Consider the following 72089-nt stretch of genomic DNA (forward strand, 5'->3'; position numbering starts at 1 on the left):
AAAACATCAAAGATGGATAATATAATAGCATGGAACAACCAAAAATTATAGATACGTTGGAGACGTATCAAGCATCCCCAAGCTTAATTCCTGCTCGTCCTCGAGTAGGTAAATGATAAAAACAGAATTTTTGATGTGGAATGCTACCTAACACATGTATCCAAGTAATCTTCTTTATTGTGTCAAGAATAATCAGATCCATAAGATTCAGAACAAAAGTTTAATATTGACATAAAAAGAATAATACTTCAAGCATACTAACAAGGCAATTATGTCTTCTCAAAATAACATGGCCAAAGAAAGCTTATCCCTACAAAATCATATAGTTTGGCTATGCTCCATCTTCATCACACAAAATATTCAAATCATGCACATCCCCAATGACAAGCCAAGCAATTGTTTCATACTTATGATGTTCTCAAACCTTTTCAACTTTCACGCAATACATGAGCGTGAGCCATGGACATAACACTATAGGTGGAATAGAATATGGTGGTTGTGGAGAAGACAAAAAGAAGGAGATAGTCTCACATCAACTAGGCATATCAACGGGCTATGGAGATGCCGATCAATAGATATCAATGTGAGTGAGTAGGGATGCAACGGATGCACTAGAACTATAAGTGTATGAAAGCTCAAAAAGAAACTAAGTGTGTGTGCATCCAACTCGCTTGATCACGAAGACCTAGGGCAATTTGAGGAAGCCCATCGTTAGAATATACAAGCCAAGTTCTATAATGAAAAATTCCCACTAGTATATGAAAGTAACAACATAGGAGACTCTCAATCATGAAGATCATGGTGCTACTTTGAAGCACAAGTGTGGTAAAAGGATAGTAGCATTGCCCCTTCTCTCTTTTTCCCTCTCTTTGTTTTTGTTTTTTTGTTTTTGTTTTTTTGGGCCTTCTTTTTTTTATTTGGCCTTTCTCTTTTTTTTATTTCCTCACATGGGACAATGCTCTAATAATGAAGATCATCACACTTTTATTTACTTACAACTCAAGAATTACAACTCGATACTTAGAACAGAATATGTCTCTATATGAATGCCTCCGGCGGTGTACCGGGATGTGCAATGAATCAGGAGTGACATGTATGAAAGAATATGAACGGTGGCTTTGCCATAAATACAATGTCAACTACATGATCATGCAAAGCAATATGACAATGATGATGTGTTTCATAATAAAACAGAACGGTGGAAATTTGCATGGCAATATATCTCAGAATGGCTATGGAAATGCCATAATAGGTAGGTATGGTGGCTGTTTTGAGGAAGGTATATGGTGAGTGTATGGTACCGGCGAAAGTTGCGCGGTACTAGAGAGGCTAGCAATGGTGGAAGGGTGAGAGTGCGTATAATCCATGGACTCAACATTAGTCATAAAGAACTCACATACTTATTGCAAAAATCTATTAGTCATCAAAATAAAGTACTACGCGCATGCTCCTAGGGGGATAGATTGGTAGGAAAAGACCATCGCTCGTCCCCGACCGCCACTCATAAGGAAGACAATAAATAAATATCTCATGCTCCAACTTCGTTACTTAACGGTTCACCATACGTGCATGCTACGGGACTCACAAACCTTAACACAAGTATTTCTCAAATTTACAACTACTCACTAGCATGACTCTAATATCATCATCCTCATATCTCAAAAATAATCATAAGGAATCAGACTTCTCATAGTATTCAATGCACTTTATATGAAAGTTTTTATTATATCCCTCTTGGATGCCTATCATATTAGGACTAAATTCATAACCTAAGCAAATTACCATGCTGTTTAGAGACTCTCAAAATGATATAAGTGAAGCACGAGAGTTCATCAATTTCTAAAAAATAAAACCACCGTTGTGATCTAAAAAGATATAAGTGAAGCACTATAGCAAATGACATACTACTCCAAAAGATATAAGTGAAGATCAATGAGCAGTCGAATAATTATGTAACTATGTGAAGACTCTCTAACAATTAAGAATTTCAGATCTTGGGTACTTTATTCAAACAGCAAGCAAAACAAAATAAAATGACATTTCAAGGATAGCACATATCATGTGAAGAAGCAAAAACTTAGGCTCAACCAAAACTGGCCGATTTTTGTTGAAGAAGAAAGGTGGGATGCCAACCGGGGCATCCCCAAGCTTAGATGCTTGAGACTTCTTGAAATATTAACTTGGGATGCCTTGGGCATCCCCAAGCTTGAGCTTTTGTGTCTCCTTAATTCCTTTCATATCGCGGTTTCCCTAAATCTTAAAAACTTCATCGACATAAAATTCAACAAGAACTCGTGAGATAAGTTAGTATAAATCAACGCATAAACCTTATCATTCTCTACTGTAGAAAATCACTAAAATTATTATTTGACATTGCATACTAAATGCCTCTGCATATTTAATAGTCCTATCCTCAAATAGAATCATTAAAAAAGCAAACGTATGCAAACAATGCAAACATAACAGCAATCTGTCTAAACAGAACAGTCTGTAAAAAATGCAAGAGGAATCATACTTCCCTAACTCCAAAAATTCTGAAAAATTACCACCCTTTAGATAATTTGTTGTTACTTATTTTGTAAAATTTTCAAGATTTTATCATGTTCTGACTATTCACCAATATTCAAAACATAACAGCAAACTTTCTGTTTTTAAAACATCAATATATGGACTTGAAAAATAAGCATGGTAAAGGCTATACTTGACCTTTTTATTGAACTAAAAGATGAAAAACATTACTCTAAATAGCAGCAAGCAAATCCTAATAAAATAAAATGACGCTCCAAGCAAAACTCATATCATGTGGTGAATAAAAATATAGCTCCAAGTAAAGTTACCGATGAACGAAGACGAAAGAGGGGATGCCTTCCGGGGCATCCCCAAGCTTAGATGCTTGGGTATTCCTTGAATATTACCTTGGGGTGCCTTGGGCATCCCCAAGCTTAGGCTCTTGCCGCTCCTTATTCCGCAGTCCATCGAAACTTCACCGAAAACATGAAAACTTCACAACACAAAACTTAACAGAAAACTCGTGAGCTCCGTTAGTATAATAAAACAAATCATTCACTTTGGTACTGCCAAGAAAAGATTCATATTTTTTCTCACATGAAGCCTATTTTACCCTATCATTTCCACAATTTATATTAAGCAATATCAGCCATAGAAACTAGAAAACAAGCAAACCATGCATCAAAAACAGAATCTTTCAAAAACAGAACAGTTTGTAAAGATCTGAATTGAAATCATACTTCTGTAACTCCAAAAATTCTGAAAAATTAGGAAATTCTAGACAATTTGTATTTCAATCTTGTGTAAAAAATTCAGATCAAAATCACGTTCAAGTGAATTTTCAAAATTCCTGGACTGGGAGTAAAAGTTTCTGTTTTTGCACAGAATCAAGTCAACTATCATCCATACTTGGCACTTTATTGAAACAAAAGCTATAAAACATGACTACTACAGTAGCTTAATCATGTGAACACTCAAAAACAGTAGGGGTAAATGTTGGGTTGTCTCCCAACAAGCGCTTTTCTTTAATGCCTTTCTAGCTAGGCATGATGATTTCAATGATGCTCATATAAAAGATAAGAATTGAAACATAATGGGAGCATCATGAAGCATATGACAAGCACATTTAAGTCTAACCCACTTCCTACACATAGGGATTTTGTGAGCAAATAATTCTTGGGAACAAAAATCAACTAGCATAGGAAGGTAAAGCAAGCAAAACTTCAAGATTTTAAATATATAGAGAGGAAACTTGATAATATTGCAATAGGTAAAAGCATATGTTCCTCTCTTATAATAATTTTCAGAGGCATCATGAATGAATTCAACAATATAACCATCACATGAAGCATTATTTTCATGATGCATAAGCATATAAATTTTACTACTCTCCACATAAGCAAATTTGTTCTCATGAATAGTAATGGGAGCAAACTCAACAAAATAACTATCATGCGAGGCATAATCCAATTGAAAATTAAAATCATGATGAAAAGTTTCATGGTTATCATTACTCTTAATAGCATACATGTCATCACAAAAATCATCATAGATAGCAACTTTGTTCTCATAATCAATTGGAACCTCTTCCGAAATAGTGGATTCATCATTAAATAAAGTCAAGACCTCTCCAAATCAACTTTCGTCAATATAATCATCATAAATAGGAGGCATGCTTTCATCATAATAAATTTTCTCATCAAAACTTAGGGGACAAAAAATATAATCTTCATCAAACGTAGCATCCCCTAGCTTGTAGCTTTGCATATCATTAGCATCATGGATATTTAAAGAATTCATACTAACAACATTGCAACCATGCTCATCATTCAAAGATTTAGTGCCAAGAATTTTAATGCATTCTTCTTCTAACACTTTTGCACAATTATCGGAATCCTTATTTTCACGAAAGATGTTAAAACGATGAAGCATATGAGGCAACCTCAACTCCATTTTTTTGTTGTAGTTTTCTTTTATAGACTAAACTAGTGATAAAACAAGAAACTAAAAGATTCGATTGCAAGATCTAAAGAGATACCTTCAAGCACTAACCTCCCCGGCAACGGCGCCATAAATTAGCTTGATGCCTACTACGCAACCTTCTTCTTGTAGACTCGTGTTGGGCCTCCAAGCGCAGAGTTTTGTAGGACAGTAGAAAATTTCCCTCAAGTGGATGACCTAAGGTTTAACAATCCGTGGGAGGCGTAGGATGAAGATGGTCTCTCTCAAACAACCCTGCAACCAAATAACAAAGAGTCTCTTGTGTCCCCAACACACCCAATACAATGGTAAATTGTATATGTGCATTAGTTCGGCGAAGAGATGGTGATACAAGTGAATGTGGATGGTAGATATGGATTTTTGTAATCTGAAAATATAAAAAAACAGCAAGGTAACTAGTAACAAAAGTGAGCGAAAACGGTATTGCAATGCTTCGAAACAAGGCCCAGGTTTCATACTTTCACTAGTGCAAGTTCTCTCAACAATGATAACATAATTAGATCATATAACAATCCCTCAACGTGCAACAAAGAGTCACTCCAAAGTCACTAATAGCGGAGAAAAAATGAAGAGATTATTGTAGGGTACGAAACCGCCTCAAAGTTATTCTTTCTGATCGATCTATTGGGCTATTCCTATAAGTGTCACAAACAGCCCTAGAGTTCATACTAAAATAACACCTTAAGACACACATCAACCAAAACCCTAATGTCACCACAAGTATCCACGGGTTTGATTATACGACATGCATCACACAATCTCAGATTCATCTATTCAAATCAACACAAAGAACTTCAAAGAGTGCCCCAAAGTTTCTACCGGAGAGTCAATATGAAAACGTGTGCCAACCCCTATGCATAAGTTCACAAGGTCACAGAACCCGCAAGTTCATCACCAAAACATATATCAAGTAGATCACGTGAATATCCCATTGTCACCAACGATACGCACATGCAAGACATACATCAAGTGTTCTCAAATCCTTAAAGAATCAATTCGATAAGATTACTTCAAAGGGAAAACTCAAGCCATTACAAGAAGGTAGAGGGGGAGAAACATCATAAGATCCAACTATAATAGCAAAGCTCGCGGTACATCAAGATCATGCCAAATCAAGAACACGAGAGAGAGAGAGGGAGAGATCAAACACATAGCTACTGGTACATACCCTCAGCCGCGAGGGTGAACTACTCCCTCCTCGTCATGGAGAGCGCCGGGATGACGAAGATGGCCACCCGTGATGATTTTCCCCACCGGCAGGGTGCCGGAACAGGGTCCCAATTGGTTTTTGGTGGCTACAGAGGCTTGCGGCGGTGGAACTCCCGATCTAGGTTTCTTTTCGAGGGTTTCTGTATTTATAGGAATTTTTGGCGTCGGTTTCACGTCAGGGGGGGTCCACGAGTCAACGACAAGGACGGAGGACGCGCCTGGGGGGTAGGGCGCGCCCTCCAACCTTGTGGTGGGCTCGGGACTCTTTTGGCCCAACTCTTTTACTTCAGGAGCTTCTTCTGGTCCATAAAAAATCACCGTAAATTTTCAGCTTGTTTGGACTCTGTTTGATATTCCTTTTCTGCGAAACTCAAAAACAAGGAAAAAATAGAAACTGGCACTGGGCTCTAGGTTAATAGGTTAGTCCCAAAAATCATATAAAATAGCATATAAATGCATATAAAACATCCAACATGGATAATATAATAGCATGGAACTATCAAAAATATAGATACGTTGGAGACGTATCATAAGTCAAACTAACCGTGTGTCCAAAACAGCAAGGGGGTAACCCGAGGAATCACCCTCGATGTATTCCCACTCGATGTAACCATCAAGGCGGACTTGGAGGAATCACCCTAATTGGTCCACACTTGAGAGGTTGCACGACAGAGTCGTTATCGGGAGTGGTAAAGGAGGAATCACCCTTGATGACCATGACCAAATAGCTACACTACAGGGATAACATCAGAAGTACTGACGAGGTATCACCCTCGGCACTCGATAATAACTCTGCATAGTCATACAACTAAGGGGGTGATGTGCGGTGTCAAGGCCTGGACGTCGATCACGTTGATCGAGTCATCAACATAAAGCGCAGCAACTGGGACAAGATGGGGGGTCACTGATGGATCTCTAACCATCCTATACTAAATGGTTTAGGATAAGCAGGTAAGGTATGAAATCGGGTAACAAAAATAGGCTATGCATCAAAGTAGGATCATACAAAAAGCAGTAGCAGTTCTAATGCAAGCATAAGAGATAAGGGAATGGGCGATATCGAAATGATCAATGGGGGGTGTGCTTGCCTGGAAGCTCTGTTGAGAAGAAAGGGGCGTCGTCGACGTAGTCGATCACAGGGGCATCGACAACAGTCGCAGGGTCTACCAGAGAAGAAAGAGGAGGGAGAAACAAATAAATAATGGATAGACATATGTACACAAAGCATGACACAGCAATACGCAGTGCTAGAGGTGACCTAACGCAATGCTACACATTGCTGACAAAGAGGGAAAACATCCGGGAATGTTTTCCCAGCATTTGGCATTTTTCGGACCGATGAATCAGAGGCGACGGATCCATGTTCACTATGCTAGGGGCATCTGAGAGATGAACGAATGGAATATTCGGATTCGTTGGATTTTTATGAGCAACTTTCATATATAAATTATTTTCATCGGAGTTACGGTTTAATTCCTATGAATTTTCAAAGTTTAAACAATATTCTGTAATTTCTGATTTAAATTTGTTCTGAAAACAACCACAATTCTCAAGGTGCACCCGGTGTTGTGCACACATAGGTGCACCAGACGCTGACCAGCGGGCCCCATTGACCTGGGTCAACTGGGCGGTTGACCAGTCAGCCGGGGCAGCGGGGCCCAGCGCGAGTGGCACAGGTGGTGCCATGCAGCGGCTACGTCAGCGCCACACACGGCTGGACGACAACGGGCGCCGCGGCGCGGGAAACAGCGGAGCCGGGGCGGCGGCATGGCACGCGGAGAGGGGGCACCGCGCGCGAGCAACAGGGGCTGGGCGGAACGGCGGTGATGGTCGGAGGCGGGGTGGTCAAAGATGGGGTCGTCAGTGGCGGGGGCCAGAGACGGAGCGGTAGGCGGCGGAAGCGATGCAGAAGCAGCAGCGGCGGGATCCATCGGTGGGCAAGCGACAAGCGAAAGGCGCTGTGAGTGGGTGCAGCAGGTGAGCGGCAGCGGCCACGGGCGCTACTGGCCGTAGCAGGCAGCGATGGCGCTAGCAGCAGGGAGGGGCAGCGAGTGGACAGCAGCGGCAGCTGGGCATAGCAACGATGCGGGGCAGCAGAGTGGCCGGCGCGGGTGCTGCACCTAGGGCGCGAATGTGGCTGTCGGGGGGGGGCGTGACTGCGGCCACGGGCAGGAACAGGGGAGTGCGGCAGGCGGTCGGGGCCGGGTTGGCTGCTGTGAGTGGGGACACGGCGGCAGGCAACGGTGAGCGTGGGGGCTTCTAGTGCTATCTATCGATGTTTTAGAGAGGAGGAGGAAGCGGCTGCTCACATCACAGCTGAAGGCGGGCTCGATGAAGGCCGGAGGGGCTTTACAGCGATGCAATCGACGACGGCGGCCAGCGGACGAAGACGAGGAAGATGGGGCCGATCCACTGATGTTGAGGATTTCGGCTCGCGTTCTTAAGCATGGACGAAACAGAGGAGCGTGTCGAAGAGGTGAGACGCGGTCTCGGTCGGCGGGGACAACGAGGAGCACGCAGGCGAGGGGAACCATGGCATTGGCGGCTCGGCAGTGCGCGAGGGAGATGATGGCGGCGCGATGGGGGAAGTGGCGAGGCTAGGGTTCAACGACGGGGTAGAGGGCGTTGAGGGAGATCTTATCCCCTCCTTAGGGCCGCGGATGATCGACGCGTGCACATCAGCGGCTCGAACGAGCGCGCTGCCACCACGGTGACACGGATGAACAGGAGGTTAAGGATGACCTCCTGGGTGGGCTCGGACGGTACTGTAGTTAGTGGGCTCAAGTGCACAGTATGCACTTTGCCTTTTGTCTTTTCTTTTTCTGTTTTTCTTTTTCGAGTAGCTTTTGCATTTTCTTTTAGCCACAAATGACTTTGCAAAAATATGCCACTGACCAAAACAAAATCAAAGAAATATTGTGCACTGCCACAAAATGTTTGGAATCTAATTGAAGCTGTTAGAATTTTGCATTAATAGAAAAGCAATTAATTTGTTGATATGGCACTGTTTTAAATTGCTATAGTCCATCTTGGCTTGGAGGTGATGTTGTTTTCCTTAACAATTAAATGTTATGGAATTTTGGGTAAAAGATGAACTATTTTGCAGCAACTTTTGTGCAACTCCAAATTTCACTTGCAAATTGAATTTGATTTGAAAGTGGAAATTTCAACGGATATTTGAATCAAAGGCGATCAAGCACTGTTTAGTAAAATGATTAGCTTAATCACAGAGGGTTATTGTAGCATGACACTAGTGGTGTTACATGACAAATGTCCGAAATCTGATTTGTTTACCTTACTGCTCCGCTCTGTGGACTGCGACATGACATGTACTCCCTCCATTCCTAAATATTTGTCTTTCTAGAGATTTCAATTGGACTACCACATACGGATGTATATATATATAGAGTATTTTAGAGTGTAGATTCACTCATTTTGCTTCATATGTAGTAATTTGTTGAAATCTCTAGAAAGGCAAATATTTAGGAAAGGTGGGAGTATGTTTTAACTTGTGCTTGGTAAAGCTGATTTGTAGTGACAAGCCTAACTCAAAGTGCAACTAATCCCTGGGTGGTTTTGATAATTCTTAACAACATATAGCTCATTGAACTAATATTCTTTCAAGATAATCATTTCAGAAAGTTCAATGATTGTCATTGCATGGACTAGAGATGTGGACCCCTCAAAATGCTAAGGACACATATTGGCAAAAGCTCAAGACTCTACATTTTCATTTTAGTGATCCAAGATCACATTGAGTCCATAGGAAAAGCCACTACTATTAAAAGGGGATCAGGTGTTGCTTAATGGCTTGTTTGCTCAAAATGCTTAGTGATATGCTCCAAAATCCCTCAACCGCTCTCTCATTTCCACATATGTCCTAAACCTAAAGTCAAATTCGGCCCCACCGATTTGATTCTTCCGGCGTCACCGAGTTCATTTGACATAGCCATAACCAGAAACCCTAATCAGTTCGATCTCACTGATAGGGATCTCGGTCTCATCGAGATGGGATTGCAAACTCTTTGTTTCCCTTCGTAACGTTTCGGTCTAACCGAGATGAGCGATCGGTCCCACCGAGTTCACAATGCAAACTCTGTGTTTCCCTTTTGTAACGTTTCGGTCTCACCAAAATGAGCGATCGGTCCCACCGAGTTTGCCTGACCAACTCTCTATTTTCCTATTACTGAAATCGGTCTCTCCGAGTTCATGTGATCGGTCTCACCGAGATCAAGTTATGCCCTAACCCTAACATATCGGTCCCACCGAGTTGATCATGTCGGTCCCACCGAAAATCCTAACGTTCACATTGTGAACCATATCGTTCTGACCGAGTTTCACTATTCAGTCCCACCGAGTTTGGTAAATTGTGTGTAATGGTTAGTTCTGTGCGGAGACTATACTCTTAGAATTGCATTCCGCTGCTATACTCTTAGAATTGCATGTGTAGGTTGATTGCTTGACTTGTGCTAAGTTGCTAAAATCTGCCAAGACTTAAAATTAGGAAAAGGCTAGATTTTTATTTGGTCAAGTAGTCTAATCACCCCCCTCAAGACATACTTTCGATCCTACAAGTGGTATCAGACCTTTGGTCTCTATTTGTCTTGATTTCCATAGCTTTGGTGGTCATAGCCTTGGTTTCACAACCTAGGAGAGTATGGCGTCTAGCGAGGGAAATTAGCACCGTAGAGGTCCTTACTTTGATGGTACTAATTTTGCTAGTTGGAAGCATAAGATGAAAATGCATATTCTTGGACATAACCCCGTCGTTTGGGCTATTATGTGTATTGGCTTGCAAGGTGAATCCTTCGATGGGAGAGAACCAAATCATGAAGCTACTGCGGAAGAATTGAAGATGTTGCAATACAATGCTCAAGCTTGCGATATCCTCTTCAATGGATTGTGCTCCGAAGAATTCAACAAAATCAGTCATCTTGAGAATGTAAAGGAAATTTGGGATACTTTGATTGATATGCACGAAGGTACCGACTCCGTCAAGGAATCCAAATTGGATGTGGGAAAGTCAACTTGACAAGTTCAAAATGAATGATGGTGAAGGTGTTGCTGAAATGTACTCTAGGCTTGTTCTCATCACAAATGAGATTGCCGGCTTAGGAAGTGAAGAGATGACCGATAGATTCATCATCAAGAAGATCCTAAGAGCCTTGGATGGAAAATATGATACCGTGTGCACATTTATCCAAATGATGCCCAATTACAAAGATATCAAGCCAACGGAAGTCATTGGTAGAATTGTTGCTCATGAGATGTCACTCAAGGATAAAGAAGAGCTTCACAACAAGTCTAGTGGCGCTTACAAAGCCTCATGTGATGCTCCTACATCATCAAGTGAGAAACAAGCCTTCAATGAGGAATTGAGCCTAATGGTGAAGAACTTCAACAAGTTCTACAAGAGTAGAAGCAAAGAAAGAAGTTCCAAGTCAAGGTCCTACAATGACAGAAGACCTTCTAGTCGTGAACATAATTGCTACAATTGTGGAAGACCCGTACACTACTCCAATGAGTGTACGTCTCCCTACAAAAGAAGAGAAGACTCGCCTAAAAGGATAAGCAAAAGAGAAGAATCACCTCCAAGGGAGAGAAGGAGTAGAAATGATCGTTATGAACGAAGAACCTCTCGCAGAGGCAAGGATTCAGAAAGGAAGGACAAGTCATCAAGGAGCTATACAAAACGAAGACATCAAGCTCATGTTCGTGAATGGGTATCCGGCTCCGAGTCCGACAATCACTCCGAGAAAAGTTATCACTCCGACTCCGAATATACTCAAAATGAAGGAGTTGCCGGTCTAGCACTTGTGTCAACCAACTCCTATGACATATTTGACTCACCAAATGAAGTAATTGGAAGATGCTTCATGTCTAAAGGCCCAAAGGTATCACACCCCGAGTATGTTGATTTCAATAGTGATGAAGATGATTTTCTAGGTGATGATGATTTACTTGTTGACAACTCTAGTGATGAAAACTATGATGAACTTGCTATTAATCATGCTAATCAAGATAAAACGAATGACGATGATAAGAAGGAGATTGATCGTCTAACTAAAGAACTAAACACTCTTAAGTTAGCCCATGAAGCTACCTTGGAAGATCATCGAGAGCTTTTAAAGACTCATGAGAAGCTATGCTTTGAAAAGCTCAATCTTGAGCAAGAGCATGGGTTCTTAAAAGCAATCAATGATGATCTTCGTAAGAAAATTTCTTACATTGCCAAGCATTTACTCTTGTCTACTTACATGCCACAAGTAAAATCTAGCAACAAGAGTAAGAAAGATTCTTCTTCTAGTAGTAACAATAATCATGTTAAATCCAATATTATTGCTTCTAGTAGTTCTCTTGATTCCACTAATGATTCTCTTAGGTTACACTTGAGCAAGAAAATAGCTTATTGAAGGGAATTATAGAGAAAGGTGCTTACAAGAGCCTTGCCGGAAGTAAGCAATTTGAGGAAATTGTACGCAAGCAAGGAAGGAACCGGAAGAATCAAGGTGTTGGTTTTGAACAAAAGTTCAATGCCAATGGAGTTAAGTGGGAAGAAGATCAATACCCCAAGACGAAGTTTGTTCCTCAACAAGAGAAGTATGATCCTACTTGTTTCAAGGGGACACAAGCTCAAGATGATCTTCCACCACAAGACCACAAGCTAAAAGGCAAGGACAAACTTCAAGAGGAGATTGATGCATTTGAAGAAGCTCCGAAGGCCTTGGTCAAGTGGGTTCCCAAGACTACATCAAGTATGACTACGACTCCAAGGATTCCCATCAAGTTGATGTGGATCCCGAAGAAGAAGAACTAGAGAGTTATTGAGGGTGACTCCACCAACATACTTCACTCATATTCATTTTGGCAAGGACAAGTGCAAACAACTTTCACATCTTGCACTAGTTCAAGGAGTCACAAACCCTCTTGTTGGTAAGACAAGGGACAAGGTAACCTAATGCTTTCATGGACATGATCTTGTGTATACTTCACTCTATGTCTATGGATATCTTTGTTTGTTCCTTGTGGGACTAACCCATGTAGGTATTGAAAGTGCAACTCACTCCAATGGATTGCTCCAAATGATCTACATCAACATTGAGCATCCACATCTTCAACATCTACATGAAGTCATCATCGACAAAACCCAAGGTTAGTTCATCCCTCTTAGGGGGGATATCACATCTTGGGGGAGCTTTACTCTAAGAATTGAGCTACAACAACTCCAATGGTGCGTACACAACAATGCTTTATGTCAAAGTGGTAACCCCACTTGTGCTTAAACGATGAGTATGACCTACGATCAAATGTTCTCATTTGACTCCTCAGTCAATATACTCATATATAGATGACCTAGTCATCGCCAATTTTTTGATAGATGCTAGATTGTTTGTGCATTCTTTGCTACATATTTCATTTGCCATCTTATTGTGTGAGCATGTTGAGTGCATATTTTTCTCATTCGAGGACATCTATTTGTTGCTTTGATTCTTTGGTTTCTCCTTTTGCCAAATTGATGGACAAGAATGCCTAAGAACTTCCTCTAGCTATCTATGCTTTTCTCGTCTCAAACTCTATTCATCTACATCACAAAGTTTGATCAAGTTGGATTCTAACCCTCTGGGTGAGGAGCACTCGGAGCCACCGATTCGTCATAGACTTAAACTTCCAAAACCTCTCTGTGTATTCCGGTCTGACCGATTCATCCCTTTCGGTCATACCGAGTTCAACCGATTTGAACAGTTCGGTCACACCAAGTTGTTCCACTCGGTCACACCGACAGGGTCAAGATATATATACCCACGGGTCAAATTTTTGAAATTCCTCCGAAACCCTTCGCTCGCGCGTATCCTGCTCTGTCGACTCAGGTCTTCGGATCATCTCCTCATCGCCAGCGACCTCCTGCCACTGGTCTCCGCCGCTATCAACGGGAATATTCACCGCCGTTGCCGCCGTAGCGAGTTCACCGCCGAGTTAGGGTATGAACTCGACCCCTATGTGCAATCTTAACCTCGGATTCCTGCACTTAGATCAATGCCATGATTCTTTCCATGTATGAGATTACTTTATCCAGCAAAAACTTCCTTTAGATTAGTTTTGATTCGAAAATTTAGGGTTAGGTTTCCGCCGAACTCATCTCGGACCGACCGAGTTGTAGAAATCGGACTCACCGATTTGGCCTAATGTTGGGAACGTAGTAATTTCAAAATTTTCCTACGCACACGCAAGATCATGGTGATGCATAGCGACGAGAGGGGAGAGTGTTGTCCACGTACCCTCGTAGACCATAAGCGGAAGCGTTATGACAACGCGGTTGATGTAGTCGTACGTCTTCAAGATCCGACCAATCCTAGTATCGAAAGTACGACACCTCCGCGATCTGCACACGTTCGGCTCGGTGACGTCCCACGAACTCTTGGTTCAGTTGAGTGTCGGGGAAGAGCTTCGTGAGCACGACAGCATGAGGATGGTGATGATGAAGCTACCGGCGTAGGGCTTCGCCTAAGCACTACGACGACATGACCGAGGTGGATTATGGTGGAGGGGGGCACCACACACGGCTAAGAGATCAATGATCAACTTGTGTGTCTTTGGGGTGCCCCCTGTCCATGTATATAAAGGAGAAAGGGGAGGGGGCCGACGGCCTCAAAGGGTGTGCCCCAAGGGGGGAATCCTACTCCTACTAGGAGTAGGTTCCCCCTTTCCTAGTCCTACTAGGAGGGGAAGGAAAGAGGAGAAGGGGAGAAGGAAAGAGGGGGCTGGCCCCAAAAGCCCTAAACCAATTCGGCTTGGGCCTAAGGGGGGGCATCCCACACTTCCTTGCTACCCTCTATTTCCACTAAGGCCCATGAAGGCCCATTGACCCCCCCCCCCCCCCGGCGAATTCCCGTAACTCTCTGGTACTCCGAAAAATACCCGAATCACTCGGAACCTTTCCGATGTCCGAATATAGCCTTTCAATATATCAATCTTTACGTCTTGACCATTTCGAGACTCCTCGTCGTGTCCGTGATCTCATCCAGGACTCCGAACAACCTTCGGTACATCAAATGACATAACTCATAATAGAAATCGTCATCGAATGTTAAGCGTGCGGACCCTACGGGTTCGAGAACTATGTAGACATGACCGAGACACATCTTCGGTCAATAACCAATAGCGGAACCTGGATGCTCATATTGGATCCTACATATTCTATGTCGTGGAATTGTCACGGCAGATGTCCTCGGGTTAGGACTTAGTCGTGGAGCCATCGCAATTGGGAAGCTTGAAGGGGTTAAGTGGGACAAGGAACACAAGGGTTTATACTGGTTCGGCCCCTTACGGTGAAGGTAAAAGCCTACGTCCAGTTGAGGTGGTATTAATCAGGGTTTCGATAACCAGGGAGCTAAACAGCTATGCCCGGCTCTCGATCAGATTGTTGTCGCCCCTAAACCGCTGCCGGGTCGTCCCTTTATATAGGGAGGTTGACACCCAGCGGCCCTTAGAGTCCCGGCCGGCTCATAAGAGTGTCCGGCTCGGACTCTAAACAATACTTGCCTTATACTACAAGTTCTACTATAACAATAAAGATTGTACTACGGGCTTTAAGCCATATCCGGGTCTCAGCCCATCTCTGGCCCATTATCTTGGAACTTAGCTCCGGGCTTCTGGCAATGACCCTTAGTGTAACCCGGCCCTGCTGGCGGGTGACTCCCAGGTCTATATCCTCAACATTAGGCCCCAGATTGACTTGAGCCGGCTCGTGTCAATCTTCAACTCTGCCGACAGAAAAATCTCCGGCTTACCGTTCGTGTGAAGGCCATAACCCGGAGTGACGTCATTCTCCGGACTCCAACGTTAAGCGTGCGGACCCTACGGGTTCGAGAACTATGTAGACATGACCGAGACACATCTCCAGTCAATAACCAATAGCGGAACCTGGATGCTCATATTGGATCCTACATATTCTACGAAGATCTTTATCGGTCAAACCGCATAACAACATACGTTGTTCCCTTTGTCATCGGTATGTTACTTGCCTGAGATTCGATTGTCAGTATCTCAATATCTAGTTCAGTCTCGTTACCGGCAAGTCTCTTTACTCGTTCCGTAATGCATCATCCCGCAACTAACTCATTAGTCACATTGCTTGCAAGGCTTATGCTGATGTGCATTACCGAGAGGGGCTAGAGATACCTCTCCGACAATCGGAGTGAAAAATCCTAATCTTGATCTATGCCAACTCAACAAACACCATCGGAGACACCTATAGAGCATCTTTATAATCACCCAGTTACGTTGTGACGTTTGATAGCACACTAAGTGTTCCTCCGGTATTCGGGAGTTGCACAATCTCATAGTCATAGAAACATGTATAAGTCATGAAGAAAGCAATAGCAATAAACTAAACGATCATAGTGCTAAGCTAACGGATGGGTCTTGTCCATCACATCATTCTCCTAATGATGTGATCCCATTCATCAAATGACAACACATGTCTATGGTTAGGAAACTTAACCATCTTTGATTAATGAGCTAGTCAAGTAGAGGCATACTAGGGACACTGTGTTTTGTCTATGTATTCACACATGTATCAGGTTTTCGGTTAATACAATTCTAGCATGAATAATAAACATTTATCATGATATAAGGAAATATAAAATAACAAATTTATTATTGCCACTAGGGCATATTTCCTTCAGTCTCCCACTTGCACTAGATTCAATAATCTAGTTCACATCGCCATGTGATTTAATATCAATAGTTCACATCACCATGTGATTAACACCCATAGTTCACATCGCTATGTGACCAACACCCAAAGGGTTTACTAGAGTGAGTAATCTAGTTCACATCACCATGTGATTAACACCCAAAGAGTACTAAGGTGTGATCATGTTTTGCTTGTGAGAGAAGTTTAGTCAACGGGTCTGCCACATTCAGATCCGTATGTATTTTGCAAATTTCTATGTCTACAATGCTCTGCACGGAGCTACTCTAGCTAATTGCTTCCACTTTCAATATGTATCCGGATTGTGACTTAGAGTCATCCAGATCGGTGTCAAAGCTTGCATCGATGTAACTCTTTACGACAAACTCTTTGTCACCTCCATAACCGAGAAATATTTCCTTAGTCCTCTAAGGATAATTTTGACCGTTGTCCAGTGATCTGTTCCTAGATCACTATTGTACTTCCTTGCCAAAATCATTCTAAGGTATGCAATAGGTCTGGTATACAGCATAGCATACTTTATAGAACCTATGACTGAGGCATAGGGAATGACTTTTCATTCTCTTTCTATTTTCTGCCGTGGTTGGTTTTGAGTCTTTACTCAACTTCACACCTTGCAACACAGGCAAGAACTCCTTCTTTGACTAATCCATTTTGAACTCCTTCAAAATCTTATCAAGGTATGTACTCATTGTAAAATCTTATCAAGCGTCTAGATCTATCTCTATAGATCTTGATGCTCAATATGTAAGGAGCTTCACCGAGGTCTTTCTTTGAAAAACTCCTTTCAAACACTCCTTTATGCTTTCCGAAAAATTCTACATCATTTCCAATCAACAATATGTCATTCACATATACTTATAAGAAAGGTTGTAGTGCTCCCACTCACTTTCTTGTAAATACAGGCTTCACCGCAAGTCTGTATACAACTATATGCTTTGATCACACTATCAAAGCGTACATTCCAACTCCGAGATGCTTGCACCAGTCCATAGATGGATCGCTGGAGCTTCCACATTTTGTTAGCACCTTTAGGATTGACAAAACCTTTTTGGTTGCATCATATACAACTCTTCTTTAAGAAATCCATTAAGGAATGTAGTTTTGACATCCATTCGCCATATTTCATAAAATGTGGCAATTGCAAACATGATTCGAACAGACTTAAGCATCGCTACGAGTGAGAAAATCTCATCATAGTCAACACCTTGAACTTGTCAAAAACCTTTTTCGACAAGTTTAGCTTTGTAGATAGTAACACTACTATCAGCGTCCGTCTTCCTCTTGAAAATCCATTTATTTTCTATTGCTTGCCGATCATCGGGCAAGTCAACCAAAGTCCATACTTTGTTCTCATACATGGACCCCATCTCAGATTTCATGGCCTCAAGCCATTTTGCGGAATCTGGGCTCATCATCGCTTCCTCATAGTTCGTAGGTTTGTCATGGTAACATGATTTCCAGAACAGGATTACCGTACAACTTTGGTGCAGAATGTATTCTGATTGACCTACGAGGTTCGGTAGTGACTTGATCTGAAGTTTCATGATCATCATCATTAACTTCCTCACTAATCAGTGTAGGCATCACTGGAACTGATTTCTATGATGAACTACTTTCCAATTCGGGAGAAGGTACAATTACCCTATCAAGTTCTACTTTCCTCCCACTCACTTCTTTCGAGAGAAACTCCTTCTCTAGAAAGGATCCATTCTTAGCAACGAATATCTTGCCTTCGGATCTGTGATAGAAGGTGTACCCAATAGTTACTTTTGGGTATCCTATGAAGACGCACTTCTCCGATTTGGGTTTGAGCTTATCAGGATGAAACTTTTTCACATAAGCATCGCAACCCCAAACTTTAAGAAACGATAGCTTAAGTTTCTTGCTAAACCACAGTTCATACAGTGTCGTCTCAACGGATTTAGATGGTGCCCTTTTTAACGTGAATGCAACTGTCTCTAATGCATAAGCCCAAAACGATAGTGGTAAATCGGTAAGAGACATCATAGATCACACCATATCTAATAAAGTACGGTTATGACGTTCGGACACACCATTACGCTGTGGTGTTCCAGGTGGCGTGAGTTGCGAAACTATTCCACATTGTTTCAAATGAAGACCAAACTCGTAACTCAAATATTCGTCTCCGCGATCAGATTATAGAAACTTTATTTTCTTGTTACGATGATTTTCCACTTCACTCTGAAATTCTTTGAACTTTTCAAATGTTTCAGACTTATGTTTTATCAAGTAGATATACTCATATCTGCTCAAATCATCTGTGAAGGTCAAAAAATAATGATACCCGCCGCGAGCCTCAACACTCATCGGACTGCATACATCAGTATGTAGTATTTCCAATAAGTCGGTTGCTCGCTCTATTGTTCCGGAGAACGGAGTTTTAGTCATCTTGCCCATGAGGCATGGTTCGCAAGCATCAAGTAATTCATAATCAAGTGATTCCAATAAGCCCATCGGCATGGAGTTTCTTCATGCGCTTTACACCAATATGACCTAAACGGTAGTGCCACAAATAAGTTGCACTATCATTATTAACTTTGCATCTTTTGGCTTCAATATTATGAATATGTGTATCACTACGACCGAGATTAAGTAAACCATTTATATTGAGTGTATGACCATAATAGGTTTTATTCATGTAAATAGAACAACAATTATTCTTTGACTTAAATGAATAACCGTATTGCAATAGACACGATCCAATCATATTTATGCTCAACGCAAACACCAAATAACATTTATTTTAGGTTCAACACTAATCCTGAAGGTAAAGGGAGCGTGCGATGGTGATCTTATCAACCTTGGAATCACTTCCAATTCACATTATCACCTCGCCCTTAACTAGTCTCTGTTTATTTTGCAACTCAAGTTTCGAGTTACTACTCTTAGCAATTGAACCAGTATCAAATACTGAGGGGTTGGTATAAACACTAGTAAAGTACACATCAATAACATGTATATCAAATATACCTTTGTTCATTTTGCCATCCTTCTTATCTGCCAAGTATCTAGGGCAGTTCCACTTCCAATGATCATTTCCTTTGCAGTTAGAAGCACTCAGTTTCAGGCTTGGGTCTAGCTTTGGGCTTCTTCATGGGAGTGGCAACTTGCTTGCCATTCGTCTTGAAGTTCCCTTTCTTTCCCTTGCCCTTTTACTTGAAACTGGTGGTCTTGTCAACCATCAACACTTGATGCTTTTCTTGATTTCTACCTTCGCGGATTTTAGCATCGCGGAGATCTTTGGGAATTGTTTTCGTCATCCCTTGCATATTATAGTTCATCACGAAGTTCTAGTAACTTGGTGATAGTGACTAGAGAACTTTGTCAATTACTATCTTATCTGGAAGATTAACTCCCACTTGATTCAAGCAATTGTAGTACCCAGACAATCTGAGCACATGCTCACTGGTTGAGCTATTCTCCTCCATCTTGTAGGCAAAGTATTGTTAGAGGTCTCATACCTCTCGACATGGGCATGAGTATGAAATACCAATTTCAACTCTTGGAACATCTTATATGTTCCGTGGCGTTCAAAACATTTTTGAAGTCCTGGTTCTAAGCCGTAAAGCATGGTGCACTGAACTATCAAGTAGTAATCATACCGAGCTTGTCAAAAACGTTCATAACATCTGCATCTGCTCCTCCAATAGTTCTGTCACCTAGCGGTGCATCAAGGACATAATCTTTCTGTGAAGCAATGAGGAAAATCCTCAGATCACGGACCAAGTCCGCATCATTGCTACTATCATCTTTCAACTTATTGTTCTCTAGGAACATATAAAAAATAAACGGGGAGCAACATCGCGAGCTATTGATCTACAACATAGATATGCTAATACTACCAGGACTAAGTTCATGATAAATTAAAGTTCAATTAATCATATTACTTAAGAACTCCCACTTAGATAGACATCCCTCTAATCATCTAAGTGATCACGTGATCCAAATCAACTAAACCATGTCCGATCATCACGTGAGATGGAGTAGTTTTCAATGGTGAACATCACTATGTTGATCATATCTACTATATGATTCACGCTCGACCTTTCGGTCTCAGTGTTCTGAGGCCATATCTGCATATGCTAGGCTTGTCAAGTTTAACCCGAGTATTCTGCATATGCAAAACTGGCTTGCACCCATTGTATGTGAACGTAGAGCTTATCACACCCGATCATCACGTGGTGTCTCAGCACGAAGAACTGTCACAACAGTGCATACTCAGGGAGAACACTTGTACCTTGAAATTTAGTGAGAGATCATCTTATAATGCTACCGTCGAACTAAGCAAAATAAGATGCATAAATGATAAACATCACATGCAATCAATATAAGTGATATGATATGGCCATCATCATCTTGTGCGTTTGATCTCCATCTCCAAAGCACCGTCATGATCACCATCGTCACCGGCGTGACACCTTGATCTCCATCGTAGCATCGTTGTCGTCTCGCCAATTATTTCTTCTACGACTGTCTCTACCGCTTAGTGATAAAGTAAAGCAATTACATGGCGATTGCATTTCATACAATAAAGCGACAACCATATGGCTCCTGCCAGTTGCCGATAACTCCGTTACAAAACATGATCATCTCATACAATAAAATTTAGCATCATGTCTTGACCATATCACATCACAACATGCCCTGCAAAAACAAGTTAGACGTCCTCTACTTTGTTGTTGCAAGTTTTACGTGGCTGCTACGGGCTGAGCAAGAACCGTTCTTACCTACACATCAAAACCACAACAAATTTTCGTCAAGTGTGTTGTTTTAACCTTCAACAAGGACCGGGCGTAGCCACACTCGATTCAACTAAAGTTGGAGAAACTGACACCCGCCAGCCACCTGTGTGCGAAGCACGTCGGTAGAACCAGTCTCGCGTAAGCGTACGCATAATGTCAGTCCGGGCCGATTCATCCAACAATACCGCCGAATCAAAGTATGACATGCTAGTAAGCAGTATGACTATTATCGCCCACAACACATTTGTGTTCTACTCGTGCATATAACATCTACGCATAGACCTGGCTCTGATACCACTGTTGGGAACGTAGTAATTTCAAAATTTTCCTACGCACACGCAAGATCATGGTGATGCATAGCAACGAGAGGGGAGAGTGTTGTCCAAGTACCCTTGTAGACCGTAAGCGGAAGCGTTATGACAGCGCGGTTGATGTAGTCGTACGTCTTCACGATCCGATTGATCCTAGTACCGAAAGTACGGCACCTCCGTGATCTGCACACGTTCGGCTCGGTGACGTCCCACGAACTCTTGATCCAGCTGAGTGTCGGGGAAGAGCTTTGTCAGCACGACGGCGTGATGACGGTGATGATGAAGCTACCGGCGCAGGGCTTCGCCTAAGCACTACGATGATATGACCGAGGTGGATTATGGTGGAGGGGGCACCGCACACGGCTAAGAGATCAATGATCAACTTGTGTGTCTTTGGGGTGCCCCCTGGCCATGTATAAAAAGGAGCAAGGGGAGGGGGCCGGCGGCCTCATAGGGTGCTCCCCAAGGGGGGAATCCTACTCCTACTAGGAGTAGGTTCCCCCTTTCCTAGTCCAACTAGGAGGGGAAGGAAAGAGGAGAAGGGGAGAAGGAATGAGGGGGCTGGCCCCAGAAGCCCTAAACCAATTCGGTTTGGGCCTAAGGGGGGCGCACCCCACACTTGCTTGCTGCCCTCTATTTCCACTAAGGCCCATGAAGGCCCATTGACCCCCCCCGGGCGAATTCCCATAACTCTCCGGTACTCCGAAAAATACACGAATCACTCGGAACCTTTCCGATCTCCGAATATAGCCTTCCAATATATCGACCTTTACGTCTCGACCATTTCGAGACTCCTCGTTATGTCCGTGATCTCATCCGGGACTCCGAACAACCTTCGGTACATCAAATCACATAACTCATAATACAAATCATCATCGAACGTTAAGCATGCGGCCCCTACGGGTTCGAGAACTATGTAGACATGACCGAGACACATCTCTGGTCAATAACCAATAGCAGAACCTGGATGCTATATTGGCTCCTACATATTCTACAAAGATCTTTATCGGTCAAACCGCATAACAACATACGTTGTTCCCTTTGTCATCGGTATGTTACTTGCCTGAGATTCGATCGTCGGTATCTCAATACCTGGTTCAATCTCGTTACCGGCAAGTCTCTTTACTCGTTCTGTAATGCATCATCCCGCAACTAACTCATTAGTCACATTGCTTGCAAGACTCATACTGATGTGCATTACTGAGAGGGCCCAGAGATACCTCTCCGACAATTAGAGTGGCAAATCCTAATCTTGATCTATGCCAACTCAACAAACACCATCGGAGACACCTGTAGAGCATCTTTATAATCACCCAGTTACGTTGTGACGTTTGATAGCACACTAAGTGTTCCTCCGGTATTCGGGAGTTGCATAATCTCATAGTCATAGGAACATGTATAAGTCTTGAAGAAAGCAATAGCAATAAACTAAACGATCATAGTGCTAAGCTAACGGATGGGTCTTGTCCATCACATCATTCTCCTAATGATGTGATCCCATTCATCAAATGACAACACATGTCTATGGTTAGGAAACTTAACCATCTTTGATTAACGAGCTAGTCAAGTAGAGGCATACTAGGGACACTTTGTTTTGTCTATGTATTCACACATGTATAAAGTTTCCGGTTAATACAATTCTAGCATGAATAATAAACATTTATCATGGTATAAGGAAATATAAAATAACAACTTTATTTTTGCTTCCAGGGCATATTTCCTTCACCTAGGCCAGTGCACTTGTAGTTTTCGGTCTGACCGAAACTTACAAATTGGTGTGACCGAGTTTGATTCTAAGTGAAACCCTAGCAATCTCGGAGTCACCGGACTGTGTCTCGGTCTGACCGATTCCAGTAGTTTAGACTCTAATATTGCTTCGGTGTCACTGAGTTTAACAAATCAGTAGCTCTGAAATGCTTTCTGTAGAAAACTAAAACTAAGTTTTTGACTCAATTGTTTTTCAAAATCTCTGCACTTTGTGATGCTCATCCACTCTATCTCAACTACATCTATTCATAGGGTCAGCTTTTAGTTTGCAGTGTCAGCTATGTTAGATCAGAGTGAAAGTAAGAACAAGTCTGAGGAACGGGTCAACCTGAGTGAGGGCACTAGTGCCTCTGGCAGCTAAGATGAGGGTGGCAGAAGCACCCCAAGCAACTTGCCCAAAGCAGCAACCAGGACAAGGAGAAAGAGAAACTCGGATTTTGAGGATGAAGATTATGTTGCTATTGAGGAGGAGGTCAGCTCCAAGAAGAAATTTGTCAAGAAAGAATTTGGCACAACAGCTTCAACCAAACCTGGAATGCACAAGAAAGCTCCTGCCAAGAGAGTTCCCATGTCCAAAGCCAGAGCCTCAACACAGGAAACCATTGAGTTCACTCTTGAACCAAAGGAGGCTGGTGAGGACAAGAAGAGAAAGGAAAGGGTCAAGAAGACCATGGCCAGGGTAATTGGCAGATCCTCTATGATGAGAGTTCCAGCTGAGGATGAGGAGGAAGATGAAGAAGAGGATGTTGCACCAAAACCCAAAGCTCAAAATTTGATGGGGGATGCCATCAAGTCTGGGGCTGCACCCAAGAGATCCACCAGGAATATATCAGTTGCTGAGAAAAAGAAGGCCCTAGTGCCTGAAGTAGAAGAAGAAGAGGAAGCCCAAGTGCTCAGAAAGTTGAAGCCAAAGATCCCTGATCATGATGATAATCATCCAATGGCTGAAAACATGAAGGAGAGAAAGGATGGAGGTCTCAGATTGTGGAGACAATCAGACCCCTATGCTGCAAGGATAAGAACTATTGTGGACTATAGATTTCACACAAAGGAACAACAAGACTTCTATGAGACAATTCTGTTAGATAAGAAGCCCATTGTGTGTGACATGAAATGGGCAGATTGGGAATACATTGATGAAAATGAAGATCATTTCCCTGGAGTACATGAGAGCTTCAGACTCAATGGAGTTGACACCTTTGTGGGTCAAGAATTGACCAAGTGGAATGATGAGCTTATCATGCAGTTCTATTCAACAACTCACTTCTACCCAGATGGAAAAATTATTTGGATGTCTGAGGGTACAAGGTACCAGTCTATTGTTGCTGAGTGGGCCAAGCTCATCAATGCTCCAGAAGAAGCTGAGGATGACATTGATGTCTATGCAAAGCGCAAGAAAGATCACAACTCCATGGCCAACATGTACAAGGAGATACCTGACAAGGCCTTGGAAACACACAAGCTAGGCTCAGTGTACTATCTGTTGTCTGGGCTGGCCATCATAAACACCATCTTGAGGCACACCTTGTTGCCCAAATCAGGAGATCACAGGATGACCAGAGACCACTACATCAAATTGCTTTAATTGTTTGATGTGCCACAGAAATTCAAGGTGATGAGCTTGATATTAGAAACCATCAAGGGAACTACAACAGACCAAAAGAGATCATGTGGGTATGCTCCACACATTCAGATGCTCATCAACCCCAAGATGGGCAAAGGCATATATCAGTTGGACAAAGAGCACCTTCCCTTGAGGTCTGATTTTGAGGACAACACAGTTGTCACGGATGCTTCAGATCCTACATCAGTAGAGGCTCAGGAGAAGAGAGAAAAAGCAAAAGCAGAGAAGGCAGCCAAGATGCCAAGTGTTGAAGAGGCATCCCAATTATTTCTTAAGTCCAAACAGGACCAGCTTGGTTATCTCATTCAGGCTACTTTGAGGATTGAGAAAGGTTTCGCCACCCTAACTTGGCTAAGGGCATCTGACAGATGAACGGATGGCATATTCAGATTCGTTGGATTTTTCTGAGCAACTTTCTTATATAAATTATTTTCATCAGAGTTACGGTTTAATTTCTATGAATTTTCCAAGTTTAAACAATATTATGTAATTTCTGATTTAAATTTATTCCAAAAACAACCACAATTCACAAGGTGCATCTGGTGCGGTGCACACACAGGTGCACCAGAGGCTGACCAGCGGGCCTTGTTGACCTGGGTCAACTAGGCGGTTGACCAGTCAGCCGGGGCCACGGGGCCCAGCGCCAGTGGCACAGGTGGTGCCACGCAGCCGCCACGTCAGCACCACACGCAGCTGGACGACGACGGGCGCCGCGGCGCGGGGAACGACGGAGCCGGGGCGGCAGCGGCACGACACGTGGCGAGGGGGCACCGCGCGCGAGCAACAGGGGTGGGGTGCAGCGGCGGTGATGGTCGGAGGCAGGGTGGTCGGAGACGGGGCCGTCAGCGCCGGGGGCCGGAGGCGGGGCGGTAGGCGGCGGAAGCGATGCAGAAGCAGCAGTGGCAGGAGCCATCAGTGGGCAAGCGGCGAGGCTAGAGGCGCTGTGAGTGGGTGCAGTAGGTGAGCGGCAGCGGCCACGGGCGCTAGTGACCGCAGCAGGCAGCAGTGGCGCGAGCAGTAGGGCGGGGCAGTGGGCGGACGGCTGCGGCAGCTGGGCATAGCAATGATGCGGGACAGTGGAGTGGCCAACGTGAGTGGTGCAGCTAGGGCACGAACGTGGCTGCCGGGGGGCGCGTGAGTGCGGCCACGAGCGCAGACAGGGGAGTGCGGCGGGCGAACGGGGTTGGGTTGGCCGCGGCGAGTGGGGACACGGCGGCAGACGACAGTGAGCATGGGGGCTCTAGTGCTATCTATCGATGTTTAGAGAGGACGAGGAAGCGGCTTCTCACATCGCAGCTGAAGGCGGGCTCGATGAAGGCCGGAGGGGCTTTACGGCGATGCAATCGACGACGGTGGCCAGCGGACGAAGACGAGGAAGACGGGGCCGATCCACTGATGTTGAGGATTCTAGCTCGCGTTCTTAAGCATGGACAAAGCAGAGGAGCGTGTCGGAGAGGCCAGAGGCGGTCTCGGTTGGCGGGGACAACGGGGAGCACATGGGCGAGGAGAACCATGGCGTCGGCGGCTCGGCAGTGCACGAGGGAGATGATGGCGGCGCGAGGGGGGAAGTGGCGAGGCTAGGGTTCACCGAAGGGGTAGAGGACATTGAGGGAGACCTTATCCCCTCCTTAGGGCTATGGATGATCGACGCGTGCACATCAGCGGCTCGAATGGGCGTGCTGCCTCCATGGTCACACGGATGAACAGGAGGTTGAGGATGACCTCCTCGGTGGGCTGGGCCGGTACTGTAGTCAGTGGGCTCAAGTGCACAGTATGCACTTGGCCTTTGGTCTTTTCTTTTTCTGTTTTTCATTTTCGAGTAGCTTTTGCATTTTCTTTTAGCCACAAATGACTTTGCAAAAATATGCCACTGACCAAAACAAATTCAAAGAAATATTGTGCACTGCCACAAAATGTTTGGAATCTAATTGAAGCTGTTAGAATTTTGCATTAATAGAAAAGCAATTAATTTGTTGATTTGGCACTGTTTTAAATTACTATAGTCCATCTTGGCTTGGAGGTGATGTTGTTTTCCTTAACAATTAAATGTTATGGAATTTTGGGTAAAAGATGAACTATTTTGCAGCAACTTTTGTGCAACTCCAAATTTCACTTGCAAATTGAATTTGATTTGAAAGTGGAAATTTCAAAGGATATTTGAATCAAAGGTGATCAAGCACTGTTTAGTAAAATGATTAGCTTAATCACAGAGGGTTACTGTAGCATGACACTGGGGATGTTACATGACAAATGTCCAAAATCTGATTTATTTACCTTAGTGCTCCGCTCCATGGACTGCGACATGACATGTACTCCCTCCATTCCTAAATATTTGTCTTTCTAGAGATTTCAATTGGACTACCACATATAGATGTATATAGAGTATTTTAGAGTGTAGATTCACTCATTTTGGTTCATATGTAGTAATTTGTTGAAATCTCTAGAAAGACAAATATTTAGGAACAGAGGGAGTATGTTCTAACTTGTGCTAGGTAAAGCTCAGTTGTAGTGACAAGCCTAACTGAAAGTGCAACTAATCCCTAGGTGGTTTTGGAAATTCTTAACAACATATAGCTCATTGAACTAATATTCTTTCAAGATAATCATTTCAGAAAGTTCAATGATTGGCATGGCATGGACTAGAGATGTGGACCCCTCAAAATGCTAAGGACACATATTGGCAAAAGCTCAAGACTCTACATTTTCATTTTAGTGATCCAAGATCACATTGAATCCATAGGAAAATCCAATACTATTAAAAGGGGATGAGGTGTTGCCTAATGGCTTGCTTGCTCAAAATGCTTAGTGATATGCTCCAAAAGCCCTCAACCACTTTCTCATTTCCACATATGTCCTAAACCTAAAGTCAAACTCGGCCCCACCGATTTGATTCATCCGGCGTCACCGAGTTCACTTGACATAGCCATAACCAGAAACCCTAATCAGTTCAGTCTCACCGATAGGGATCTCGGCCTCACCGAGATGGGATTCCAAACTCTCAGTTTCCCTTCATGACGTTTCGGTCTAACCGAGATGAGCGATCGGTCCCACCGAGTTCACAATGCAAACTCTCTGTTTCCCTTTCTTAATGTTTCGGTCTCACCGAAATGAGCGATCGGTCCCACTGAATTTGCCTGACCAACCCTCTGTTTGCCTATTACTGAAATCAGTCTCACCGATTTCATGTGATTGGTCTCACCGAGATCAAGTTATGCCCTAACCCTAACATATCGGTCCCACCGAGTTGATCATGCCGGTCCCACCGAAAATCCGAATGTTCACATTTTGAACCATATCAGTCTGACCGAGTTTCACTATTCGGTCCCACCGAGTTTGGTAAATTGTGTGTAATGGTTAGATTTTGTGTGGAGGCTATATATACCCCTCCACCTTCCTCCATTCGTATAGAGAGCCATCAGAACGTGCGGTGCCTACACTTCCACTACTCATTTTCTGAGAGAGAACCACCTACTCATGTGTTGAGACCAAGACATTCCAATCCAACCACAAGAATGTTGATCTCTAGCCTTCCCCAAGTTGCTTTCCACTCAAATCATCTTTCCACCATATCCAAATCTATGAGAGAGAGTTGAGTGTTGGGAAGACTATCATTTGAAGGACAAGAGCAAGGAGTTCATCATCAACACACCATCTATTACCTTTTGGAGAGTGGTGTCTCCTAGACTGGTTAGGTGTCACTTGGGAGCCTCCGTCAAGATTGTGGAGTTGAACCAAGGAGTTTTTAAGGGCAAGGAGATCGCCTACTTCATGAAGATCTACCCAAGTGAGGCAAGTCCTTCATGGGCGATGGCCATGGTGGGATAGACAAGGTTGCTTCTTCGTGGACCCTTCATGGGTGGAGCCCTCTGTGGACTCGCGCAACCGTTACCCTTCATGGGTTGAAGTCTCCATCAACGTGGATGTACGATAGCACCACCTATCGGAACCACGCCAAAAAACTCCGTGTCTACATTGCGTTTGCTCCCTCCAAACTCCTCCCCTTTACCTTCATATGCAATGATTTACATTCCGCTGCTATACTCTTAGAATTGCATGTGTAGGTTGATTGCTTGACTTGTGCTAAGTTGCTAAAATCTGCCAAGACTTAAAATTGGGAAAAGGCTAGATTTTTATTTGGTCAAGTAGTCTAATCACCCCCCTCTAGACATACTTTCGATCCTACACTAACACCCACCCAGGCCTTATACTGAGCTGTCTTGCCACTCCCTTCTTTTTAGTGCCCCTTCAAAAATAATGAGTGGTGGATTTATTTTGAAATTTTGTCTTAGGCCACGTGTTTTACATTTTTTAGAACAACGACGCCAGATGCGTCCAGCTTTAACTTAATAAATCCCACAACAGGCAGCGTACCGGTACTTAAAGATTACAGCACCAAAAGCCATCCAGGCCATAGAAACGATAGTACGTCCGAGGTTCATAGCCGGAGAGGCCACGAGCAATATTACAAGGCCGAAGGGCCTACAAATCGCACAGGCTTGCGAGAGAAACAAAAGTGACCACTCCACTAGGTCGTGGTTGCCGAGTCCCTAGGCATCACGTAAACTTGCAGCAAACGTTCCTGGGCATGCTTCATTAACTCAGCATCCTTGCACCTCCCCAACGGACTCCACTGCTGTAGAAACTAGTTGCATTTGTAGATGATATTAGCCGGGTGAGATGGAAAACATCCCTCAATGGTAAGCTTGTTCCTAGTTAACCGAAGTGCCCATAAGAGTGCCCCTGCACAACTCCACATCACACGCTTTCCATGGCCCTGGACCGAGTCTAGAAAGTTAACAAGTTCATTCGAAGACCTTGGGTCCCATTGCATGCCCGCGCGGTCTGCACCGCGCACCACAAAAACCTCGCAAGTCGGCACCGGAAGAAAACGTGGTTAGCATTTTTGGTTGCGCCACATAGCACACATGGGCTAGTGGCCAGGCCGTTACGTTTGGCTACGTTCAGGGAGGTAGGCAGTTTGTTGCGAAATAATTTCCATAAGAAAAGTTTGATTTTCAGAGACAGCCGCGCCTTCCACGAACCCTTAACCACTAGATGTGTCGGTCCTTGACAAAGCTTGTGGTAGAGTGATTTTACCGAAAACTTGCCCGACCTAGTGAGCTCCCAAGTCACTGTATCGGGGGAGTCGGTTAAGAGAGTCGAGCCGATCAAGGCAAGTAAGGCCGAGAGGCTCACACGCTCTTGGACTTTGAGTTCACACAAGAAATGGATTGCCGGGGGGGTCGAGGCCAGCGCTTCCGCAACGGACATTGCTGGGTCAACAACAATGGTATATAGGTCTTGGAACTCAGCCCAAAGAGGTTGAAAACCCATCCAATGGTCTGTCCAGAAATGAGAGGAGCGGCCATTCCCTATAGCAAACTTTGCGCCCATGGCAAACGTTAGTTTAATGGCCTATAGGTCGTTCCAGAAGGGAGAACCCCGCTGCACCCATTCGAAGAAAGTCCCGTTTGGAAAATATTTTGCCCGCAGTAGGTCCACCCACAAGCCCGTGGCCCCCTGGGATATTTTCCAAATCCATTTCCACATGAGGGAAACGTTGAGGATCCCGGTGTTGGTGATCCCGAGGTCCCCCAAGGCCTTGGGTCTGCATGCCATTGCCCATTTGACCATGTGGTATTTACAATTCAGGCCCGTTTCTTCCCAAAGGAATCTGGATCAGAGCGTGTTCATCTTGGCATGCACTCCCTCCGCAAGAAGGAAAAGGCCCATTGCAAACACAGGGAGGGAGGAGAGGCTCGAGTTCGTAAGGACAAGACGAGCTGATTTCGAGAGAAACTTCCCCCTCCAGGGGCAAACCCTGCCCCCAACCTTGGCGCATAGAGGCTCCCAATCCTCTATGGTAAGGTGCTTGGTAGCAACCGGAAGCCCGAGGTATGTGAACGGGAACTTCCCTACTTTGCAATTAAGCAGGTCCGTGATGCGGCTGCCCTCCTCCGGATCTACCCCAATGGGAGTACTTCGCATTTGTGGAAGTTAATCTTGAGCCCAGACATGAGCTCAAAACTAAGGAAGAGCGCTTTGACCGTTGCGATGTTGTGCTTGTTAGGCTGAAAGAGTAGCAGCGTATCATCAGCATACTGCAAGTGAGTTACTCCCCCTGGAATGAGGTGACTCACCACCCCTTTTATGTGGCCAACCGCTGTAGCTTACCGAAGCATAGCTGACAGCGCATCCACCGTCAAATTAAACAGAAGTGGGGACATGGGATCGCCCTGTCTTAGCCCGGGTCTGTTCCGGAAGAAGTGCCCTACTTCTCCGTTAACTGAGTTCGCGGTCTGGCCTCCCGAGACCAACTGCATCACCTGGTGAACCCAAACAGCCGAAAAACCAAGACTAAGAAGGACTTGACGCAGGAAATCCCAATTTACTTGGCTGTGCGCCTTTTTGAAGTCTAGCTTTAAGAGAATAGCCAGTTGTTTCGTGCATTTTAGCTCATGAATAATTTCCTGCAGGGCAAGCGGGCCCTCAAGAATGTTGCGGACTCGAATGAAAGCGGATTGGTTTCGGTTAATCGCGCACTGAGCTATCGAGACTAGACGCGTCGTGCACGCCGTCTCCAACGTATCTATACATTTTTAATTTTCCATGCTATTATATTATCTGTTTTGGATGTTATATATGTATTAATATGTCATTTTATATTAATTTTTGGACTAACTTATAAACCTAGAGCCCAATGCCAGTTTCTGTTTTTTCCTTGTTTTTGAGCTTCGCAGAAAAGGAATACCAAACGGAGTCCAAACGGAATAAAACCTTTCGATGATTTTTCTTGGACCAGAAGACACCCCGGAGACTTGGAGATCAAGTCAGAAGAGCCGCGAGGCGGCGGCAAGGGGAAGGGCGCGCCCCCCTGCCTTGCCGCCTCCACGGGACTCCTCTGACCTAACCCTTGGCCCTATATATTCACATATATTCCCAAACCACCAGAAGCATCCATGAAAACACTTTTCCACTGCCGCAACCTTCTATTCTCGTGAGATCCCATCTTGGGGCCTTTTCCAGCATCCTGCTGAAGGGGGATTCGATCATGGAGGGCTTCTACATCAACTCTATTGCCCTTCCGATGAAGTGTGAGTAGTTTAACATAGACCTACGGGTCAATAGCTAGTAGCTATATGGCTTCTTCTCTCTCTTTGATTCTCAATACCATGTTCTCCTCGATGTTCTTGGAGATCTATCCGATGTAATCTTCTTTTGCAGTGTGTTTGTCGAGATCCGATGAATTGTGGATTTATGATCAGGTTATCTATGAATATTATTTGAATCTTCTCTGAATTCTTTTATGCATGATTTTATATCTTTGTAATTCTCTTCGAACTATCGGTTTAGTTTGGCCAACTAGATTGGATTTTCTTGCAATGGGAGAAGTGCTTAGCTCTGGGTTCAATCTTGCGGTGTCCTCGCCCAGTGACAGTAGGGGTAGCGAGGCACGCATTGTATTGTTGCCATCGAGGATAAACAGATGGGGTTTACATCATACTGCTTGAGTTTATTCCTCTACATCATGTCATCTTACTTAAAGCGTTACTCTGTTCTTCATGAACTTAATACTCTAGATGCAGGCAGGAGTCGGTCGATGTGTGGACTAATAGTAGTAGATGCAGGCAGGAGTCAGTCTACTTGACATGGGCGTGATGCCTATTGTCGGATTGTGTGTTCCGGAAAACCCTTGAGGTTCGAACTCTGGGGTGCGCACGAAGAACTCTCTCTCCCTAGCTCGCCCGCTCAACAATCACATGGCCTAGCTCGACGAACCCAAAGAACACGGGACACAGAGGTTTATACTGGTTCGGGCCACCATTGTGGTGTAATACCCTACTCCAGTGTGGTGGTGGTGGATTGCCTCGCAGGCTGAGGATGAACAAGTACAATGGACGAACAGCCTCCTGAGGAGAGGTGTTCTTGAGCTTGGTGAGCTGGTGCGTGTGAGGGTGGTCTGAATGATCCGTCCCCTTCCTATGGTGGTGGTGGCTAGTCCTATTTATAGAGGCCCTGGTCCTCTTCCCAAATGTAGGCGGGAAGGGATCCCACAAAGCCCAATTTTGAAGGGAGACAACTAGTACAAGCTATCCTGACAAAAGGTGGTCTTCGCCTGCCAAAGGCTCTAGTGGTGATGCAGCTATGGGCTCCGCGATGACCTCTGTCCTGCCGTCCTGCTGGTCTTGGTCTCGGTGCACTGATATGGAAACCTTTGCCTGATGCCTCGGGACTCCTCGCCTGCGCCTGCCTCTTTAGCACCAAAGAGGAAACTGGTATACTGAGCCCGCTGGCGCTCGCCTGACCTTGGTCGTCATGGCTCACGTCACGTGAACCTCGCGAGGTGCCCCTTGCATAGATATCTCCGCTCCTCGGGAGCCAACCTAATGAGGTCGCCCCAGGGAGGTCTTGGTGTTGTCCACCTCGCGAGGGTCTTGAGTGGTTGCTACTGAAGATGGGCCGTACCAGGCCGTTGGTGGAGCCACACCATGGGCCGCAGGTAGGCAAGTCTGGGTACCCCCGTTCCAAGGACGCCGACAGTAGCCCCCGAGCCCAAGCCGCGCTCGGACTTGGCTTCGAGGCGAAGCCAAATGGCAACGCGCCTCCGCTTCCCCCACGCTGTCTCGGCAACCGTTTGACTTGACGAGGCCCTGCTACATGCAGAGGAAAAACCATCATTACTTGTGATCATGAAGGCCGGCGGTTGGCCTCCCTATGAATATAAATGAGGAGAGGGGCGGAGCCCCCGTCGCTCAACTCTTTCTCCGCTCTGCCTGCTTCTTCTTCTTCCTCCTTGCTTCGCCGTCTTGCTGCGATACCCATGGCACTGATAAGGAGATTCTCCGCCGCTGAGAAGGGAACCCCCCCCCCCCCCCCCCCGTGAAGAGCAGGGGCCACTTCCACCGAAGAAGAGGTTGGCCCGCCCCCGTGACGTCGTTGTGAGGCAGGAGGTGACGAGGCCTTGGTACGAGCGGCCTCCCCCTGGCTACCTACTTCCCTTGTACGCCCAAGCGCTGGGCTCCGGAGGTGGAGGCAGCGCCTCGCGCCGCTCGCGCCGCGATTGTGGTTGCCCGGCTATGGTGGCATGCGCCTCCGGCCCGCGAACTCACATCGAGGGCTCCTCACGCGAGCTCGTGGTGTGGGCGGCGATGCCACCACGCACGTGGATCTGATTCCCGCAGTCCTTCACCGAAGAGATGCCGCCGAGGGAGCTGCTCGAGCTATGGCTGCAGCATGCCGAGTGCAGCACCTCGGCAACGGGGGCTGAGGTCGAGGTCGTCTCCCCAGGCAAGATCTTCATGACTCGTGGATGGGGCGAGGTCGCCCGCGCCTGCCGCGCCGAGGGGGCCCTCGCCATCCATTTCGAGTGCGACGGTGCCTCCACGCTGTTCTTCAAGGTCTTCGACGAGGAAGGCCGTCGCTTGGAATGCTGCCCTGGAGGGGGTCGCCAGGACGGCGCGGCGGCTGGCGCTGGGCCCGCCCTTGGCCCTGCCGACAGCTCGTCCAGTAGCAGTGACGGTGCCTGGGAGTCCAGCGACTCTCCTGAGCCTGACGAGACTCCGGAGACGAGTGACGACAGCTATGTGGCCCCGAGCTCTCGTCGTCCCCGGAGCATGGCAGCGGCGTCCGCTCGTCGTCGTCATTGATCTGGATGGGGTCGGCGTCGGCTCCTCGTGGCCCACTATTGATGATGGCGTCGGCGGCGACATCTGTAGATATGATTCCTAGAAACCTCCTTCTTTTGTTCCCTGCAAGGAATCGAGATGAACCCCATGGGGGTGTGTAAAGAATCCGTAGTGCTTTTGCATCAATGTTATTCCTATTGTGAAATTCGCGATTGCGCGTCTTGCTTTGGCATTGTCCCCCCTTTTCGTCCTTGCAGTAGCTTAGTGCTCTACGCCGACAGGTCCCAGTCCCTAGGCAGGCGCCAGCCGTCGCTGGTATACTAGGTCGCGATGTCGTGGTCAAGGCTAGGAGGTGAGCAGCCCAAGGTCCGGTAAGAGCTCCTGAGGCGTGATGCTCAAGAGGTCCCCCTTGGCGTGCAAGCAGCTCCCTAAAGGCAGAAAAGGAAGGCGGCATTGTCGGAGCAAGGCTGCAGGAGCTGAAAATCCTAAGTCATGGTGCTAGGCTAACTTGAATGCGTGACTTATCTTATCAAGCCTGAGGCGATTTCCTTGCACAGCGCCCGATTCGCTCGTCAGCGGTAGTGGTATGGCTGGGTTAGGCCCGTGCTAGTTTCCCTCCCTTTTTCACGCTCTTCTAAGTTCTCTGTGTCCTTGGGTCCCGACCCTCGAGCGAGCTCAGCCGTCGCTGGTATGCCAGGTCACGGTGCCGTGGTCAAGGCCAGGGGTGAGGGCTGGAGAGTCAGTAGGAGCTCCTGAGACGCGATGCTCAGGAGCCCCCCTTCAACGCGCAAGCGTATCGTGTGAGGAAAGGAAGGAGCTTGCGGTACCGCCCATAGTTAGGCTCCAGAGATTCCTGCAGGTTAGTGAGAGGGGAGAATACAGCTTGCAATCGCGTTTGCTGCCCTGCCCTTGGTCTTTTCGCAAGAAGATGAAGGAACTGAGGGCCTGGTGTGGTGACGTGCGCGGGGCGTGACGCAAGCCAGAGCTCGACCACTCGGGTTTGTTAGCATTGCAGGGACGGACCCGAGCACAAGCTCGTGCCAGCATGTGTGTAGCCCCCGTTGTGGGATGAGCAGGAGGTCGGTCAGCAACGCGGGTGGCCGCGAAGGCCCATGGGCAAGTAGGTGATGATCATAAGATAACTCATGCAAGGAGGCAAGCTAGTTCAAATAGACGCAAGAATGATACATGCCACAGGGACGGACCCATGCGGCCTGGGGATGATGCAGCCCGAGGGGCGCCCCCAACAAAGTAAGCTAAAGATGCAAAAGGATACACGTCGGAGAGACAGGCCCGTGCGACTTGGGGATAATGCTGCCCCAGGGGCGCCCCCAACTGAATGAACCGGAAAGAGTCACCTGGTATCGTTGCTGGAGAGGTGTTGACGTAGCCGAAGATGCGAGCTGGAGAAGTCGCCCCTCACGAGCCACCAGGGTCCTGAGCCTCAGGAGGCTCTGGGGGCCCGGGTGGCTCCTAAAGAACCGTCGCCATCTTCGCTAGGACTGCATGGTGCCTAGCCTCTTGAGCCGCCAGAATGTTTCGCAAGTGGCGCTGGAAGGTGACAGCCGCGTTTGGCAAGCCGAATGGCATGCGAACATAGCTGTGAGGTGGGCCCTCGCACCGACCAATGCGCAAAAGCCAGAAATGCGCCTGAGATGCCGCCCTGTTGACTCCTGGAATGTCGACGCAGACGTGCAGCTCGTCGTCCTCGCCAGGACGTGGAGCTGCACCAGGTGGTGGGCGGCAGTCGCCACGCATGGTCCTTGCTTCTTGAAGCTCCTCGGTCGCCTTGGGGATGAACTGCTGAGCACTAGGCACTCCGCGCCTTGTTCCCTCTTGTGGGAAGCGTGCAGCAAAGCATGCCTCCACGTGGTGCCCGAGCGCCTCCCTCATGACGTTGGCTAGGTCTGACGCCCTCCAGAAGAGAGCCCCGGAGCCCAGCCTGGGGAGGGTGTCGGGCGCGCCTTCCTATGCGAGGGAGGGAGGCGCCCCATCTGTGGACACAGGTCCTGAGGTGGTGCCGCTAGAAACGCTGCTCTCCTGAGGCCCTTGGTGGGGCAGTTGCTTCTTCTTCTTGGGGACCGCCTCAGGAGGGTACAGGGTGCCTTCATTGACTGGGCCTTCAGCTGCTGCATCCTGGTAAGCGCGCTCGAGGGAGCACACCGCGTCCTTCTCCTCGCAGGCGACCGAGATGACGCTGCCGCTTCCTGGCATCTTGAGGATGTTGTAGCCGTGATGGGTCACTGCCATAAACTTGGCCAGGGCTGGATACCCAAGGATGGCATTGTACGACAGGTGGATGTGGGCGACATCAAAGTAAATGAGCTCAGTGCGGTAGTTGTCGCGCTGGCCGAAGGTGACAGGGAGGCGAATCTGCCCTATCGGGGTGGTGGAGCCGTCGGTCACTCCAGAGAATGGCTTGGTAGGCTGTAGCTGATCATATGGCACTTGGAGGCGGTCGAATGTCTCAATGGAAAGGACGTTGAGTCCTGCGCCACCGTCGATGAGGGTCTTGGTGACTTGGACATTGCTGATGACGGGCGAGCAGAGCATCGGGAGGGCGCCAGCCGTCGCTGCGCACTTGAGTTGGTTTGACGAGCTGAAGGTAATGGCGCACTTGGACCACCTGAGCGGGCGTGTGGCCTCGAGCCGGGGCAGGGCCGCATTCACCTCGCGGGCGAACTACTTGAAGATGCGCTGGGAGGCTGGGGCCTGAGCGCCACCCAAGATGCACGCTATGGCGCGCGGCTCCTGGAAGCCCCTTCATCCCGATGGTGGTCATCGTTCCTCCTCGGCGGTGGCGGCGGTGGAGGGAGGCCAGCTTTGCCCTGAGGACGGTCCTCACGAGGCTGCTCCCTCCACGCACCCTAGCGAGGCTGGTCCTGCCAGGGGTCCTCACGAGGCCGGTCGCGCCACTCCTGGGAAGGGCCGCGGTCGTCCCAGCGTCCTCCACTTCGTCCTCCCCCTCGGCCGTAGCCCCGGTCATTGCGCTCGGGGCGTCGCCCGAAGCGCTCACGCTACAAAAAAAATACACTTCCGTGATGATATGTGTTTGTCACAGTAGGTCACGTTTTCTGTCATGCATGTACATCCATGACAAATTTATGACAGGATCAAGATAGTCATACCTGTCACAGCCCCAGATCAGCCCTTGCTTGATTTTTCTTGCCTCCATGCATCATGTTTAAATTCAAATGAAATTTGAATTGAGGAATTTTCAAAGCCTGAGAAACCTTTTAAAAAGATCAACGTTAAAATCTTCTCAAAGAAGCCTAAGAAAATGTTCCTGTTAAACCTTGAAAAATATTGGCAAGAATAAAATTCAAACCAATATTTTTGGAAGGTTTAACATATTTATTTTGGGCCTTTGAATTAATCCAATAAATATTTGAATTGGATCTATATTTGTTATATAATAAATATATGTTCAATAATTCTGGAAATTGTTGTGTAGCTTTGGATGAGTCCATTTGGTTTACACAATTATTTTCATGAATTTTGAAAATGGTTTGGTCTTTGAACTGAATCAAAACATAATAGCAAAAATAGAAAACAAAACAAATTATTAACAGAGGAAGCAGAGACTTACCTGAGGCCCACTTACCTGGTGGCCTAGCAGATTCGGCCCAGCCCACCTCCTCCTTCCTGTCGTCTTCCTCCCCAGGCCAGTAGGCAGAGCGCGTGGACGCAGCGCGCCGGCACGCGCCCCGGCCACCTCCACCCTGCCTGCCTGCGTCCCCGTCACCCTGGATCTCTCCCGCGTCGCCACGCACCCCCATGGACCTCTCTCACTCTCTCCCGTGGCCCTCCTCTCCTCTGCTCTCTCTCTCTCTCACGGCCGCCCAAACCGGCCGGTGCCCGCCGCCGCAAAGCACCGCCCACCACCGTCCCCTTGCCCCATGGTTGTGACCTCTAGCTCCGCCTCGATGCCGTGAAGCTCCAAGCCGAAGAACGCGCCCGCGGATGCCCTGCAGCATCGTCACCGTCGCCATCTTCCTCGTCTGCTCCGACGAACGCCGTCGTTCGATTCGCCGACCCCCGAGCGTCCCCGAGCACGCTGAGCTACTCATCGACCTCGCCGTGAGCTCCTCTACCGAACCCCTCTCTCCCCGCCGTCGTTTTCTTCCTCTAGCCCCGCTGACCGCCGTGCCCGAAGCTTGCCGCCGCACAGCCTTGTCGCCACCGCAGCCACACCTACGGGAACCCGCAACCGAGCACTGGAACATGCGCAGCACGCCGTCAGGAGTCTAGAGCACTCACCCGTTGCTCCTACCGTGCGCCGCAACGCCGCTTTCACCGAGGTCCGAACTCCGGCCACCGCGGTTGTCGTCGTCGCCGTCGTTCCCGGCCTCCCCTCGCCCAACCGCCTACTCCGATGGATGTGCACAAGCGCCAGCAACCCGTAGCCGCAAACCGCTCGTCGATCCGTGCCCTATAGCGCGAACCCGAAGCCCTCCGCCGTGCTGCGTGCTCGCCGGCGACCAACCCCGGCGGCAGCCCACGTGGCATCGTCATTAGTACTAATGACGGGGCTAACTAACGTCCTCTGCCACTGACAAATGGGCCCCGCACCCTTAATTAATCACAGGTTTATCCCCTGCTTAGATTAAGCTAATGCCCGTGCCCCACAGGTCAGCTTGACCTAGCCACGTCAGCATTGACCCGGTCCCACGTGTCAGCCTCTGTAGATTACTCTGTGCCACTGACCAGTGGGCCCTACTGGTCAGGTTTGACCTAGACTAGCCCCGTTGACCCGCTGACGTCATGTTGATGTCATGCTGACGCAGTAAAGTATTTTCTGGATTTAAAATAATTCAGGAAATTCCAGAAAATAGTATAAACTTCTAAAAATCATTTAAATCAGTCGTAGCTCAGAATGAAATAAATTATATATGAAAAATGATCAGAAAAATCCAAGGAATCTGAATATGGCATTTTCATGCATGTTTGAACAACTTAACCTCACTGTTTAGTCCAAAACATGATAATGCACTATTTGAATTCATAGTTTGAATTTGAATTTGAACCTTGAGTTCAAATCAACCCAAACCTTTCTGTTGCTAGTTGCATTAGGCCAAATCACGTCATATTGCCATGTCATAATCATGCATCATAATTGTTGCATTGCATTGATTGTGTTCTTCCTTGTTTGCCGGTGATTGTCCCCTCTCGATAAGTCGTGATTCCGACGATGAGTTCGATGACACCGATGAAGAACTATAATATCTTCAGAAGTGCCAGGCAAGCAAAACCCCCTTGTCCATTCTGATACAAACCCACTCTCTCGCTCCTGCTCTCTTTTACTGCATTAGGACAACAACGATTCATCTGTTACTTGCTGCGGTAGTTAAACCCCTTATCCTCTGCATGACCTGTCATTGCCACAGTAAATAGATGAAACCCACTAGCATGAGTAGGAGTTGTTTGAGCCCTGATGTGCCTACTCATTCATGCTTGTTTGTCATGCCTGCTATTGCTTAGAGTTGTGTCAGGTCTGATTCATCGGGGAAGAATTGGGGTCGTGTGAACATGTCCAACTGTCTGTGAGCTAAGTGTGTAAACACGATTTGGTAAAGGTAGCGGTGAGAGGCCATGTAGGAGTACATGGTGGGTTGTCTCATTGAAGCCGTCCTCAGGAACTGAGTTATGTGTTTGTGATCCATGATACAGTTACTACCATGCATTGGGCCCGAAACCAATGGACCCTCTCGGCTTCTTAATCACCCTTGTCCTCTGTCCAGGAGTTGCAAGTAGTTTCTGGTGTTTGTAGTATGCTGGAGGCCGTGGACAGCGCTGACCGAGGGGTGGGCTGTGATGCGGTAGGCACGTGGTAGGGTGTACCGGGCGCCCGTTTGGTGTCTCGGGAACCCTGCACACATCGTTCGGGGCCGTATGTGGAAACCTCGGCCGGACTCCCTGCGGATGGAACCTCAATAGGCGATAAACCTGGACTAGAGACTTGAGTGTTTAGGTAGGCTGTGACCGACACCCTCGCTGGGCTTCCGCTTGAAGGTTGCCGAGTACATGTCGTGTAAACGGCGGTAAGTGGTGAGAGCGCGTGTGTCGAAGTACACCCCTGCAGGGTTAATATGATCTATTCGAATAGCCGTGTCCGCGGTAAAGGACTTCTGGGTTGCCTATAACAGTTCATAGACAAGTGAAAGTGGATACTCTAAAATGCGCAAGATAAGCGTGAGCGCTATGGATGGCGTTCTCGTAGGGAGACGGGAGCGAATCCATAGTGGTGTATTGATATGGTGAATATGTGGACTCGTGTGCGCCACCTCAAAGAGTTGCTTGCAGTCGTAGTTCAGGTTAGCCACTGAGTCAAAGCTGGCTTGCTGCAGTTAAACTCCACCACCCCTTTTGTTGATACCGATGCATATGTAGATAGTTCTGATGTAAGTCTTCCTGGGTACATTTGTACTCACATTTGCTTATTTTATGTTTTGCAGAGAGACGTCAGTCTCGCTAGTAGTTCCGTGTGGACTTCGACGTTTAGCTTGATACCTCAGCTACGATCTTGTGCCCTCGGCAGGATCTTGTAGATAGTCAGGCTTCTCAGCCTTTTTCATTTGTAGATGTCTGTACTCAGACATGTTAAGCTTCCGCATGTGCTTTGACTTGTATGCCCTGAATGTTGGGTCATGAGACCCATGTTTGTAATATCTGGCTCTTCGGAGCCTAATGAATAAATACTCTGAGTCGTAGAGTCTTGTTGTGATGCCATGTTGTATTTGCACATATCGAGCATATTGTGTGTATGATTGAAATGCTTGGTATGTGTGGGATCCGACAACCTAGTTGTTTATCCTTGGTAGCCTCTCTTATGGGGAAATGTAGTCTTGTGCTTCCATGAGCCATAGTAGTCCGCTACAACCCGGTTCACCGGAGTCCTGCTAGCCCAGCACTACTGCTCCGGAACACTTGACTGACCGGCATGTGTTTCACTTCGTTCCCGTGTCTGTCCCTTCGGGGAAATGTCACGCGGTGACATCCGGAGTCCTGCCTAGCCTGCTACAGCCCGGGTTCCCGGAGTCCTGTTAGCCCAGTGCTACAGCCCGGATTCGCACGCTGCTGACCGACATGCTCGATGTTGATTCATGTATGCCTGTCCCCGTAAGTTAGTGCCACTTTGGGTTCACGAATAGTCATGTCGGCCCGGGTTCTCTGTCATATGGATGCTAGCGACATTATCATATACGTGAGCCAAAAGGCGCAAACGGTCCCGGGCCATGGTAAGGCGACACTCGTGGGAATACCGTCCGTGAGGCCGCAAAGTGATATGAGGTGTTACAGGCTAGATCGGTGTGACTTAGAATCGGGGTCCTGACAGCGTTGGTATCAGAGCCTGACTGCCTGTAGGATTACCAAGCCAAACTGGTCGAAGTTGAGTCTAGAAATGCTTTAGTTATATAAGGGAATTGATTGTGGAAGGGAACTTAAGGCTCTTTTTACTCCTTATACCTTATGCCCTTCTGATCTGAGTCACCCTCTTCTCTTCTACGGGGATTAAGAACTAGGCTTCTCATCTTTCTATCAGGATCATGTGTTACTAATCTGTAGACTTGTAGGATTGTTGGATTTAAGCCCCAGTTCAGTTTCTACTACTTCCGTGTGTTCATAGCTGGCCTTAGAACCTTGATATTGTGATGTTGAGTGGTTATTCCACCATCTTGCAGGATGTCTCAATTCTTTTTGAGCATTTACAGCCGTTATGCTGTCCAAGTCATCCCAGGTTTCTAAACAGTCTGAAGCATTTGCAAATTCCTTCTTTCCGTTTCCGATGTTCCTTGGGCCAGATAATCACACTAGCCAGTGTGTTGAGGTACTCCGTTACCTCGTCATATATGTTGGAGCTATTATTATGACCCCAGTCGTCTTAGAGAACCACTTAGTAATCTAGCAATGCTTTGCTTTCCCGGTGTGCGGATTCTGGCCATCATTCTTGAAAGCATCCCGTGATGCCACTTAGTTAGTAGGCATTCTATTCCCGGGTTTCTGAACTCGAGATTCACTCCACTTACCTCCTGTTGATAGTGTTTGCCCGTTCCTTTAGGATATTAGTAACCTTTGCGATAGTCCTCGAGGTCCGTGGTATTTCCTTCTTCCAAATACCATGAACCATTATGGCAGAAGTTCTTTTAACCAAAAGATCACAACCAGGGGCTCTTGAGGAGTACTCCATTCATATTGTGACTCTGCCAGTCCTTCCTCCTCTACATGGGTTATCCGGAAGAAATATGTTGAATTTGTTTGACATACTAATTCATGCATCCACAACTCAGAAAAACATATGTTCCTTTGGGTTGTCCCTCTTTAGTTATTTTCTGGCCCTCGTCTATCAATTGATAGTCAGGAGCAATTGTGCATTTGTGTTATCGATGCCTATTATTCTTGTGGTCTGTCAAGCCATTATAATCCGGAATGACTAGGAGAAACAAACTCCAGTACCTCGTCCATCTCTGGGATTGGGTCAAAGTAGCTGTAACTCGCAGATCAAAATGCCAATCCAGCTTTTGTTCTGTTCTACCTGGGAGTGTTACCATCTTTATGTCAAGAGTGTCATGAGAATTGCACCACCTCCTATGAATTCTTGACGCAGTAATACTTCTTGCCATCATTGTTCATTCCTCGGTTCCCGTGTTATTGTGACCGGAATGCCGACAAGTGATTTTTGGTGTGTGAAATCAATACTCCGAGCAACTTGTTGCTTGGTAGTTAATGGACAATACTCTCACTCTTAGCGTGTTGGTTATTAAATCATCATCCTAAGATTGATCGTGCTACCTAGTCCTTATTTCTGGTGCACTCTTCGATCAATGAGTTAGGATTATTCAATCCCTTGCTTATTTGATCATATCGTCTTGCTCTGAAAGGCGAGAGTGTTCTCGAGCCTAGTAACATATCGGTGGTTCGTGATTTCCTGAATATCTTCTCGGAAGTATCACCAGGTTGCTCCCTGACCGTTATGTTGAGCTCGTGATCAAGTTGGTTTCCTATAAACCACCCCTTCTCCAAGAATCTGTGTTGGATACCCCTGAGCTAGTTGGTCAAGCTAAACAACAGCTTGGAGAGTTGGAAGATAAAAGCTTGCCAGCTTAGTTCATTTCAGGGGATATATTTGCGTGTGTTGAAGATAGATGATATCTTCATCGATTGGTCCCTGTGATCAGTTGTTGGACCTATTGTCGTATCAAGACTTTGATTTGAGTATGGGCTATCATCAAATCAAATCAGAACCAACGATGTTCATAATGTTGTCTTACTCGTGGTTGATCCCTCGAGCATACACCATTATATCTTTTGGGTCTGACCAATGCTATCACTTGTTCACATAATTATGGAATTCCATCTCCATGGAAACCTGGATGAATTGTTGTTGAGCCCATCAGCAACACTGCTACCTTCTCCATGACTCGTGTTGAACATCCAGCTAGTATTGGAAACTTTGTAAGCATTGCCTTCATGTTCTGCTCATGAGGTATACGTTTGGATGAAAGTAGTGACTTCCTCTAATTCACGTGCATTTGATGTAAGTTGCTGCCATGGATTCGAGAAAGTTTGTTTCGCTTCCTCTGGAATCATCCCAAGTCAGTCATGCACATGTGCGAAGTATTCTGTGGTTCGGAGGCTTGCAACCTTCGTTCTATATGTGTTCCTAGCACACCAAGCCACTGATTGATTTGTTCAAGGAAAAGGAGTTGTTGTGCAAATCCTAGGTCATGCACAAGACTTCGTTACCCTAGATGATGGTTCCCCACCTGAACTCGGTAGTGGTTTATCATAAGACTACTATGTGGTCATGCTTGTCTGGGACAGCGTGTTCACATGTGTTTGTAGCAGAACCAGCTCATGTTTTGGAGCTTGCTATCGTAGTTCATCCCCTGAGAATCTCGCAACGTCATCTCGTCGATTTGTGTTGCAAACTTTCATTTTCCTTCTAGACTTGATGAGTCTGGAATATCCTGACACCAACCAGATCTGAATCTCGGGCAGATATGATGGTTGGAACATTTTCCAAGAATTATAATATTGGTCTCTCGATAACCGGTAAAGTGGATGTCGTGGCCAACACACCCAGCCGGAAGACCTATTATGGTAGTATCTTGATTGAGTAAGTTGGCCACCTCCCCATAAGGATTTCTTAGGATTTATTCCACTAGTTATTCCTTATGGATTCCTGCGCTCCCAAAGTCCGACCTACTACTTGATGTTCAAGATACCAAACCACATCTAATGGGTTACGCTAGAACATCAAGGAGAACATCAGAAGCGGAGTGCTAAATGTCTCTCGGTCGATCATCCAGATTTTGCTCCCTTGGCTTCGCTAAGGTGAAATATGAGAAAGTGTTGTCCTCCTTTGCACCTGCATCCTCCATCACCGTTCATCATGGTAGTATGATGTGTTGCCAGGATCCTCGGCACGGATGTTGGTAAAACCTTGATGAATATGAAATGCTCAAGTTCTGGAGAGCATACTCAGACACTAGGTTATATCCCCGGTATCAACGGGAATGTGCCTTCCGTTTGCCGAGTTGCTCCATAACCATAGTTTCCTTTCCGATCTAAGTATGCCATTTCTCTGAACTCCTTCAAATGATCGTTTGCGATTTTCCTTGGGCCGGTTTAGAGAGTTTCAATGATCTTTGTATCAAAAGTAATTCTTTTTGCCGCTTAAGGGAATAACTCTACGAGTCACCTTCCCCAAGGTGCCCCGTTATGGAATCATGGCAATTTTTCCTCGCTACTTTGAAACCCTCGTCAAATTGTTTCTTCCGTCCCTCCTGGTGCATGTTTTGCCTCTCAGCTCGAGAGATATTTCAATGCCTCCCTCCATGAGTTGATCCTGAGTTGTTTGATATTCGAGAAGATCGGTCCTTCTAGAGTTTTCCCTTTCCTCTTGTTGTCTTGTCGGTTGGAGTTCTCAGAGCAAGACATCGAGACAAAGTTGGTGACCGATTCAACGTTCTTATGAAGTGCAACTTGGATCGTGAAGATCATGTTAGTTCGTACCCCCTCTGTCTTCTTACCTCGCGTCTTGAATCTCGGGACGAGATTCTTGTTTAGTGGGGGTGAGCTGTCACAGCCCCAGATCAGCCCTTGCTTGATTTTTCTTGCCTCCATGCATCATGTTTAAATTCAAATGAAATTTGAATTGAGGAATTTTCAAAGCCTTAGAAACCTTTTAAAAATGATCAACGTTAAAATCTTCTCAAAGAAGCCTAAGAAAATGTTCCTGTTAAACCTTGAAAAATATTGGCAAGAATAAAATTCAAACCAATATTTTTGGAAGGTTTAACATATTTATTTTGGGCCTTTGAATTAATCCAATAAATATTTGAATTGGATCTATATTTGTTATATAATAAATATATGTTCAATAATTCTGGAAATTGTTGTGTAACTTTGGATGAGTCCATTTGGTTTACACAATTATTTTCATGAATTTTGAAAATGGTTTGGTCTTTGAACTGAATCAAAACATAATAGCAAAAATAGAAAACAGAACAAATTATTAACAGAGGAAGCAGAGACTTACCTGAGGCCCACTTACCTGGTGGCCTAGCAGATTCGGCCCAGCCCACCTCCTCCTTCCTGTCGTCTTCCTCCCCAAGCCAGTAGGCAGAGCGCGTGGACGCAGCGCACCGGCACGCGCCCCGGCCACCTCCACCCTGCCTGCCTGCGTCCCCGTCACCCTGGATCTCTCCCGCGTCGCCACGCACCCCCATGGACCTCTCTCACTCTCTCCCGTGGCCCTCCTGTCCTCTGCTCTCTCTCTCTCACGGCCGCCCAAACCGGCCGGTGCCCGCCGCCGCAAAGCACCGCGCCCACCACCGTCCCCTTGCCCCATGGTTGTGACCTCTAGCTCCGCCTCGATGCCGTGAAGCTCCAAGCCGAAGAACGCGCCCGCGGATGCCCTGCAGCATCGTCACCGTCGCCATCTTCCTCGTCAGCTCCGACGAACGCCGTCGTTCGATTCGCCGACCCCCGAGCGTCCCCGAGCACGCTGAGCTACTCATCGACCTCGCCGTGAGCTCCTCTACCGAACACCTCTCTCCCCGTCGTCGTTTTCTTCCTCTAGCCCCGCTGACCGCCGTGCCCGAAGCTTGCCGCCGCACAGCCTTGTCACCACCGCAGCCACACCTACGGGAACCCGCAACCGAGCACTGGAACATGCGCAGCACGCCGTCAGGAGTCTAGAGCACTCACCCGTTGCTCCTACCGTGCGCCGCAACGCCGTTTTCACCGAGGTCCGAACTCCGGCCACCGCGGTTGTCGTCGTCGCCGTCGTTCCCGGCCTCCCCTCGCCCAACCGCCTACTCCGATGGATGCGCACAAGCGCCAGCAACCCGTAGCCGCAAACCGCTCGTCGATCCATGCCCTATAGCGCGAACCTGAAGCCCTCCGCCGTGCTGCGTGCTCGCCGGCGACCAACCCCGGCGGCAGCCCACGTGGCATCGTCATTAGTACTAATGACGGGGCTAACTAACGTCCTCTGCCACTGACAAATGGGCCTCGCGCCCTTAATTAATCACAGGTTTATCCCCTGCTTAGATTAAGCCAATGCCCGTGGCCCCACAGGTCAGTTTGACCTAGCCACGTCAGCATTGACCCGGTCCCACGTGTCAGCCTCTGTAGATTACTCTGTGCCACTGACCAGTGGGCCCTACTGGTCAGGTTTGACCTAGACTAGCCCCGTTGACCCGCTGACATCATGTTGATGTCATGCTGACGCAGTAAAGTATTTTCTGGATTTAAAATAATTCAGGAAATTCCAGAAAATAGTATAAACTTCTAAAAATCATATAAAATCAGCCGTAGCTCAGAATGAAATAAATTATATATGAAAAATGATCAGAAAAATCCAAGGAATCTGAATATGGAATTTTCATGCATATTTGAACAACTTAACCTCACTGTTTAGTCCAAAACATGATAATGCACTATTTGAATTCATAGTTAGAATTTGAATTTGAACCTTGAGTTCAAATCAACCCAAAACTTTCTGTTGCTAGTTGCATTAGGCCAAATCACGTCATATTGCCATGTCATAATCATGCATCATAATTGTTGCATTGCATTGATTGTGTTCTTCCTTGTTTGCCGGTGATTGTCCCCTCTCGATAAGCCGTGCTTCCGACGATGAGTTTGATGACACCGATGAAGAACTATAATATCTTCAGAAGTGCCAGGCAAGCAAAACCCCCTTGTCCATTCCGATACAAACCCACTCTCTCGCTCCTGCTCTCTTTTACTGCATTAGGACAACAACGATTCATCTGTTACTTGCTGCGGTAGTTGAACCCCTTATCCTCTGCATGACCTGTCATTGCCACAGTAAATAGATGAAACCCACTAGCATGAGTAGGAGTTGTTTGAGCCCTGATGTGCCTATTCATTCATGCTTGTTTGTCATGCCTGATATTGCTTAGAGTTGTGTCAGGTCTGATTCATCGGGGATGAATTGGGGTCGTGTGAACATGTCCAACTGTCTGTGAGCTAAGTGTGTAAACACGATTTGGTAAAGGTAGCGGTGAGAGGCCATGTAGGAGTACATGGTGGGTTGTCTCATTGAAGCCGTCCTCAGGAACTGAGTTCTATGTTTGTGATCCATGATACAGTTACTACCACGCATTGGGCCCGAAACCAATGGACCCTCTCGGCTTCTTAATCACCCTTGTCCTCTGTCCAGGAGTTGCAAGTAGTTTCTGGTGTTTGTAGTATGCTGGAGGCCGTGGACAGCGCTGATCGAGGGGTGGGCTGTGATGCGGTAGGCACGTGGCACGGTGTACCGGGCGCCCGTTTGGTGTCTCGGGAACCCTGCACACATCGTTCGGGGCCGTATGTGGAAACCTCGGCCGGACTCCCTGCGGATGGAACCTGAATAGGCGATAAACCTGGACTAGAGACTTGAGTGTTTAGGTAGGCTGTGGCCGACACCCTCGCTGGGCTTCCGCTTGAAGGTTGCCGAGTACATGTCGTGTAAACGGCGGTAAGTGGTGAGAGCGTGTGTGTCGAAGTACACCCCTGTAGGGTTAATATGATCTATTCGAATAGCCCTGTCCGCGGTAAAGGACTTCTGGGTTGCCTATAACAGTTCATAGACAAGTGAAAGTGGATACTCTAAAATGCGCAAGATAAGCGTGAGCGCTATGGATGGCGTTCTCGTAGGGAGACGGGAGCGCATCCATAGTGGTGTATTGATATGGTGAATATGTGGACTCGTGTGCGCCACCTCAAAGAGTTGCTTGCAGTCGTAGTTCAGGTTAGCCACTGAGTCAAAGCTGGCTTGCTGCAGTTAAACTCCACCACCCCTTTTGTTGATACCGATGCATATGTAGATAGTTCTGAAGTAAGTCTTGCTGGGTAGCAACATTCAAAGCCACACCACGACGCATCAAGATGGCTCCCACCTCTCTCCTCTCCACCTCGGGCGACTACGATGGCGATTCTAGGGTCTAACCCTACGATCTCCTCCTGGCGATCCCAATGGATGGCCTCCTCCATTGGGACTTTTCCCCCGGCCTTAAGGTCGAGGCACAGGTGCGTGCACGGTTTGGATCTACAGTCCATTTCGTCCCCAACTTCGGCTCCAAGGAATTCTTCCTTGAAGTTTCCTTCTCCTCGGCCTCTTTTCCCCTTTCGGTGGATTCGGTAGGTTTGGCTCTTCAGTCTTGTATTGGAGGGCTTGGTGGGGGTTTCAATGTAGTTCGCTTGGGTGATCGTCATTTCCGGTTCTCTGTGGCATCCAATCGAGTGGGACATTTTATCTTTGGGCTACGGGACCGTATTTGGCCGGACTTTATTTGTCATTTTCATTTGCATCGTGGTATGGATAAGTGCCCCAGGATTCAATCATGGCATACGGATACTGAGTTGACTGGTTTGGCTTCCTCACCTGGTCCGGCGATCAAATCTAAATGGTTATCATCTCAACAAAATATGACTATGGATCCTGCATCTATTCCAGTGTTTCAGAAATTGAGTTGTTTGTTCGGGGTTTATGGGAGTCCATTCCGGATGATATTCTTTATACCATATTGGATGGATGGCAGGCTGGTTATGATGATGACAGTGTTCAGCAAATGGTACAAATCTCTTCAGTTCCCACCAAAGATTATATATACAAGCGGCTTAAGCTTTGCTCTTTATGTGATCGGCCTGGTCATGTCGCTGATTGTTGCAATGGGTTCTTTTATCAGCCTTGTGGGGATGTTTCTGTACATGGCTCCTGTGTTTCTACACGTAATAATTCCAACTTTCATATGCCATGCAAGGTGGGTCCGGACCCTTTAGGCCACCCATGCAATGCGTGTTCTGCAATGGATCACATGACTAGCCTTTGTCCTGGGCTTCGCCGTTGCCCGTTCTGCCTCCGTCTGGGTCATGTGGCCCGTAAGCCCAGCTATTGCAATGCTTTACCTCATTTGGTTTGGGCACAAAAATCTTTACCAGTAACAAAATCTGAGAGGATCCTGCCTCGGGGTGAGCTGGAGGCGTCTGTGTTTGGTAATTCTATGGTTGTTGGTATGGCCCGTGTGGCGAGGGATATGCGGGCCCGTTGGATTTGGAAACAGAAACAGAAAATCCCACGCTCCTCGGAAGTGGCCACCGCTCAACGCTTGACGATACGCCTCCCTGGTCAGGGTGTAGTCACTTCAGCCTGCCAAAAACCCCAATCGAGTCAGCCGGCGTCCTCGAGCTCACCACCCCAACCTTCATTGCCCCCGCTCCCACCGATTTCTTGCTGTCCGTCATCGGCGATTCCTCTCTCGGCGGATTCCACACCCCTGACAGCTCCAGCTATGGCGAACTTTCCAGTGCGCCCGTTCGCCTTCGCCCCGGTCGGATCGACCTTCGACCGTGGCCCTGCTCACCGCGTTCAGCGCCATGTCATGGTGGTCGATGATCCGCCCCTCAACCATGACAGGTATGCCATTGTTACCGTCTATCCCCCAGTCCCTGATCATCAAAAGGAGCTCTGGTTGGCCGAGGTCTGTCGCATCATTACTGGGGATCTAGAGTATGATTTGGTGGATGATTTTATTTACCCGTTAGGAATTGGCTGTGTGGTCTTTGCGGATATGGAGGGTCGGGATGCTGCAATTAGGGAGGGACCTCACGCTCTGTCTGAGGATTCTACTTTTTCTCTGGTACCTCATGATGAAGGCCTCAATATGCGCATGCCTGCTTTTGAATATGAGGTTTGGGTTATGTTTCTAGCTTTCCCTATGGATTACCAAACGGAGCACTATATTCACAAGGCAGTTTCTAACTTTGGAAAGCTCCTGGTGTGGCCACGTCCGGGTTTCAACAAAGCTCGAGTTCTGGTTAAATGCCATATCAAAGATGTGGCTGAAGTTCCACATAGCCTGTTGGTTACCAGGGTTGGTTTGCTGCCAGGGCTTGCTCGATCCTAGTCTGTACCAGTGTATGTTCTGAATGGCAGGAATACTATTCCTAATTTAGTTGGCAATGAAGATGCTCCTCCGCTTCTGAATGCATCACCCCACCCTTATGAGCTTCCCTACTACACCCTCATGCAGCAAGCACGAATTGATGAGATGGCTGCCCAAGAGGCTCTGAATGATGCGGCGTGGCACGCTCCAGAACCGGCCCAGGTGCAATTCCAGGATAATGGTTGGCCTGTGTGGCCTGTGGTTCCCCCGCCATACACAGGGTTCAGCTTCAGAACGTTCTTCCAGTACGATGGACCGTCTCTGATGGATGGGGTGGATCCTGAAATCAATATCCAGGATGATCTGTCGGATGTTTGGTCCTCTGACTTAGAGTTTCAAGCAGTGGAAGCTTTGGCGGATGGTTTCGTGATTGGGAATCCTACTGCACGCCTTGCATTCGTCAGAGCTGGAGGAAATTCAGCTAGTTTCTTTGTGACTGTCGATCATGATTTGTTGCTCTGGATGGGAGGGATGCTTAAACGCATATATACGCCAGCCCTAGCCTTTCAGACATCTGAGGCTGTTATGTTTCCCCTCAATCCTTTCAAGTTTATACAGAACCAGTTGAATGTTGCTGTGTCTACCTGGCTGGAGGGCATAGTCCCAGAGCGTGATGTTCTGACAGAGGTGTTCAGTTCAATATTTCAGATGGGGGCTGCCATCATCCCGTCGTCTTGGCTGCAGGAGGCCACTGAATGCAGATCTTCAGCGTTTGACACTGTGTGGGGGAGGGCGGCTTGTTCTCCTGGTCTTAAGGAGCTTTCAAGACTTGCCCCCCAAGATGCAGTGACCCTGTCTGCTCAAGTGTCGGCTCTTCAGGTGATTGCTTCTACTTCTCTTTATAATGCCTCTCAGTCCCGCAATGTGCTTGTGCCTCTTGACACAACCACTGTTAGAAGAAGTACTCGTTCTACTAAGTATGATGGTTTCAAGATCAACCACGTCTCTGACATCCAACGCTCAAAGTCACGGGTGAAACCACGCGCAACTTCTTTTATCACAGCTGTTTCTTTGGCTACTGCCCCCGTGCAGGTTCGGTTTGATGATTGCCCCCCTCCTATGACGATTGAAGATCTTCAACAGATGGGCAAACGCTGCGGGATTGCGCAGGAGGCTCTTTCCCCCGAGAAGCTGCTGGATGATCAGCGCTCGTCCATGGGAGCTGGAGACTGAACTTCTGCTGGTTCATGAATAAGTCGTGGAATGTTTTGTCGTGGAACATCCGGGGCATCAACTCTGATGCTAAAACTTTGGCTCTCAGAAATACTATCAATACTAGTGGTTGCTCTGTGATATGTATCCAGGAAACAAAGCGTGAATCTTTTGATCTGGCGTTTATTAAAACCTTCTTCCCTAAGCGGTTTGATAAATTTGTGTTTGCTCCATCTGTGGGTGCCTCGGGTGGTCTTATTATTATTTGGAATAGCTCCGTGTTTGTGGGCACTCCTTGGTACGTTGATTCGTTTGCTGTGGGTGTCTCTTTTGTTGCTACCCAATCCAATGACTCGTGGAAATTGATCAATGTTTACGGTCCATGTTCTGGTCAGCGTCGGCTGGACTTTACTAATTGGTTATTTGACCTACATATACCTGATGATGAGAACTGGTTGATCCTCGGTGATTTCAATTTTATTCGTTCCACGACTAACAGAAACAAACCTGGGGGTGACGCTGCGGACATGCTGCTTTTTAATGAAATTATTAGAGCACAGTCTCTGATGGAATTACCTGTGAAGGGCCGAACATATACCTGGAGTAATATGCAAGACGACCCCTTACTTGAACAGCTTGACTGGTTCTTCTCGTCCTCTTGCTGGACCACTTCGTTTCCAAATACAATGGTCTTGCCATTAGGAAAACCGGTGTCCGATCATATTCCCTGTGTGGTTACAATTGAGTCCTCTATCCCCAAGTCCAAACTCTTCCGTTTTGAGAACTTTTGGATTAATCATTCTGGGTTTATGGAGGTGGTGGCCGCTTCCTGGTCCAAGACATGCCATGCACCGAATGCTGCCACCCGCATTTGCAAAAAACTGAAAACTCTGAGGTATGATCTCAAGAGATGGAGCAGGGATATCTCAAAGCTGAAAATCATCATTCAGAACTGTAATGAAGCGTTAGCTACGATGGATAATCTCGAGGACAAAAGACCTCTATTTATCCAGGAATCAAATTTCCGGAAAATTTTGAAATCTCACTTACAGACATTGTTACAGTTTCAGAATGAATACTGGAGGAAAAGATGCACGATCAGATTCTTCAGATTTGCGGATGAAAATACCAAACTTTTTCAATCTCTGGCCACGGAGAGATACAGACATAACTCTATCGCCATGCTTCGGGATGGCGATGTGGAAATACATGACCATGTTGGCAAGGAAGGGGTGTTGTTCAAAACTTATAAGGAACGGTTGGGTTCCTCTAAACCCACTCACATGCGCTTTGATCTTTCCAGAATCATCCGTCGGATTGAGGGACTGGAGCACTTATCGGCACCTTTTTCCAATGAAGAGATTGACACTGTTATTAAGGAAATGCCGAGTGATCGGGCTCCAGGTCCTGATGGGTTTAATGGTTGCGTCCTTAAGAGCTGCTGGCCGATCATCAAGTTGGACTTCTATGAGATGTGTCATGCATTTCATGCTGGAGGGCTAGATATAACCAGTATTAGTGAGGGGTATATCACATTGATCCCAAAGAACTCTTCTCCAGAAACTGCAAATGATTATAGACCAATTACTTTACTGAATTGTTGTCTGAAAATCATCACTAAGATCTTGGCAAATCGGCTACAGAAAGTCATCCTCAAGATCATACACAGAAATCAGTACGGTTTTCTCAAAGGGAGGACTATTCAGGATTGCCTAGCATGGTCGTTTGAATATATCCATCAATGCCATACCTCAGCGAGGGAAAACATCCTCCTCAAGCTAGACTTTGCCAAGGCGTTTGACACTATTGAGCACGCCCCCATGATGGAGATTATGAAACACATGGGTTTTGATGACAAATGGCTTGGATGGATGAACACGATCTTTGGCTCGGGGGTTTCTTCTGTACTCCTTAATGGAGTCCCTGGTCGGAAATTCAACTGTAAATGTGGAGTGCGTCAGGGGGACCCTCTCTCACCATTGATCTTTGTCCTTGCGGCTGACCTCCTACAAGCAGCAGTTAACGATGCTTTTACTCGAGGGCTGCTTGATCTTCCTCTCCCTCGTGACAGGGCGGGTGATTTCCCGGTTGTCCAATACGCTGACGACACGATTTTAGTTATGCAGGCATGTCCTGTGCAGGCTGCCCGTATGAAAGCTATCCTAGAAGATTATGCTACTTCCATTGGACTGAAGATCAATTTTCAGAAATCAACTCTCATACCCATCAACATTGATCACCGACGTGCTTGTGAACTGGCTGGGGTTTTTGGTTGCTCTGTTGGTTCCATGCCCTTCACATACCTCGGCCTGCCAATGGGCACGACGAGACCCAGTGTCCTTGATCTTATGCCGCTGGTTCATGCAGTTGAACGGAAGACATCCACTGCGCTGTCACTGATGTCATCCGGAGCTAAACTGACCTTGGTCAATTCAGTTGTGACTTCGATGCTGATATATGCAATGTGCACGATCAAGATACACCCAAAGGTGATTGAACATCTGGACAAGCTGCGTAGACATTGCCTCTGGGCTAAAAACTCCGATGATGGGGTCAAAAATAACTCTCTTGCGGCCTGGGAGCTTGTCTGCCGCCCAAAACGCTGCGGAGGCCTTGGAGTTATTGATCTTAAAACACAGAATGCAGCCCTCCTCCTAAAATATCTTTTCAAATTCTATAATCATGAAGATGTTCCCTGGGTGGAGCTTGTTTGGGATGCCTACTACTGAAACAAGATGCCACATGCATCTGAGGCGGTGGGTTCTTTCTGGTGGAGAGATGTAATGCAACTCAGTGGGATATTCCGAGGGATCACTAAAGTCACCCCCGGGGATGGCTCTAGTGCTCTGTTCTGGAAAGATATTTGGTTTGATAATACCTAAGATTCCCCATTAATGGATATATACCCGCGAGCCTTTTTGTTTTGTTTGCATGAGGATGACTCCATTGCTAAGGTTCTTACTGCAACTGACCCTTCCATGATTTTTAGTCTACCTCTCTCGACCCAGGCGAGAGAAGAAATCAAAGAGATCCAGGAGGGGTTGCCACAAAACCGGCTGGCCGCCGGTAACTGTGATGTCTGGGAATGCTTGCTCGGGCGTTTTTTGTCCAAGAAGTTCTATAATCACTGCTACAAACAGGTTGTGGCAGATGAGGCGTTTGGATGGCTCTGGAAAGCTAAAAGCCCGATCAAGTTCAAGATGTTTGGGTGGCTACTCCTAGTTGATCGTCTGAATACCAGGAATATGCTCAAACGCAGGCACTTTGTTGTCGTGGGGGGCAACTATGCATGCATGTTCTGTCAAAACCCTCCAGAGGAAACGGTGGAACATCTGTTCTTCAATTGCCCCTTTAGTCAACACTGCTGGGATGTAGTTGGAGTGACATGGCCGATAGCTGACAACAGACTGGCTCTTTTGCATGGAGGTAGGGGTAATTGGAGACAACCTCTCTTCATGGATATCTTTCTCTTGGCTGCTTGGAGTCTGTGGATGGAGAGAAACAATCAACACTTTAGAGGGATTCAGCACTCCCATGGAGCATGGCTAGCTAGATTCAAACATCTCTTGGAGCTGCTATCACATAACTGCCGAGAGGATCTTCATCCTTTCCTGTCTAATTACATTGTAAACTTGGGTCACTAAGACCGTGGATAGCTAGCATGGCCGGGGGGCCACAAAACCCTTTGTAACACTTATGTAATTGTTCCTTTGTGAGTAATACAAAGTATGTGGGAGCCTCTCCCACTGTCATTCTCCCTCAAAAAAAAAAGTCTTGCTGGGTACATTTGTACTCATGTTTGCTTATTTTATGTTTTGCAGAGAGACGTCAGTCTCGCTAGTAGTTCCGTGTGGACTTCGACGTTTAGCTTGATACCTCAGCTACGATCTTGTGCCCTCAGCAGGATCTTGTAGATAGTCAGGCTTCTCAGCCTTTTTCATTTGTAGATGTCTGTACTCAGACATGTTAAGCTTCCGCATGTGCTTTGACTTGTATGCCCTGAATGTTGGGTCATGAGACCCATGTTTGTAGTATCTGGCTCTTCAGAGCCTAATGAATAAATAATCTGAGTCGTAGAGTCTTGTTGTGATGCCATGTTGTATTTGCACATATCGAGCATATTGTGTGTATGATTGAAATGCTTGGTATGTGTGGGATCCGACAACCTAGTTGTTTATCCTTGGTAGCCTCTCTTATGGGGAAATGTAGTCTTGTGCTTCCATGAGCCATAGTAGTCCGCTACAGCCCGGTTCACCGGAGTCCTGCTAGCCCAGCACTACTGCTCCGGAACACTTGACTGGCCGGCATGTGTTTCACTTCGTTCCTGTGTCTGTCCCTTCGGGGAAATGTCACGCGGTGACATCCGGAGTCCTGCCTAGCCTGCTACAGCCCGGGTTCCCGGAGTCCTGTTAGCCCAGTGCTACAGCCCGGATTCGCACGCTGCTGACCGACATGCTCGATGTTGATTCATGTATGCCTGTCCCCGTAAGTTAGTGCCACTTTGGGTTCACGACTAGTCATGTCGGCTCGGGTTCTCTGTCATATGGATGCTAGCGACATTATCATATACGTGAGCCAAAAGGCGCAAACGGTCCCGGGCCATGGTAAGGCGACACCCGTGGGAATACCGTGCGTGAGGCCGCAAAGTGATATGAGGTGTTACAGGCTAGATCGGTGTGACTTAGAATCAGGGCCTGACAATACCTGTGTTGTCGTAGAAGTGTTCCATGACATTACCAAAATTATCATCACGGAAGTGTCCACTTCCATGACGATAAATCGCGCGTCACAGAAGTGCTTTCGTCAAGGGTGACCGACACGTGGCATCCACCGTAACGGAACGCCGTTAAGCTATCGGGTCCGGTTTTGGATCCGATAACCCGTTAACAGCCCCGACCAATGGGGATTTTCCACGTGTAAAATCATCATTGGCTGGAGGAAACACGTGTCGGCTCACCGTTGGGACAGATGTCATCCACTCATTGGACCCAAAGCGCCTATGATACGTCGACATGTGGCACGGCCCAACAGAGGCCCATTCCTGTGAAAAGGCCGGCCCGTTTGACTTGGTCAAAAGGTGGCGAGCCGGCCCACGGCAAGCCTGTTAACGGCCTGTTTGCATATAGCCCATTTACAGCCCGCTAACCCAGGGCCCGTTTACGGCCTATCCGAATTAGGCCCAGTAGTGTCATCTGGGCCGTCCAATATAATTCCGGCCCGTTTTAACTTCCGGCCCATGTATGGCCCATGACGTATTTCGGCCCATATGAGGCCCTTATTACTCTTGGCCCATTAACGGCCCGTGGTAAAACTCGCCCGTAATGAACAGTGTATCACTTTATACCCATTAACGGCACGTGGTGAAACTGGCCCGTAATGAACAGTGTATCACTTTATACCCATTAACGGCCCATTATTCCGTTGGGCCATTTCCAGCCCATGTTATCTTTCAGCCTTCTCGGGGCCCATTTATTCTTGGGCTCATTTCCACATTCGTTTACTTACGGCCCGCTACTGTCATTTTCTGCTTGTGGGCCAAATTCAGCCTGTGGTTACAGTCGGCCCGTTTGTGGCCCGTTAATACGTTGGGCCGTTTTCATAGCGTCATCAAAATACGGTCGATTAACGACGGCCCGTTATGGTTGGCCCATGAACGAACGATTTCAACTCTAGCCCATTTACGGCCATAATGTGGTCTGTTATTGGCCCATGTTTGGCCAACCGATCATAAGCTCGTAGAAGGCTCATTGATGATACGACCCATAGAAGGCCCATTGTGTCTACGGCCCGTATAAGGCCCATTATTTCTACGCCACGTAGAAGGCCCATTGTTTCTATGGCCCTTAGAAGGCCCATTGTTTCTACGGCCTATAGGAGGCCCATGTTAACTACAGCCGGTGGGCATCAAAGTTCGCCACTAGTGCAAATATAGGGAACACCCTACACTATACAAAAATGGCTTGCTGTTTTCTTCAGCCGGTGGCTGCACGTTAAGAACAAATTTTGTATCGCACCAAAACAAATTACAACTATAAAACAAAAGGAAGGTTGGCATAAAAGTTGACAGTCTAGCAGATAAATGCACCACCAGAACTTCAGAAGCTCAGTTCATTTGACCTGACTGTTATGTTTTCATGCTGTATTGTCCGATGGAGCACCATAACCTTCGCCTTCAGTTCTCCTAGGCTCCTGAACAATATAGCAAATGTCTGATAGTCTGGTTTCAAAACCATGCCTATCTTGACAACATCGAACAATGTCTCTCCTTGTTTCACAAAGGGTCTCTGTTAGGGAATGGACTTGTGTCTGGAGCGCAGATACAACATTGTTTTGAGCTTGCATATCTTGATCATGAGGCAGTTTGGACGAGATTGCCTTAACAACCAAGCCAGTATTACGCAGGAACGTGCTTTTGGCACTGTTAGTGGACAGGTACTGACCCACTGCAGCAAGAGTTGACATTGCGGTTATAGTTGCCTCGCCACCTTCAGAAGGTGGCGGTTCCACCATTTTTTCCATAGCTCGCTGAAAAGTTGTGGTTTTACATTAGTAGTACCAGAACAGAAGATATTAAGGAGGCAGCAAAACCAAACAAAATAGCTTTGGTCTATATACATAACTTATTCTGGTGAACCCATGTAAAATAGTAGTTGTATTTTATTGCAAAGTACATAATAAAACTAGGTTCCAAACATATGACCATGTACCATCGCTAATGTATTGTCTATTTCTTCACATTGTATTGAGGGCTAAGGATAAAGAGACGAAGTTTATAATACGGTAAGCATAGTATGATATCATTCATATCACAAAATAACTGAGAACAGACAAACAGGCAATTGTAACATTGTGTGAGCAAGTCCAGCACGGAACTAGATTACAGGTTAAGATCAAAGGAACATCACTCCTCTCTTTTAAACCTTGTAAGGTGCAATGATACGCTAAGACAATTATGTATAAAATTGAAAAGAGTAATAGACATTGGCTGCAAACCATGCAGTTCAAGGCACAAGTCAGAGTAAGTAGTAGTTAAAAGGCATGAGGATTAATGACTTACAACAGCGGCTTTGACTGGTGTAGTCATGCCCTTCTTCTTGCTGGTGTGACAGTCCTTGAAGATTTCCACAGCATTTGGTTCAGGTACTTTTTGTTCCTTGCGGGCTTTCGTCTGCATTTGGAACAAGTCAATATAGATCTGATAATATGGTACAGCGAAAAGAGTGAAACATCAGCTAATTACAAGAGCCTCGCAGTGTGCAATATAGCTACGAGATCCTGTCGTCTATTGGAATTTCACTTTCGTACGGTTGGCCTTGTTCTTTGAACAGTTCACCTACAAGAAGATAGATTTGTGTGGAACATGCGTAAATAGGACTTCAACATGTGATCTAATGACATATATATAATGTACTTGATACTTCGGATCGGACCAGTGTTTAATGAGGCCTCTCCAGTCTTCATCAGATATATTTTCCACTGGAGATGTTTGGGCAAGTTCACTGTTAGCCTTGCCTTCAAAGTGAGTTTTCCTCAAGTTATACCGATACTGTCGCAGAGCAGACTTGAAAACATGGGTGCAAGCTTGTCTGGTTGCATCATCTTGGCTATCCAACTTGAACCTCATATGTTAAAATTATGGGAGTCTCATTATCAGCAACCTAGAAAGTATTGGACAGAGCAAGACGATATTACTAGTTTCCATACATAACCATACTTACAGATAAATGGTCGAGGAAGGTGTTGAACTGGGTTTCGTCTTTGTCATTCCTGTACTAAATCCATGTTGGGAGGATACGTACATGACACCTAACAGCAACCGCTGCCTTTGATACTAACTTGGCTTACTATGTAGCATCACGTGGCCTTTTTAAACCTGCCTCAAAACGGATCTCCATTCTTCCTCCTCTAGATTTAGTTAACCTATCGAGCATTATCCCTGATGTTTGTTTCCTCTTGCGCCTAGGTGCTAGTCCAACAACAAACATAGGAAGTGTTAGTGTACATCAAACTATGAGACTACAAATAAAGAAGCATGCAACTGTAACTTGACTCGAGCAACTACCTTCTTGCTATTGAAGCTCACAAAGTTCATCTGATCTTGCCAACTCATCTTGTGTCAAGAGTGCTTCGGAAGTAGTATCAGGTGGCAAGGGAGCTTGGGAACGTGCTGCTAGCTGAGTTGACCAACGAGTAAATCGTGCAGCTGGTGGTACTGTGGAAGGTGTTGCAACAACTAGGGTTATCTCTGCTTGTTTGGTGGCAGCTATTTGTTTATGTTTGGCTTGTTCTGCAGCTCGTGTAGCACGGGATACCCTGTCGGTACAATTTTCCGCAGGACTTTGACCTTCTATTGCACCATCAGTACCAGCAAAATCTGCAGGATTGTTCCGCTTCCCTTTCCCTGTCGTTCTGTCTTGCTTCCTCTTTCTCTGTGCCATGTTAAGTCAAGCCGACAAGAAAAACGAATAACAATTTAGTTCTTCAGAACAAATGTACTTTGATGTAAGAACATGGTGCGATAGATAGATATTGTATGTTCTAGAAATAGGACACGTGTCGTAGTCACAAGTATAATGTGTAAAGTAAGCAGATGAAATTCAACAAAAATAGAAGCAATACAAGCTAGACATCATACCTAACATGCAACCACATATAACGGTGCCAAGTTAGAGGGAGCACCTGTGATGGTGCACTAGGGGAGACGTGCTCATCACCAACACAGCTACGTTGGGTGTCTATGCATGTGTTGTCTTGGAAATCATCTTGGGGGGGATGGAGGAGTAGAATCTGTAGAGGCCCTCCATTTGGAAGGAGCACCTTCATCCGCTGCCTTGCTAACTTCCTTCCGCTTTATTGATTTTGAATTGTCAAGTAAAACCGACAAGAAAAAGCAATAAAATTCACTCTTCAGAACTCATTCATGCATGATACTGACAATCACTACTTTGATGTAAGGCAAACACATGATTCTAGGATGGAATAATACGAAAAACAGGACGGCACGGCATATTCACAACTGTTTGTGTAAACTAAGCAGAAACCATTTCACCAAATAAGAAGCAATGCAAGCTAGACACCACGTGAAAGATGCAACCAATATGACTCTGCCAAGTTAAAAGTGTCCCATCATAAATGGCATTTCAACAAATTAGAAGCAGCACATGCTATAAATCATATCAAAGATGCAACTAATATCACACTGCATATACTGAAGGTGTCTCGTCATATTGATTTATGCGGGATATAAAAAAACAATAGTTTTATGTGAGGACATGCTTAATAGACAGATGTACTATGTACTAAATACAGGAAGGCATGTCACATTAACAGGTATAATGTATAAGCTAAGCAGAATAGCACATGCAGTTTAACTAGATTGCAAGAATTACAATCTAGACACCATATGCAACATGCAACCACATATCACGCTGCCAAGTTAGAGCAAGCACCTGCGATGCTAGTGTAGGGGAAATGCGGTAATCAACTACAGAGCTACGTTCACTATCTTCATCTAGCCTTGCTATTTCTTGAGAATCATGTCGGGAGACTGACGCTGCATTCTTTAAATGAGGAGTAATCCACTTGCCTGACTGCCTCATCATAAGTGATTGATGAGGGATACAAAAGAACATTAGTTTGATGTAAGAACATGGTTAATACACAGATGTACTAGTATGTACCAAAAACAGAAAGGCATGTCATATTCAAAGGTATAATGTGTAAGCTAAGCAGATGCAATTTAACCAAATTGGAAGCAATACAAGCTAGACATCCGGCTGGAGTAGTGAGCATGATCATCTAGGACCTGAGAGCCTGGTGGGAGGCGGGCTGCTTCGCCACCATCACGGCTTTTTAGTTGGCTTCCAGGTGATGCCTCTCTTTGCTGGGCTTGTCACTGGCTCGGCCAGTGCCCTGACTAGCTATTTGTCTTCTGGTGCTCACGGGATGGTGGTTCATGTAAAAAATATGGAACATGCAACCACATATGACACCGCGAAGTTAAAGCAAGCACCTGGGATGGTGGTTCATTGCGAGCGAGGTCATCAACTCCAGAGCTACGTTTGCCGTCTCCATCTGCTGACACTGCACCTATTATAAGGCTGAAACGTGTCTGGCCTATCCGCGTACGACGCTGGAGCGACTTCTCTCTTTTCTTTTTTGCTTCTCTCATAGCAGCAGAGTATGAAATACCCTTGCATAAAAACACAATAGTGAGAGTATGGGTGAAGTGTGTGCAGAACTAGTGCACTGTAAAAGTAGCAGATAGCAGGTGGCTGAAAAATAAATGACAGGAGACATATGATAGCTCTACAACATTGCATGGCAAACAAAATTAGATTCTACTCCGTATGATTTTGTAATATATGAGCACAGGAAATGCAGGTACTCCTCCAGCACACCACCACATGTGGTCATATCAAGATAACAGTCGACTGAAAATAAATAGGCCAGTCGATTTTTTTTAATGAACCGTCCGATATATAAGGAACGGGCAGATGGCCTTCGTCTACCACCCGTCAGTCACTGTTGATGATCTTTCTCGAACCGCCAGCGACCACCGACCCAGACCCCTGCCTCCGCCGCCCCGCCCTCCCCTCGACCTCACACCACCGCCGTGCTTGGCAGCGCCCCCAGGCCATCCCTTTAATCCCGGCCGACCTCCAGATCGGGCGCCAGTAGCTCTAGGCCCCACACGCCCCTAAGATAAACACCGAGGCGCTGCTTCCCCGGCGTAATAGGCGGACTAGCGCCTGTTACGCCGGGGAATGCTTCCGTTAATTGGGAATCAACTGACCAGGAATTGAAATTCAGGGGGCGACTGACCTCTAGCTAAGGTGAAATAGTATATGAGGAGAAACCTTGTGCATCGCGAGTTACTAGGAACATCTAGTATCAAGAAGAAGCGGTCAACTAGTGTCTTCTGTGGGATGAATACCGTGCAACCAGACACGTAAGATTTGCACGAATAAGGGAAGAGGAGTACCATTTTCGGTTGCCGGTGTGGTCGCCTCCACATGTCGCGCCGATCTTCTTATTTTTGCCGGGGAAACCGATGTTCTGGAGGGTGCAGGCTTGGACGAACCCATGGCCAAATTGTTGACTGTGTTGCCGTGGCCGTATGTCGGCAGAGGGGAAGCAGATCCGAGGCGGCGAAGGACGGCGTAGCAGGAATAGCTCCGGTGCGGTGGAGGGTGGTGAAGTTGGAGCGGCAACGGTGAGGCGCCGGACGGCGTGGTTGAACTGGCTCGGGTACGGATGGCTCGGCCTCGACTTCAAATACTAGCCGTGGAGGGCGTTGCGGTTGAGGTTGCAGTCGACGACGACGTCGGGGTATCGGCTCCGACGTGATGGAGGAGGGCGGCGGTTGATGGGTGGAATGGGGTGGCGGACGGGGAAGAGGACGCCGGGGTTTCGCGGCTGGTGCAGAGGTAGTTTTTGCGCCCATGGAGTACGAATGGGGAATCGGACGGGTGGGCGAGGGGAGGGGGGAGAACCATGTTTCGGTCTGGAACACGCTTGTTTTTGGCTTTTTTGAACAGAAGATGGGACGCGCTTGTTTGAAATTTGGGGAAAGTACAAACTTTGCCCCCCTCTTAAATTTTGGACCTACTGTGGGTCGGGGGCAGGATGGTAATCCCAGGTGTCCCAAATAGTGGGCGGGAGCGATTTCGGTCGCGCGCATGTGTGCTTAGGCGGCCATTGTGTATGAATGTTTTTAGGAGGCGGTTGTGTGGCGTCTAGATGAAGCTACAAACCTACCCCGGTTTAGACCTTTGGACGACGGGCCGGTAGGTTTCACGGGTCGGAGTTATTAGAAAAGTAATTTGACAACGTTAAATTTGACCTTGTATGTTTGAAAACCTCATTAAATTATCCGCTTCTTTTTGAAATTTTGACACTTGAAAATCCTATAACTACGATTATTTTGGAATGAAGGAGCTAAATTAGAATCTATTTTGTACATGACTACATATGCTATTATGTACAAAATCAGAGCAAAGATTGGTGCCCCCATAATTTAGGTATGATTTACAAATGCCATGATATCAAATTGAAATAATTGAATGGACTTCATGTTGAATTCGATTTTTTAAAACCACCTTAAGTTGAATTCAAATGTATGCTAGTTCATAGGTAGCTATTTATAATGTTCATTGTGTAACTTTCGTATGTATAATGTGCTTTACACACACAACATGAACTACACTCACGTTTATATTCGATTGCTAAAGCGATGCATTGTCTGAAGTTCAAAATACTAACTATGTGGATCAATTGTGTCGAATAATAACATAGACATGCTCAAATTCGATAGAATCTAGATGTCTGATGGATCAATGACCGTTCCTTACGCAAATTGCAAATATCATGATCCTATCCTAATATTTGGATACAATTTATATCTTTAATCAATGTGTACAGCAGTCTTGTACGTGTAGTTTCACTCTCCATCGGTGGTCTCTCACACATGCTCACACACTCTCTCCCGAGGTGTCTTTCTCGCACACATGCTCTCGATATAACCCTCCCTCCCTCTCGTAACCATTTACGACCGTTTTCACTAACCTTTATCACAAGCACTCTTCCTCTCGCAAGCATACACGCACAATCCCCATCGACCCTTTCTATAAACATAGACCTGCCTACGTGTCTCCTGTACGCACGTTATCTTTAGGCCTGTCTCTCACGCATTGTCTCACACCTCTCTTCCTAATCGACGAGTATGATTCTAGCAGAGCATTCTGTAGGATGCCCCTTAAAGTTAGGTTGGATGAATAGTAATATCAGAGATAAAGGGGTTACCTTAGTCCGAGAACCTAGGGTTACAAATCCTAGCCGGCTTTGTCAGTGGACATAGAGTCCTTCACAATTATTCTATCTTTGTCTTGTACGACTAGTCATCCATGGGTCTCCCTATATGTGTCACGGGCCGACCAATGTGGTGCAGGACGGAACCGAACGAAGGGCCTCACCTCGACCCACCGGACCTCACGCGGTGACACACCCTCTGCCCCCACGTCTCGTTATGTTCTCACACCCACACATACCAACACAGACACCACACAAAAAAAATATTCTCCTGGTGCCTCTATCCACTCCCCCCTTGCATATACACACTCAAGGGAATCTCTCACCGTGACGTCATATTCGTCTCTCTCTCTAGACCACTCTCATTTCTCGTGCTATCTCTCCCACGCCCCCCCCCCCCTGTCGACCCCTCTATCCATGCCTCTCTCGAATACGTAATACACACACATACCTCTCTAGGCCCTGCCAAATGCATCAACTACACATTCACACATGTTACATCACGTACCCCATTGATCTAAAAAGCCCTCTCTTCACGTTTATTTCGCATACAACATTCCTTTTGAATAAAGTGTGGCCAAAAAAATATTTTAGAATTTCTACATATATACAACATTACAAAGTTATATGGAGGAGTATGAACACTTGCATTGCATGGTGCCCACAATGATATTTATTCCGCACTATGAATTTGTATATTTTTATACTATATATAAAGTTAGTCATAATAAAGAGAAACGAAGAGCATCTCTCTGTCCATCGCATACCCCCCCCTCTACGCCCCTTTCACGTACGCACACAAACTATCTCCAGGTCCTCTAAAAGTAAGCCCCCAGCACATTCACGCATGTTTCATCTTTCTCTCGCGATATATACAGTGACGATCATTGTATTTGAAGCGAAAGCACGATACATACATTGGACTTCAGAATCCACTCATTACGGTCACCATTTACGTTTTGTGGTTATTATGCAGTCACGGGCTCACCGTACAACTCTGTATTTGCTCAAGACACGACTAGTTGACCAGTTAAACGCTCCACGTGGCACCTCTAGTGTTGCATCACATTATCTCACTACCATCCGGCCCACCTGTCGGCTTGTATCTACTCTACATCTGCACTCTTATAAAATACTAGCAAGATACCCATGCGTTGCACGGAACATCAAGATGCATTTGTATGAGTAGTTTATCTTGTGGGAGAAAAGGATGAACAAGGGAAGGCCTTATTTGCAATTGTGGAGAGGGGTGTGGGTACCTTTTTGCAAAATTGTCATAGTTTCCTTCCTATCCGTCAGATATAGATCGGACGGCCTATATTGCAGGATGGCAGGCACACGATCATCACCGACTATGCTTTTTATAAGAGTAGGGATAAAATACACTCTTATAAAAAACAGGGTTGGTGATGATGGTGTGCGTGCCATCCTGCAATATAGGCCGTCCGATTTATATCTGACGCATAGGAAAGAAACCATGACAATTTTGCAAAAAGATACCCACACACCTCTCCACATTTGCAAATAAGGCCTTCCCTCGTTCATCCTTTTCTCTCACGAGATAAACTAGTCATACAAATGCATCTTGATGTTACGTGCAACGCACGGGCATCTTGCTAGTAAGAATGAAAACAAATGACAAAAAAATATTGGACGGTGGTTCGAAGTCATGACCGCGGGCACATCGGACAAGGTGGCCTTGTATTGGTATGCTGAGTCGTCTGTTTTAACACACAGGAGCTGGTGTGGTGATTATACACACACGCACGCATGCACACGAACTGCATGCACGCAACACTCACACGAACACATGCACCCACGCACGCACGCAACACTCACACGTACACACGCAGCCACACACGCAATACTCACACGCACACACGCACGCATGCATGCACACACCAGTACACCCCACGACCAACACACACTCTCACGCTCAAGTGCTCAACCTACACGTGCATGCGCACACATCAGGCCCTGACAGACACATACACAACCAGGTGATTCCCATGCACGGGGTGGAGTCTTGTCGCGCCTGCGTAAATTTGTGTTTATCTGACCTTTTCCCTATGCGAACTGACAGGTGGGACCCACAAGGAACGTGGTCAATTTAACTAGACAACATGGTGCCACGCAGACTATTTGGCCGGTCAACAGAGTGCAATCCGATGCTGAACCGTGAACAAGTGACCGTATAATCACCGCAAAACGTATATAGTGACCGTAATCAGCTTATTCTGAAGTTCGATGAACGTATTATGCTTTTCTCTCTGTAGGCCCTCCAAAACTACATCTCTACACGTTCTCGCATGTTACATCTAACAACTATGCAATAGAGCACTACTACTACACTCTAACACAATAAATCATATGTGTTTTTAGTTTTACTAGATATCATATTGTTACTTAATTATTCAGTTTGCATACATGAAAATTGCCTTTGAAATGTATGGCAAGTATCATATACCATGCGGGGGAAATCCCGCCCTTTCCTGTTTAATCGGGTTTGTATCGATGGATCGTGCGAAACAGCAAAACTATAGTACTATATACAGTACAAGTGACAGTTCACTGGGCCGTCGTGTCGTGTACTCCTCCGTCGTAAGAGTGGAGCACTCGCTTTCATAAATCTTCTAGTCCCTTTCACCGACATGTGGGGCATCAAGCTACCGGGTCCACGTGCCATACTGGAATACAGTGCAGAGCAGCCGGGGTGAAGCACCTAGTCATGGCGCCGGCGTAGTAATGAGCAATGAGGCGTCAAATCACAAAGCTGCACCTTTCCCGCAATTAAGTTGGAGGGACGAAGTAATAATGCTAAAAAAAGAAGTTGGAGGGACGAAGCAACCATCATTTCACTCGTTGCTGAATCCGCTTCTCCCTCATCTTCTTCAAGTTAACCACGTGTTGCTTCTGCCGTTGTTCTGCCTCATGTGGGAAGCAAATCGGCTTGGTAAAGCACTGACACGTGGGACCGCATGTTAGCAAACCGCCAGGACAACGTCCTCTAAAAATAAGAAACCTCCCCCGCCATCCGCGCGGCAAAATCACCTCCTTTTTACTTATCTTGATTCTATAATTTTTTTAGATCAATATAATTGAGATTTGTATAGATAGCACACAGGAGCAAAACCAAGTGGTACGGTTAAGGGCATCCACAATGTGTAGCCAAATGTGAAAATAGCTTTTGGCATTGTGGGAACCATTGTGGACGGTGTTGCCAAAGCCAAAAGGATGGAACCGAAGCTCCCTGATTGATTGATTGAAGGAATAGAAAAATGCAATGTCTCTCCTCTTTCTCCCGTGCTTGGACGCATGTACAGTATAGAGGACAGAGTTTACTCCCTTGTCCCTTCTATCACAAATCAAAAAGCAGTGAGGCGTCAAATCACAAAGCATGAACGAAGCAACCATCATTTCACTCTTCGCTGACTCCGCTTCTCCATCGTCTTCTTCGAGAAACCATCTCACCGCACTAAGCTGGACGGATGACGCTATTGTGTATGAGTAGTACTAGTACATTTACGCGTCCCTTGGTTCAACGGACTTTCTGGATGCAAATAAGGCGGTTGTCTCGGCTTGCAGGCGGCACTTGCGAACGACTTACCGTGGTCTCCCTCAATGGTGTTCTCCGTCGAACGCGCTTCGCCAAACCACAACGTTTGAGATATCGTCGACGTCACCGCAATGGGGAAGGAAGTCAAATATAGTTACTACCTCCATTTTTTGTACACAAGGCCAGTATATCAAAATTACAATTTGCAAAAGGCCACTAACACTAATCGAGGCAAAATTGATGGGGTTTGCCTCGTACTAGCAACCAAGGACATTAATATCTCCTGCATGCATGCGGAAGTGAGAAGGTTGGTTTGCATGGCGCTGCATTAATCAAGCGATGAGGAGTGAGATGGTTAGCTCTTTGGGCTTTGGAGAAAAGAATACGCATTAATTGACACGTGAAACGAGGATTTGTATTGATTAATCCCACGAAGGAAAGCCCCGCCTTTCTTTTTTAACACTAGTACTCCTAGTACGTAGTACTACGTACTTACCCTGTTTGGGTCTAGGCCTTGCATTGCCATACTTTGCCACACATTTTTGCCAAGCTTGCCTAAAGTTTTCAAAATGAAAAGGAGGTACACTTGCGCACGGCTGTCGCGGTCGCACTGCACCCTCACACGGTCGCTCCTGCACGCCGCAAACCCAACCAAGGGAACGCACCCTCACTGACACGTGTTGTCGCATGTGAACAAACCAAACTCAGCCATCCTACCGCTGACACATAATTTTCGTTCATAGAGTATGTTTATCCAACCGCATGTTGGGGAGTATCCATACGGCCCGTGCGGTGGTCTGTTGGGGAAGAAGAAGAGGTGAGGAAGAAGGGTTAAGAGACGTAGGATATTCATCCAACTGCCTGAAATGGTAGACTGGCCCAAGTCAGGAGACTTGCATAACAATATATGTTTTTACACAGCAAAAGATCCATAAAAACAACAACATAAAGGAAAACTATCACTGCTCGCGGAACGATACGGCCTCGTCGTCTTTGGTTGCCGGCGCGAACCAGCCGTAGCTGCCGACGTGTGTCTCCGCACCGTGGTTGTCCTCGGCTTCCAGCTACTCGTTCACGCAGAGCGTGCGGGCGCTCTGGACGGACGAGAGCACCGCCCGGTTCAAGTAGAGGACGTCCGGTTTCGCTTGCAGGAGGGCCTCGATGGCAGCGGCATCCGCGCGCTCCGCGTCGAGTCGAGCCTCCGCCGCCCGGTTCAAGTCCAGGACGTCCGGTTCCGCCTACAGGAGGGCCTCGATGAGAGCGGCATCCGCGTGCTCCGCATCGAGTTGAGCCTCTGCCGCCCGGTTCAAGTCCACGACGTCCGGTTCCACCTACAGGAGGGCCTCGATGGCAGCGGCATCCGCGCGCTCCGCCTCAAGTTGAGCCTCCGCTGCCCGGTTCACATCCACAACATCCGGTTCCGCCTGCAGGAGAGCCTCGATGGCAGCGGCATGCGTGCGCTCCGCGTCGAGTTGAGCCTCTGCCTCCCGGTCCTCCTTTAGTATCACCAGGTTGAACCGCTGGTCCACCTGCACCATGGGGGACTCGGACGCCGGCACGAAGTCGGCGTCCATCGTCTCATACCCATCGGGGGCCTTCTGCGCCGCGACCTCCGCCATGAACATTGGATCGGCTTCCTCCTCCTCGTAGCTTGACTCCAGAGAACTCGGGGATTGGCCCGCTGCAAAGCGAGCTTGGGAACGGAGGTCTCTGGAGCCGACCGCCGCCGCGATTTATGCGCGGCGCTCCGGCGTCAGCATCTTGTAGTACGTGATCTTGCGGTGCACCATGGCTTTCCGACGAACTAGGGGACGCTTGATGCGGGCTAGGGGATCGAAAGGTGGGGGAAGGGGCTAGAGATTAGGTGTGGTTTTAGGGCAGTGGTTGGCGTAGGCCGAGCAACGAAGGTTCTGGTGTGAATAGTGGTTCCGGTGACGACCGGTCAATCGGTTTTGACTGTAAATCGCTCTTGTCGCGTTCGCGTTGCAGCCCAGCATGCTGGACCCTCCACGTCGCTCACCGAATGGAACGCGCTTCGTCTTGCGTTTTTGCTCGCTTGTGGGACCGCAATTGAGAGCAAACCGACGTCCCTCCCCCTCCCCCGCCTGCGTCATTTTATGCGGAGTAAATAAAAACAGAGGGAGTATACTATGGATGAGGATCCCCTGACGTGGCCGAACCCATTGAGTAACTGACATGCGGGGCCTAGCAAGCATGGGGTCCGTCAGTAAGTGACCGAAAGGGAGGTTAAGGCAGGGATACGTATGTGAAAGGAGCTCCTTTTCAATGATATAATTTTGTCAACAGTCAAATGCGGTTCCAATGTAAACTAGAAAGGATAGGAGGGAGTATATTGTACGTTCAAAAATGAAACGAACATTGAATACCCTTTATATATGATTTGCGGATGCTATGATCACCGGTTCAAAATTTTGAATCCGCCTTAGGTATCACACATGCCCCCACTCGTTCTCTCTCGATTTCATCTCGGGGTCCGGAGATCGATTGAAAGAGGACTAGGGTGGGTACAATTCGTTCGTTTCGCTTATCAACATACAATATGCTTCCTCTGATCCCCACAGACCCCCCCCCCCCCGCGGGTCATTTCTATCATAGAAACAGACCAAACCTTTATCTCCTTGCACGACACCCAATTGATCTCTGAACATCAATCGATCTCGTCAACATGTGTCGGGGCATGAACCAAATGGGATGTCAAAACTAAGACGCGAAGCGACACGTAGTGGAGGCAAAGTGAAACTTCAAATGAACCGTTTGTTTGTATGCATGTCGGACAACTTACAAATAAACATTGGAAATACAAGCATGGTCTAGGCCCACATGCGAATGATACTCGGCAGAATGTTCAAATGAGGCATGCGGGAGGATGGACTCGACCGGAGGGCGACATGATCGATGGAGAAGAGGGTTGGAGAGGTATGAGAAATAAGCAAACGCCACATGATTATACTTGAACGGCTCAAATAAACAATAAGTTGTCTCGCTTGGCCTACATAGTGAAAGGCCTAATGCGCAACGCGGAGCACTGACGCTCAAATATGGCCGGGAAAATAGGGAAACCGACATGTGGGGCACACCTGTCGGGACGACGTAGCGCAAATTAGTCCAATGGAGGAGCTGGCCCACGACCTCCTCGCCACCGGCAACCGTTCATGTGGGTCGTGGGGGCCAACAACGCGGCGCAGCTCCAGCACTGCCTCTGGACACGACGACCGCGGTGAGCGACACGCTCATCGTCGCTAGACACGGTCGGTTTCAGTGTGTCGAGGGTGGCGTTAGTGCTGTGGCACGACCAACAGTATGTTTGGTTTGTGCCCAAGGTTGCCCCATCAAAGCATTGGGTAGCCAAAATTTTGGTTGAGGTTTTGGTTGCCCATGATTTGGCCGACATCGGCAAGAAAAATGAACTAGAGTTGGCTAGAGTTCATTGGCATGCCAAAAAAATGGCAACCATCCAAACAAAGACCAATCTTTGGGTCATGACCAAAATTTTGGTAAGGTGCACTTTGGCCATAGTCCAAACACACCCCAACACCCGGCTCGTCGAGGATGCACGGGGCG

The sequence above is a fragment of the Aegilops tauschii genome, chromosome 6, assembly GCF_002575655.3.
Source record: "Aegilops tauschii subsp. strangulata cultivar AL8/78 chromosome 6, Aet v6.0, whole genome shotgun sequence".
Lineage (NCBI taxonomy): Eukaryota > Viridiplantae > Streptophyta > Magnoliopsida > Poales > Poaceae > Aegilops > Aegilops tauschii.